This window comes from Gorilla gorilla, chromosome 3 (genome assembly GCF_029281585.2).
Source record: "Gorilla gorilla gorilla isolate KB3781 chromosome 3, NHGRI_mGorGor1-v2.1_pri, whole genome shotgun sequence".
Taxonomy (NCBI): domain Eukaryota; kingdom Metazoa; phylum Chordata; class Mammalia; order Primates; family Hominidae; genus Gorilla; species Gorilla gorilla.
In genome coordinates this window covers 208375905-208447993 of record NC_073227.2, presented here as the reverse complement: position 1 = coordinate 208447993, position 72089 = coordinate 208375905, and the positions used below count along the sequence as shown (strand labels likewise).

The window sequence follows — 72089 nt, the reverse complement described above, 5'->3', positions numbered from 1 at the left end:
TTCCTGCCTCGTATTGTTACTTTCAGTCTATCCACTGTATGATTCATTCCCTGCTTCCTTCTCGACAATGTTTCCGCAGATTACCATCCAAGCTTCACAACTGACCCATGAGGCTACTTAGTGTTGCCTGAACAGCCAATGCAAATTCTATGCTGATATTTCTCCATGACAATATCACTTTCTCTCTTTGCTGAAATGACCTTGTGTACACGAAAAAATACCTGACTTATCTTTTGAGACTCATTTCAAGGTTTCCTCCATGGCATTGTTTTGAGTCTACCCAGAATCTGCAGCTCTGTTCTTTTTGCTAGTGTTCGTTCTTGTGTAAACACTGTTACAGCGGATGTTACAGTGTGTCATAAAGGTCTGGACTTATGTCTGTTTTCCCTACTAAGCTGGAAATTGCTGGAGGCAGGGACATCTTGGCATTGTATCCTTAGAACACATGCACTTGAGCTCAATAAATGTTATTAAGTGAATCATTTGTTGAACAAATGAATGGGTAATCTACTCTTGAGCAACAAGATACTCACAAGTGCCAAAAAGACACTATTCTCTTATTAGAGGTTATAATCTGTGACAAAGAAGCTTTAGACAGTGCATGAATTCACAGAACCCGTCTCTTGGCATGCTGAGGATAGCAATGTGACACCAAGTGTCTTCGGAAATTTTGAGCAGGGTGACATACTAGCCTCTAGTACCACCTAGAAATGCATGCAGTTTACAACCACATTGTCTAAAATCAGCATCAAAACCCCAAGCATGAATATTGCTCAGTGGAATGGTATGGTTAGGTCAAAAATAAACAAAGTTTGCAAGGAAAAAAATCTTAAAAATAATGGCCTGAAAAGTGATAACTCTTCTCTCTAAGATGTAATTGTTTCTGAAGGAATTGCTTACCTGAGTAATGTTATAATTAGCTCATCACAGTTAGGGAGAGGATTAGGGCCCCTTAATTCTAGCATCCCACCTAAGGCAGGACTTCCGGAGAGATGCCAGTCCAGATTCTACCTGAACACTTCCAGAAATGGGAGTCTCATCACTGGAGAGGGAAGCATCTCCTTATTCTGGAGGCAGCTCATTTAATTTTGGATTATTCAGGATGAGATGAAATTTGCCTTCAATCCGTTGGCCCTGGTCATTTTTCCAGAGCTACGCAGAACACATCAACTTGTTTTTCCATGTGAAAACTTTTCATGTATTTGAAGACAGCTATCATTTCTGCCAAAAGCTTCTTTTCCATTAGATTAGAAACACTTCATTTCATGCAATAATTTTTTATGTGATATTCGTTTAAAGCCTTCAGCTCTCTCTGGCCATATTCCAAAGGACACACTTCAATATGTAACCAAATGTGGACACAATACTGCAAGTGTACCTAAGCATTGCAGACATGTCTCATCTTATGTGTATAATATACTTCTTTATCAAAATCAAATGTTTTTACTATATCAGTGAATAAATGGATCGAAATATTCTTAGCTAGGAATTGTTCTTGGATACAAAGGTAAGACAGTCTTTACTTCAAGAAGCCTACAACCTAACAAAATAAAAATACTCTCTCAATAAATTGTGATATTATCTCAGCACTGTAATTGAGGTAGAGCAAGATATGATCACCAAGTAACTGACATATTAGGTTTTTACACAATGGAAGATCTCTGCTTATTTCAGACAACTTGATATTCATTAAGGATTCATTCCAGACCTGTGCCATTCGAAAATTTAAATGCTGCACCCTCTCCATATCTTTCCTAATTTCATGATGTTGATTTTGTTATAATTCAGCATAGCAAGGTCTTTTAAACCTTTGTTCTGTCATCAGATATGTTCGTTTTCCATTCTAAGCTTCGTGTCTCCTTTGAGAGCCACAGGGAAGCTGGCTGCACTGTACATGAGCAAAATAGTTTGTGTTCAGCTTTCCCAGCAGAAATATGTGTTGGGGAATTTGGCTAATGGGAAGTGGTAAGGCATATATTTAGAAAAGACAGTTTATTTTACCCAAGACAAATATAGACCCTTGGAATTCTATCCACCATGACTCATAGACAGTGCAGAGTTCTCAGCCCCTAAGGGCTGTGTGGTGTTGGCTGTTGGCATACAGTGAAGCCGGGGCCTGAGAAACAGAGAAAAGCACAGAAATGGCTGATGTTTACAGGCCAGCTTTTAACACCAGACGCCAGATTGCAAGTTGAAACGTTCCCTTATCTCCAGCCCTGCAAGGTAGCTTATAATGTTCTTAAAATAATTAAGCTTCCTTTATGTCGTCTCTGCTTGAATTGCATTTAGCATCTTGCTGGAGAGGCCTTTCCTGACCACCCTGTATAAACAGTCCCAGCCCTGCCTCTGTGCTTGCTCTATTCTTGCCCTGCCCTGTTTCCCATGGCTCTTATCGCTATGAGACTTACTACGTATTTCCTACTCGTAGACTGTTAGACTCCCTCCATCCCCACGTCCACATGCAGCAGAACATAAGCTCCGCAAAAGCATGGGCTTGGGTTTCCTGACTGTGAACAGGGCCTGGCACTAGCACGTGCTCCATTGGCACGTGCTCAGTAAATATTTGTTGAATAAATGAATGAATCTGAAGTAAAATGATGGTAAATTGTTGACGTACTTAGCTGGTAGAAGATTTAAAAAAATGACTATGGAAACAACCGAGAATGTGATGTTTATTTGATCGTTCCTAGAAAGATATGATTAATTATACAAAGAATTTTGAGCTTCTCTAAATAAAAGAGCGGTCTATGTACTTTCAGTGTGTGCTGGTGTTATTTAGCATGTGAAGAAAAGAGCTTATGAAATAGTAATCATAGCTTCCCATTACCAGATACCGAGTAATGGAGTGGTGGCTTAACATACCTTTTCTCATTGAGCATAGATTTTATTGTATATCTTATTTAGACAAAAGAGGGAGCTCAGAGGGCATCAGCCATTTACCAATGGCCCACAGCTCAAAAGTGCCAGAGTCTAACTCCTCTCACCTTGCAACACTTACTAACAAGCAATAAGCAAAGAAACACATGTATCTTCCTTTTATGAAATGTCCCCGGGACACTCACCACCCTTGCTGGGGAATTTTATATCCAGGTGAGGCTTTCGTGCTACCTGCAGCTGATCAGAGTCCTGTAGTTGGTATCACCACATAATCACGATGGGTCTGCCTAGAAAAGTGACTATCAAAGTGACACCTGCATATTTTCTACTCCTTGCTTTGCTTTCAAATCGCATTTGCCAAGAAAATCAGGTAAAGCAATGTTTTTGAAGCAGTCAGCATTCTTTACATCTGAAACAAGTTATGTTTCTTTCTCCCCCATTCATCACTCCCTCAACATAAGATTTTACAATCCAAGTGAGAGCTGTATCAAGAAAAGGTTGCACTTCTCTCTTGCTGACAATTTTGTTAGGTAAGATAAACGACAGGGCTTGCTCTTCAGACCCTATCTGAATTCTAAAACCCTCGCAGAAGCAATTTTTGCCCAAGAGTTAACAGGAGGAATTAAGGGGATTGCCCATAAACCAGATACATATTGGGAAGGAACAGAAAGCAGAAAAGTGCAGCCACAAAGGCCTTGTGCAGAGATGCTCTTACAGTTTCACCCACACAAAGTCGCCTATTGTAAGCCACGACTTTGGAGAGCTGAGCTTTGGGGAACAATTTGAGATCCTCTGGGTCTTGCACCTCTAGTGCATGCCATGGTTATTGATCCCACTGTCATACACTTGGCTGAAATGTACGCGGTCTGCACCTGAATTTAGGCCATATGCCTTCTATTTGGAAAACTCCCCTTCCCTGTTCAAGCATCATGTTTTGCCTTTCAGCAGCACTTACATACAGAGATAAAATGGGTGAGAAGAAAGTAGGAAAAATTTAACACTCAGCAAAGACCACTCGAAGGTGCAATTCCTAACACACTTTCTGCAGCTTTGACCTTGGAGGTCTCTTTCCTATCAGCGGTTCTGTGAAGGATGAGTCGGCTCTCAGGGCAGTTCCTGTGCCTCTTTCATCTCTTTCAGCAGACTTAAAAGTATCTGATTTAGGAAGTCTTAGGATTCCTCCCAAAAGGCATCTCAGGTTCTGATCTTAGTTATGACAAAGAAGAGATATAGGTTACTCTCCAACAAGAGTCCTAGTCAGGGTTAATGCACTTGAAGCGTTTATAACAAGAGATGTTGAACTTACATATAGATAAGAGAATAAAAAACAGCAACAAAGGACTTTACAGGACTTCATCCTCAGGTCTCAGACCAGTTTGGAGGCATCACACTTAGGAACAGGGTGGTTACCACTGCAAACTCATCAGTTTCTCCTTGTGTAAAAGCAGAAGGCATAGGAAAAGGTGTGCAGAAATCCTGCTTCCTAAAGGGCACTGCCATCTCAAAGGCTGTGTAGTGGGCCACAGTCTTGCCTCAGGACCCCACAGCCTGGATCAATGAGCAGAATTGTGCCAGAGCACCCAGTTTCTCCCATGCAAGGTCAGTGGGAGAACATGTAGTCATAGGCACCTTTCTCCAAATACTGTTCTCCTCCCTTTGCTGCAAGATTAATAATGATAATAACACATTTAGTGAAGAGACCACTTAAACATAATAACTTTCAACCTCTTTACTCACAAAATAAAAACATTATTAAGTACCTATTATATGTGGGAGGTTGCATGAACTTCTAGGAGAGGAACAAATGTAAAATTAACAGTTCCTTCTCATTTAAAAGCCCTAATTTGTGTGTGTGGTGGTGGCGGGGAGATGGGGGGAAGGCAGACGTAGAAACCAGAGTTGCCAGAATGATCTCTTATCCAATCATGTCATAGCCCATCTATACCTCTGAAAGTCCTCCCTGCACCCTCAATTTCCCCTGTGACAAGTCAAGCTCTTTGTCCTGGCAAGTGAGATCATCTATAGTCCATCTGGTCCTGCTGCCTCTCCCACTTCACCTCCCCTTTCTCCTGCCTGGCATCCAGCACTCCCACACCAGCAGGCTGCCCAATGGCATCCAGCACTCCCACACCAGCAGGCTGCCCAAACTTTCTGCAGCGTTTCACAGTGTTTTTCATCTCTGTTACCCCTTTCTTCTAGAATGCCCTCCTTCATTTATCTTGACTACCTATGTGGTTTTTTTTTTTTTTTTTTTTTTTGATGCAGTCTCGCTCTATCACCCAGGCTGTAGTGCAATGGTGCAATCTTGGCTCACTGCAACTTCCACCTCCTGGGTTCAAGCAATTCTCCTGCCTCAGCCTCCTGAGTAGCTGGGATTACAGGCGCCTGCCACCACGCCTGGCTAATTTTTGTATATTTAGTAGAGATGGGGTTTCACTATGTTGGCCGGGATGGTCTTGATCTCCTGACCTCATGATCCGCCCACCTCGGCCTCCCAAAGTGCTGGGATTACAGGCATGAGCCACCGGGCCCGGCCTTCTATGTGTTTTTTAAAGACTCAACTACAGCCTCCTTCTAGAAGCCTTCTCTGAGTTTCCTACATAGTCTTGAGCACTTATTCTTCAAAACTCCCACTGAACTGTTACTTCTATGAGGGTTTAAAAGAAACCTATTGCAAGTGACTGTCTTTATGTTAGAGTGTGTGCCTCTTGAGGATGGACAGAGTCTATTGCCTCTGTTTTCTTAGCATGGGTCCCAGTGCCTCTTACCCCATATGCCTTAAAAATATTAAGCAGATTACTAAATGAAAAAAAAAAAGATGATAGAGAATATTTAACAAAGCACAGAAAAGGAATGCTAAACAGGAATGCAGGGGCAGGTGTTCAATGCTGTTGGAAGAAGGGTGAGTGTATACTGTGTTGGTTGAGGCCTGAGTTGGAGAAGTGGACCTCAGCAGAGCCTTGAAGAATGGGTTGGATTCAGGAGAAGAGGAAAAGGTTTTCAGAATGAAGATGTAACTTGAAGGAAAGCAGAGCTGTCTGAAACATGCAACTGAATAAAGGCCTGCAAAATAGACGGAAAGAGCTGTGTGAGATTATTTATGGAGAGCTAAGACTACGGTGAAAGGACCGTGGTCTTTACTTAGAAAGCTACAGGGAGCCATTGACAGTTTCTGAGGGAGAAAACTTCATAGTATAATGCTTGTTTTAGGAAGACCATTATTGCAGCATTGTGAAGGATGGTTTAAAAGTCAGTGTTTTAGAAAGCCAGGGAAGAAAGTATTTCAAAAAGAATGTTGCCACTGTGAAGTTGGATGAGAACTGAGAACAGGTCTCTTGTTGGCATAGGTAAGGTGGGAGGATGGAGGAAAGGGTTGAAAATAATTACCAGGGGTAAGTAGAAGAGAACAAAGGGATTGATATTACAAGTGAAGTGGGAGGATTAGCCTCGAAAATTAGTGTCAGCTTTTCTTCTAAGAGAAGAAAGAGAAAAAAGAGGAGATTATAGTTAAAGATTTGAGGCTCTCAAACTTGTATTCACCATTCATTTAGGATATTTTTGATACTTGTTTTTAATGCAAGACAAGGTCTTGTGATGATTGTAAGAAAAGCGAAGGATGTGGTTTGGGTTTGAATTGAGTGGGAAAGGGCTGGAAGAACAGTGCCGTAGGAAATGAGAGACGGAGACAGCCAGGGTGCAGTGAAGAACTGACAGGGCCACTGCGGTCGTGCCTGAAATAATGTAGTTTGGGTTTTTGTTTTGTTTTTGTGGAGACAACCACCAAGCTTCCAGTTATCTGCTGCTGACTAGCAAACCACCCCACATTTAATGGCTTCAACCAATAACCACTTTATTTTGTTCGTGATCTGTCGGTCAGACTCTAGGGCAGGGCATGCCTGGGTGATCTTCTGCTCCATGTAATGACTATAGGGGTCTCCAGCTCGTGGCTGGGGTATCTGGAGGGCCCAGCACCTTGGCAGGGATGGCTGGGGCCTTGCAGGCCTGGGTCCCTCTTCCCCTGCTTCTGTCTCAGGACCTTTCCATGGACTCTCCATTCAAACACCCAGACTTCCAACAGCATGGCTCAGGGACAGGGAACAGCCAGGCCTGCAGTCCTGGGACCAAAAACCAGCACAGAGCCACTTCCACCACCAAATGTGGGTCAAAGTGGATAGAGAGCCCACCACACTGTGGATGGAGGGAGTGTTTTTGCTAACTCTCACTTTTTTTCACAGTGGTAATCACTTTCTAATATGATTATTTTCTGTTTTCTATCATCCCCCACTGGAATGTAAGTTCTGTAGATCGAGGAGTTTTCTGTTTTGATTTTTCTCAAATGTTTGATCTGTGGTAGACACAATAAATACTTGTTACATGAAGGATGGGAGAAGGTAGAAAGAGGAATGGATAATGTGGGCCTAAATTGCCTGGGGTTGTGGTCATCCAGGAAGACAGAGAAGCACAACTGAGACTGCAGGGTAGCGGCTCCCTCTGGTATATAAGGGTTCCAGCATTTACCCGTCAGCAACAATGGCTCAGCGAGGCTGTGGCTCAGGCTATCGCTTTCACCTCCACAGAGCAAACAAGTCATCCTCCTCAGGACACGTGCTCCCAGTTCTGGGAAATATATTTATGTTTATTCCAATTGCAAGCCCTCCTTCAATAAAAATCTTTACATCTGACAAATTACTAATTAATCATACAGTCTGGAAGTGTCTCCTGTTCCATTTCATAGAGTGGCTTTGGGGTTATGAACCCCCCTGAAATTGTACTGGGAAATATGTCATCTTACCGGAGTCTCTGTGAGTTCTACCAGTATCTACAAAGAAGATTTGACCCAAACATGTTAAGAAATACTCTCAGAATGAACTGTATGTTGACTTTGCCTTTTAAATAGGAAAGTTAATTTTTTCAAATACAATGAAGGAAAAAAATCATCTGAAATGGGAAAAAAAGCACTTACAACATTAACTAAGGCCACATATGTAGCAAGCAAATTGATGAAATAATCTTTAAAGATTTCCCAGGAGCTGTTAAGTTTGATTTGGCTAGTGGCATGTGAGTCTACAGGATTGACAGGTAAAGTGATTCTAGACAAAGAGAAACCACAGCATCATGTCAAAGTCACAAAAAAAATGTATTTTTGGAGACTTAGAATATACAAAAAGTATATTTCTCAATTAGCCAGTGCTTAAAAGCCTCTGGTGATTACAATGTGATGTTTCTTTAAAAATATCTTAAGTATATGTTAACTATTAAACTTGAACTAAAATTATCACTCCATTATTTGAAGGTACTTTCATATACTTTTCTTTCCTCCTCCTCTATTAAATTAGTTACAAAAAGTAAGATTTAGCCGGGCGTGGTGGCTCACGCCTGTAATCCCAGCACTTTGGGAGGCTGAAGCAGGTGGATCATGAAGTCAGGGGATCGAGACCATCCTGGCTAACACGTTGAAACTCCGTCTCTCCTAAAAATACATAAAATTAGCCAGGCCTGGTGGCGGACGCCTGTAGTCCCAGCTACTAGGGAGGCTGAGGCAGGAGAATGGAGTGAACTTGGGAGGCAGAGCTTGCAGTGAGCTGAGATCGTGCCACTACACTCCAGCCTGGGTGACAGAGCGAGACTGTGTCTCAAAAAAAAAAAAAAAGTAAGATTATGGTTGACACACATACCAACATAATATGGATATATATGGTCAATTATTTTTAAAATCGAATAGTTTGTAAATTGAGGAGACTATAAAGATATCAGAGAGATTATTTTTCTGATATCTTTATAGTCTTTATATAGAGAGAAACAAAATCTATAGATAAGATAAAATAGATTAAAACACTGCTAGAATATTAAACTGCAGACTTTTAAAAGTTTTGTTTGCCAGTTTCCTTATTTATTTTACTTTTAAATTTTTTTAATTTGACAGATAACATTGTAGCTATTTATTGTTTACCATATATTTTGAACGGTTAAATCTAGCTAATTAACAACTGTGTTATCTCACATAGTTATTTTGTGGCGAGAGCATTTAACCCTACTCTCTTTGCATTTTTCAGGAATACAATAAATTGTCATTAATTATCATAACCTTGCTATACACTAGGTCTTTTGAGTCCATTCTTCCTAACCGTAATGATGTATCCTTTGACCAACCTCTCCCATGTTCCCATTTTCTTATTTTTAAGCACAACTACCTAAAATATATCCCTACTAAAATGTTTTTGCCATGATCTAAATTTTAGGCAGTTGAAAAAGCTAAATCTCAGCACTAGCCAAAAGCCCCACTTGATACTTGCATTTATGTCAGATGAGCTGCCATGACAAAGAGTTACCTTTGACTTCCTCCCAGTCATATAGACTTGGTGCCCTCCCTCAGCTTGAATGTCACTTCTGGCACCTCTGGGTCCTGTTCCCCAGGTGAAAAATGGACAAACACTGGGCAAATAGAAATCTGAAATAAACACAGTTGCACACTCTCTGTTCCAATCCATTCTGTGTTTCCAATCTGTAGCTCAAATCCCATTTATTTTCACCCTTACTTGAAAGTCTACCACCTCAATCTAGATCTTTATGGTCTTTCTCCAAGATAATAGACACAGCAATGCTTTATCTCATCTGCCTAGTGAGATGACTACATTATTTTTTATTTCAAATGCTGCCGAGGAACAGAACTTCGTAAAACAGTTCCTTTCTGCTTCAAGTATCCATAGTGGCTTCTCATTACTCAATGAATTAACACTAGGTCTCTCCCATTTGTGATACCAATGCATAAGTGACAGGAACAGTTATAGGCAAGAGTTAGAAAGAGTTGGGTTGGGATTTATGACTGATTAGTTCACAACTGAAGGTGCAACAAAGGCATTCAGGTAGGTTTTTGTTTGTTTGTTTGTTTGTTTGTTTTGCTTATTTTGGCCAGCTTTGGATCCAGGAGTTGGCTAAGTCCGGATACAGTATTAGCAACACTGAGTGACACTGAGTCGGATATATGGCATGGATACTGAGGAGTGTATTGTACTTTCTGCTCACAGGAACCTGGGTCCAGTACAGCAAGTTGCTCTGATTCAACTTGTGTGCACTGTGTGTGCAAGTGGTAGAGACACTTATGGTGAAGCAGCCTCCTGGTCCTAGCTGTGTATTTGTGTTAGAGTAAGAATTGCAGGAAAGAGGTTTACAAAGTCTTCGGGCAACCTTATTTTTATCAGTCACTAGCACATGCTTTCTCACCTAACTGGGAGAGGCTCCTTCCTTGGCCCCAACTTGTCAAGCTTACTGTCTGAGTCTAATTTGGTATTCTAAGGGAATCCCTGAGGTGGGCAATTTATAAAGAAGGGTTTATTTGGCCTATGGTTCTGCAGGCTGGACAAGAAGCACAGTGCTGACAATGCCTGGCTTCTGGTGAGGCCTTAGGGAACGTCCACCATGGTGCCAGGAGAAGGTGAGGGGGAGCTGGCACGTAGAGATCACATGGCGAGAGGACATGGCAGGTGGGTGGACACAGGTGCCAGCCTCTTTTGAACAACCAGTTCTTGTGGGAACTCTGAGGTGAGAACTCACCCCCAGTGGGGGCCATTAATCTATTCATGTGGGATCTGCCCTCATGACCTGGACTCCTCTTATCAGGCCCCACCTCCAACACTGGGGTGAGATTTCAATGCAGGGGTTGGAGAGACAAACATCCACATCATAGCACCTGCGTTCTCATCTGTGTTTCTGTTGGTGCATCTCCCTTTGTTTGAGATGTTCCTTCATATTTTATCCACCTAACCATATCTTTTCATTCTACCTTGTATTTAATTTTCAAATGTTAGTGAGATGGCATTGAGTTCCAGTTCCATTCATCTGTGAAGCCATCTTTAAATTCCTCATGTCATTCTGACTTATCTCTTCTTGGAACCTTGGCACCAACAGTGAGTCATGGCCACACTGAAGGTGCTTAGTGTCGTACACGGAGAGCGGTGGGCATGTCTTTAACTGGTTTTGTGTCTCACATGCAGCCTGGCACAGTGCTGAGAACAATACATAACCTCTGCAAGACTGTCTTAACCAAAGTTCAATAGTTCCAGAAAATTATTAAGTTTTTGAAAATATAAAACTGTTTTTTAAAAGAATAGGGAGAAATATAACAATCATGAAACCACCAAATTTAAGATCTGAAATTGGTAGCCTCTCATCTGACCTCCACATTTAATGTGAGAGGAAAATTATATGCAGAATAATTAGGTAATTTGCACAAAGCTAAGCAGTAAACTAGAGACAGACACAGGCTGTCCAGATTCTAGCCCCAGTCTAACGCTCCTTGCTAAACTGGACTAGAGTATATAGTGAAGCTTCATGGAATGCAAAACTGAATGAAAGTATTTTAACTATGCTTGTCATATGAGTTTATATTCAAGCATGCCCTCTTATAAGCTGCAAAACGAATTGTCTAAATATAACCGTGGCTAACATTGCTGGTTAGCTATCCAATATACCTTCTCCTTTCTTCTTTTGTTCTCTTTTTCTTTCTTTCTCTCTCTCTCTCTCTCTGTGTCTCTCTTTATACACACACACACACACACACACACACACACACACATGCACACACACAGAAAGAGAGAGGTAGAGACAGAGACAGATAACAGATACAGAGAAAGGAATAGCTATGTTTCCAGTTAAGACCTAAAACCTCCTACCCCTCTTTGTGTTAAATGGCAATTTGGTATATTTCTTCTCACTAATAGAATATAATTAAAAGTTAGCTAGAAAGTGGTTATTTTTCCAAATTAAAAAGAAAAAACCTCCTATGTGAAGAAGATATTTGGCTTTTTATCCTTTTTCCTTCTTTGTGGTTGGAATGCAGACATGGCATTGGATATGCAGCAGCTGTCTTGGAATCATGAGGATGAAAGTCACGACCAAGGGTTGGGACTGGAGAGATGAGGAGCCTAGGTCCTTGAAAACATTCTTGAAGAGCTCTGTCCTGAGCCAACTCCATATTTGTAGGGGGAGAACTACAAATCTCTTACTTATGTAATCCAATTGTTCCTAAGTTTTGTGTTACTTGCCTTTGACTAGTCACTTTTGCAGTGACTTTGGTGCAACCGAACTTTTCAATACATAAAAGCAAAACTATTTTTAGATGGTTTAAATATGCTAGGCACCTTTCTATACCCTTTAAATTTATTATCTCATTTTATCATTATATCTGTATAAGGAATTCATTGACATCCTTATTTATACAGATAAAAAAGAAAGTTTAAAGAGGTTAATTATCTTGCTTATGGCCACATAGTTTTCAGTAGCAGATGTTCTTGTCATGCCAGTGGCCACTTTCTGTTCATCTCACACTCTGCATGTGAAGCGGAGCTCTGTGAGTCCATGCACTATTTCATAGTTTAAGATATTTGACTGACAACCTTGTTTCTTCTCCAGAAATGAAATACCAAAGCTACAGTAAAAACACATAACCTGTACAATCTGCATATAATTCAGACAAAGAATATAGTTAAAGTTGTACAGTTCTGCAACTGTGAATTTAGTAGTTTCAAAGAGAATCAATTATAGAACTGATTCTATTTTTCACTCGGGCTCTTGAACTTGGCTTTAAGTTGTCATGGTAATTATTCCAGGTATAGCTGCCTTAAACTTAAAAATAAGCAACATTTTGCAGCTTTTCAACACTTTAGTACAAGCTCCATTTAGGTAGAATGGTCTTCTAGAATTGTTTTTCTCCTGCAAACACATCATTTAAGTTCAGGCTCCAAATGATATAAACCTTAAGTCTTTCAGGTAATTCATGGTTTCTTATCCTTTATTCTCTAGAGATTATTTTCTTCATTGTTACCCCAGAAAACAAAGCTAAGCATAAAAGAAAACCTGCATGTTCCTGGATGTAAGTGTTAAATATATAGGATAATAAAACCAAGTAATTGGATACTCACATTATTTAAACTGTTAGTATTAGAACAACTTTTTAAAAGATAATTATAAATCTAATTATATCTGTTCAACTGAGTACCGTGGTATGTTGAGGTCAACTCTAAATATACCTCAAGGTAAAAAGATATCTCTCGGCCAGGCGCGGTGGCTCATGCCTGTAATCTGAGCACTTTGGGACGCCGAGGCGAGCGAATCACCTGAGGTCAGGAGTTCGAGACCAGCCTGACCAACATGGGGAAACCCCATCTCTACTAAAAATACAAAATTAGCTGGGCATGGTGGTGCATGCCTGTAATCCCAGCTACTCAGGAGGCTGAGGCAGGAGAATGGCTTGAACCCAGGAGGTGGAGGTTGCAGTGAGCCGAGATTGTGCCATTGCACTCCAGCCTGGGCAACAACAGCAAAAACTCCGTCCAAAAAAAAAAAAAAGTATCTCTCAATTTCTCACCAATATTAGATAGTTAAGAAAAAAATGTTTTTTTCTGGTTTCAACTTTATGTAAACTTTTGACAATAAAGTGAAGAAACTTTGCCATAGATATATAGATAATAGGCTTAGATTCTTTTATTCAGTGTTCGGTGTTTTAAATGAAAGTCTAAATAAAAATCCCCAAAATGTGTAGTTTCAGATGAAATCTTCTGTAACATTATTTGAAGATTGTGAAGCAAATCTCACACCAATAAGATGAACTGATGATGAGCTTGTTTTTAATGGTGGTAAGAATCTCCACTGGTTCTCTTCAGAAGGCACTCCGTCACCTTCGCTGAATTTTCATATATTTCCCATAATAAAAATCAATGTGGCTGAACACAGGCTATGTTTTATAGAGGCTCTCTGACTTCCAGTTGGGATTAATTTAGAGGTAATTTCTGCAGGGCGAACATCCTCAGTCTCTAAGAACCCTCATTGCTATAGCAATCCATTCTTCTCTGCTAGGAAAATGTGAGCTGTAAGATCTAGGTGAGTGTGAGCATTAATTTTATGCATCACCTTGACTGGGTTAAGAGATGCCCATATAGCTGGTAAAACATTCTTTCTGGGTGTGTGTGTGAGGCTGTTTCCAGAAGGGGTAGCATGTGAATCAGTGGACTCAGTAAAGGAGATCACCCTCACCAATGTGGGCAAGCACCCCCCAGTACACGGAGGGCTCTAAGAGAACAAAACGGCAGAGCAAGGGCGAACACACTCTTTCTCTGGAGCTGGGACACCCACTGTCAGAGACTGAGCTTCTTGGGCTGTCAGCCCTGGACTGATTTGTACCACACCTTCCCTGGTTCTCCGGTTTTCAGGCAGCACAATATCTCAGCCTCTAGAATCAGGCAAACCATTTCCCATAATATTGAACCCCTCCTATCTATCTATCTATCTATCTATCTATCTATCTATCTATCTATCTATCTATCTATCTCTTGTTGGTTCTGTTTCTCTGGAGAATTCTAACTAATATAATGAATTAATTAATGGCCCAGTGGAGAGACAAAATTCACAAACAAAAAAAATGAGTAAATAAACAAAGGGAAAATAAGAATCAGGCTGTACCCACAGGTTAGCGTGGCACAAATGATAAGTGTCCTCTGACATCACTGGGAGAGAAAGGTCATTGACATGGGGTTTGGATGCCTGACCTCTCCAAATCTCATGTGGAAATGTCATCCTCATGCTGGGGTGTGGCCTGGGGGAGGTGTGTGGGCCAGAGGGGTGGATCCCTCATGGCTTGGTGCCGTCCTCCAGATCATGAACAGGTTCTCGAGAGATCCGGTTGTTTAAAAGTGGCTCCGTCCATATCTTTCTCTTGCTTCTGCTCTTGCCATGTGAAATGACTGCTCCTCCTTCACCTTCCACCATGATTGTAAGCCTCCTGAGGCCTCCCCAGAAGCAGATGGTAGCATCACACTCCTTGTACTGTCTGCAGAACCATGAACCAATTAACCCTCTTTTCTTTATACATTACCTAGTGACAGGTATTTCTTTATAGCAATACAAAAACAGCCTAATGCAGTCATAACCACATACCTGGAGACTGTATGTGCTGCCCTTTGAGTTTAGTCACTCATTCATTTAATACTCACCAGGTGTCTGCTGCGTGCCAGTCACAATGTTAGATTCAGAATATAAAGATGAGTGCAACACAAGCTGTAACCTCAAGGAGTTTGTGATGTCTCGGTTATCTGAGGAGAAACAACGCCAATGATTAGCTGCCAGGTAATGTGATAAAGGCAATATGTAGAGCTTCTATGGGTTACAGAGGAGGGAGTTTCTAATGCCCTGGCAATTTGGTAAAGAGAGTGCTGAGAATAAAATATACATGATTAATTAATTAAAGAGATATTTGTTATCTACTCTGTGTGAATTATTGTATCATTTCAATGAAATATGGTAAATACTAGAACAAAGTTTTCAGGAGTTAAAAAAAAGAGAAAAATTTGTTTTAAGATAGAAGGCTTCAGATGAAGCTTCCATAGAGAGAAAACTACCAAGTAGAATGCATTTTTTGAAAATAGAGAAATAAAAGGACATTAGAATAGTAAGCACAGCAACGTGAAGGAACATCGGTTTGGGGATCAGAGGAACTCCACTGTGCCTAGACAAAGAGGGGCAGGGGTGAAGCGGGAGGGAAGGAAGGGAGGCGAGAGACAAAGCTGGAAAGCTAAACGAGTCAGATGATTTACACGTGCAGACCATGCTAATGAAAGGGCTGGAAGTCAGCCACAAAGAGGTTGATAAGAAATCCATGAAAATGAACGATGTCTTCAAAGAAGAAAGTATATACTCAAATAGACGAACTAAGAGTAGAGAAAGACGAATCCACTTCTTTTCACGAATTTGTTTAGGAAAGCCAGGAAGAATTGTCTTAAGTGCTAATTTTGCTGGTCTTCACCTATGACACGAAGATTATTGATGCGCCATTAGCAGACTCCAGGTTTTGTGGTTTTCCCAGCAGTAAGGATGAATTTGCACAAAATGTCAAAGCTGTCTTGTTATCACCTTTTCAAGGAGGCTTGGAGTTATTAAAAGTTGTATTCTGGGGCTTAGACACAGACAAAATTCTAAAGTAGGCAAAGTTGTTTTTTAGCTACCACTAAATTTCCTAATTGGACAAGACAGAAAAACAGAGATATTGAGAAGAGAGATGGTACAAAACGAGTGCTTTTCCTTTGGATTTGAGCTCTGTATATAAATATGTCAAGGAAAATGTCACCTATTTCTAATTACAGTAATTATACCTCCAGAAAGTTTGATTTGGCAAGAAATATTAGCATTCCAATTCCTTACAACTTCTCTTCTAAGCCTCCTTAAATCTCTTTCCTTTGCAGTAAGAGTTCCTGACTTGCCAGCTCTCCATGAATCTTGAATCTTGAGAGACTTGAGTTTTGTTCTTGGCATTGGAATGGCAAAATACATTCTACTACTTCTAATTGTAAGAGCAAGAAGAATCTTGTCAGGGCACTCTAAATACAAGGCAATTATGTATGAACAGTAATTTCTGAGGACACAAATGCACAAGTGTAAGCCAATATCTGTCTTCTGAGAAGTGTGTCAGAGGGAAACAGGAGCATGGAAAGGGTTTGCTGAAATCATAATGAGCAAAGCCCTGTAAAATAGCTACTTTGATTCTTTTAGACTGGCTGGCTGCCTAGGGGGTGACCTGGGGCAGTTTCAGAAGCAAAGAAAAAGGGATCTGAGTCAAAAGTTGGTGAAGGGAACAAGAGGGAAAATGGTTTTGTATTTCTCAGGCTAAGTTGTGAAGACTTTCAGAAACCAAGGGCTGGTTGCCTATGCTTATGTTTAATTTTAATATGCAGGAGTGGCACAATTGCTTATAATACCATATGTGACATTTCAATTTAACTTTTATTTTTCATTGATTTTTGAAATATAATATTATTTTCACCCACACTAACAAATGTGACAATCTGTCAGTTCTAAGAATGGGTATAAAAATATTTTGACCCATATTCAGTCTTAAATAAATTTATTAAAAAGCTCTTCATATTCCTCAGATACGCATGTCAGGGACAACTGATTTTAATTTGTCTTTTTGAAGTCTTCTTAGAACATTCATTAAATAAGACGGGCTGCAAAAATTCATACACCAAGGATTTTCTGCGTGACAAGTTTCTTGAAGACTAAGTATTGCATGATTCTTAAAAACATTCACTCCCAGATGATCGCAGTTTGCTTACATTTGGAAAGAAGAGTATATGCATTTGATTCAAATATAGAATAATGTTGAAATCTTCCAGTTGCCAATACATAAAGTCAGAAATGTACAGTCAGTAGAAAAAAGAAAAAAAAAAGTCACTTTAAAATGCAATGCTGGTCATTTTAAAAAAAGAAAAAGCATATCCAATTTAATATAAATGAAAATATTTGTGCTGTGTAGATAGTGCTGATTATTTTCATTATCTGGTCAGTAGTAGAAAGAGAATCATGATGAGAAATGTATGGGAGAGTTACAGTTTTCAGCACATTTTTAGTTCTGTTTCATCTTAGCAAAAAGCAATAAACAAGAAGTTGTGCTGCTTATGCTGAAGTTTTCAGAAGCAGATTCATGATAAATAGTGCTGTGGTGTGGATGCTCGATATGGCACGCAGGACCTCCTCCCATCCTGCTGCCACTGCCCTCATTTGGGCTCCCGTTATTTCCTAAGGACACTGCGAGTTCCTCACTTCTGCCCAGGCACGTCTTCCAAAACCACTGAAAATTAACTAGATTTCCCACTTCCTCCATTCTCTACTTCCAGTGGGTTACGGGTTGAATTATATCTCCCCAAAGAGATGTTGAAGCACTAACTGCTAGAACCTATGAATTTGACCTTATCTGCAAATAGGGTCTGTCTTAGTCCATTCATGCAAAATAGCAAAATAAACAAAACTGGATAATTTTATAAACAGAAATTGATTGCTCACAGTTCTGGAGACTGGGAAGTCCAAAATCAAGATTCCCTTTCTGGTAGGGACCCATTCCTCATAGATGGTGCCTTCTATGTGTGCCCACATGGCACAAGGAGTGAACAAGTGCCCTCAGGCCTCTTTTATGGGCCACTGATTCAATTCATGAGGCGGGAAGTCCTCCTGACCCATCACCTCCCAAAGGTCCCACCCCTTAATACCATCACCTTGGGGGTTAGGTTTCGCATAGGTATTGGGGGGAACGTAAACATTCAGACCACAGCAGGGTCTTTGCAGATGGTCAGTTAAGAGGAAATCGTTAGGGTGGGCACAGTCATCCAATATGACTTAATAAAACATGCCCTTCTAAAAAGGGAAAATTCGGACACAGCCACAGAGACACACACAGAGAACAGCATGTGAGGACTGCAGTTACGCTGCCACTGGAACTGCAGGCAGCCAGGAGAGAGGCCCAGCACAGATCATTCCCTGGCACCTTCAGGGGGAGCATGACTCTGCTCGCACCTTGACGTTGGACTTCTGGCCTCCAGGACTATGACAATAAACTCCCGTGTTTAAGCCCCTTCGTTGGTAGCACTTTGCTATAGCAGTCCTAGCAAACTAATACAGAGCCCCCCATTTATTCGAATTTGCTGCCAGAATTGACTTTCTAAAGCTCTGCATGATTTTACCACTGCCCCGGTGAAAAGCCTTTGATGGCTCTCCATCACCTCCACACCCAGGGTGAGGTTAGACACTGGTGGGTGCTCATAATTATTTGTTGAAAAAATTATAAACAACCAAATTAACTACCAACCATGTTAAGACAAATTACCTCATTCAAAGCATAAGAGAAAATACCATCTGGCCTCAGTCTGCTTTTCCAGACTTCTTCATTCCCATTCTGTCACATGTATCATACCTTACTCTCACATTTGGCTCCTAGGAACACGTATGAAACACCAAGTTCCTGCGTTTAACTGAGATATTTTCGGGCATTCATTTTGCACTGTTGTCTCAGCCCTGGCTGCTTCTCCAAATTTTAACAGGTCAGAACACTACCCATTGTTTGACCCCTGGCATGCACCCTCAAGCACTTGTTTTTTTTTTTTTTTTTTTTTTTTGAGACGAAGTCTCACTGTGTTGCCCAGGCTGGAGTGCAGTGGCATGATCTTGGCTCACTGCAACCTCTGCCTCCTGAGTTCACGCCATTCTCCTGCTTCAGCCTCCTGTGTAGCCGCCACCACACTCAGCTAATTTTTGTATTTTTAGTAGAGACGGGGTTTCACCATGTTAGCCCGCCTGGTCTCGAACTCCTGACCTCGTGATCCGCCCGCCTCAGCCTCCCAAAGTGCTGGGATTACAGGTGTGAGCCGCCGCGCCCAGCCCCTGAAGCACTTTTGTGAGTTGTTTTTAGGCCATTTATATTCTTCTTGGAAGTTTAAATACCTGGGAACTAATTTTACATCTACAATTAAATAATTCATTATTTAAGGGCTAGATTGCATTTCATTCGGATGAACTCCTCACATCGCATGAGTGAAAGTCATCCCCAGAGTGGACACTCAACATGCTTTTGAAATTACATGAGATTACTTTAAAATGAATGAGACCTGTTCAAATGTGACTCTTGGAGCATCTTTGACAATTTTACAGGAAAAAGGAGATCTGATGACAGAATTGGAAGTTGGAGCGCCAGGGCCAAAGAGTGCACGGGCAGCCCTGAGGAGCTGGAAACGGCAAGACCAGGGCGTCTCCGCTCCACAGAGCCTCCAGAAGGAACGCGGCCTTGCGGACACCGCAATCTTAGTCGTGTAAAACTCACCTCAGAATTGGGACCTCCAGAGCTACAGCAAAATTAATTTGTGTGGTTGAAAGTATCTAAGTTGTGGTAATTTTTTTGCAGCAGCAATTGGAAACTAATACAGAACTAGAAGTATTACTATTGAAGACACCAGCACTTTCCAAAATGTTTTCTGGGAATTCAAAATCTTGTGAAATGCTATGGGAAAATGGGTACTGTAGTCACATACTTTTTGGCAAATGTCGCACATCCTTCTTAAAAGATTAAAGATTCAAATAATCATATTAGGCTCCCAGTAGGTTGAAAGAATCTGTTTAGCCCAGCACTTAGCAAAAGTATTCAACCACGTAATCACCTTCACTACCATCACGCGCACACACACACACACACACACATACACACACACACACACACCCTCATACATCACCTATTAACATCCTACAGAAACACATTTGGGAAATTCTAATGTGAGCTAGTTAGATCATTGTAAAGTGTTGTCCACAGCTGCTGTGTCAGAGATCTTTCGTTAGGATACCTTCAAATAACAAAGTCCAAAATCGAAATGTCTAAGTTTTCAAATTTGAGCTCACCTCGATTCATGTCTCATTCACTGTGAACATACCTACCAACAGCTAATGAAAAGCATGTGACATTCTAAATAATAAAAGTATTTTAACTCAAAATCCCAGTGCTTTAGATATTTAAGAATTTTAGGTAGTCAAGTGTTATATTGTTGTATTCTAGTGACAGCGTCAAGAATTCCAACTTTACTGTAGTGACTTATGTAAGGAGCTTCACAGACGCTCATGACATCATTTCCTCCACGCTCTCCTTTTGATTCTGTAGTACGTAGTACCCATGGATGAATGGAGATTAGCTGGGAGGAGATAGGTCCCAAGCAAAAGAAATTGAATGCTCTAGCATTTGTATGTAGCTTCATAAGGCTCTCCAGCCACTTGTAATAAATCCCCCAGTTTTTCCATAGCTGAATGTTCTGATTCTAAGTCATCACAAACAAGAAGACAAAAGGTTAGCGGGAGCACCTAATGAGGTGGTTATCCTGTTTTCCTTTAGCGGGAGATGTATTATCTGATATCCATGGTTCCCATACGATATGGTTGTTGATTAGTTCATTTGTTGTATTAATCAGTATGTATTGCTAGAGTGGTGAGGTCAACAACATCAACAACAAAAACTGCTGTCCTTGCCCTCATAAATCTTCAACTCTAGCGGGGTCAAGGGGCAGAGAAGCCACAGAATAAACTGCTGCTGGTCATTTATTTACCAGCTGTCATTCAAGGATGAGCTGATCTCTAGGGGTCAGGTCACAAACAAAGGATCCAAACACAGCAGTTTCCGGGAAAGAAAGTTTATCAGGATACATAACCTTGCTTGTTTCAGAAAACAGAGACGCTCTCCAGACTTCATATTATAAAATACATCAGGTGTGCACACAGTTTTTCAGAACTTGGGTTTTAAAAGAGTTATTCACAATGTATTAATGAAAGAAACACACATAATGAAACACACAGTAAAATTATGGGTAATCATTAGAAAGCAAAATGCAGTATATTGACTCTAATTACCTGGGCTGAGATTCGAGTTTGGGGAGTGAGATAATCGTCTTGAGTGCAAAATTTAAGGGGTTACCAAAAAAACTCAGTAATCAGGATAAATAATATTGTAATGCCACATCTTAAAAATAAGATCAATGGCAAAAAACTATGATAAACAACAATATCAAAGTTTTAAGCAAGACAGCATCATCGTCACAGATATTTCCTTTAGTCTTGGGTCCAGCATGGCTTAGCACAGCCCTGGTGACCATCCTCCAGCAGGCCTGGTGTGCTGGCTGAGATCTGTTTGTTCAACCAAATTCTGTCTTCACCCTTTTCCAACTTGTTTTGTGCCCTGGGAGGCTGACCTTTAATGACTTGCATTAATGGTCTCCCTTTCTCAGACTTCTCTATTAGGTGTAACCAATGGGAAGTTTAGGCAGATTGTCAGAGGACACAAGAATAATGAGATTGGATTATTTATTCCCAGACTCCTTTCCTACTGAATATTGGACCAGTAGTGGGGCTCTGCCAAAAGCCACAGATTCTCTTCAGCATCCGTCTCCCACAGCTGTGATCCTTTGAGTCTAGGAGTGGTGATGGCTTTCTGCTCCTACCAGGAGGCTTCAGTATCCCCCTGGGTTCCCACAGCTCTGCCCATACCTCTGTAAATACGCTTTCCATTCAACTCTCCTTCAAAATCCTGTTTGCACAGGCCAAATATTCCCTGATGGAACCCAACAGCCCTGGGGCAAGCCAGGTCTCATGCAACGCCCAAGCACAAACCATGACTAGGGCAATGTCTTCTGCACGTCATAGTTATGAGCTTAGTTTGATGAGGCTCTGTCCTAAAGGCAGTGCTTCCAGATGATCCCCCGAGTTTTGCCCTGGCCACTTTGCCCTCATAGGACTTGCTGCTGTCCAAATCTGGCAAACTGTTTCATGTATGGTGAACAAGTTTTAATGTTTCTTAAGACTAGACAAAATATTTGCATAATTAATTACACCGAAAAATTTTGGCAAATATATAATGAATCCACACAATACATTTATTTATTTCATGGTTTAGCCATCCTATCAATATTTCCCTTAATTGATAGGATGGCTGAACCATGAAATAAATTAAATAAATAAATAAATGTATCTTGTGGATTCATTATATTAGTTTCCAATATTTCTAGGCTAATTTGAAAAAAATTGTTAAAAAAAAATCCTGGGGTATCGTGTTGGCTCACATCTGTAATCCCAGCACTTTCAGAGGCTGCAGTGAGAGAGGACTGCTTGAGCCCAGGCATTTGAGATCAGTCTGGGCAACTTAGTGAGACCCCCATTGCTACGAAAAAATACAAAAATTAGCCGGGTGTGGTGGCATGCACTTTTAATCGTTGCGACTCAGGAAGTGAGGTGGGAGGATGGACCGCTTGAGCCCGAAGGTTGAGACTGCAGTGAGCCATTATTGTGCCACTGCACTCGGTCTGGACGACAGAGCAAGACCCTGTTTCAAAAAAACAAAAAAAACCAAAATCGCTGACTGGTTGGGTAATTAGATGTATGATGGGACTCTAACATGGACTCTGGGCTGAGTTGACATCAAAGGAATGATTCATATGGCTGCAAAGGTTTGCATCTTGGAAACTATGTATTTTTCACATTAATAGCAACAAAAATAATATGCAAAACAGTTTGTGTGCTCTGACCTAAAATGTTTGCCTAATATTCCAATTTTTTTCGCGTGTGGATCATAAAATTTGGTTAATGTGATTTCTTCAAATACCAGTAATAATTCAGGCATGATTATATTAATTTTTCTTATTTTCTAAATTTTAGTGAATGCTGCTTATTTCAATTTTTTATTTTTAAATATGCGTTTATAATTACAATTCTTCTTAATCATCAGGAAATAGACTATATTTTGTTCTAATAGACTGGAAATATGAAAGACAGCAATAAAAGGCAGATATTTGGATATATTTATAAAAAGTATTAATTTTCACCAAAATATTAGAGAAAATTGATAGGAATAATAATCTACACTTATTCTTTATGATAAAAGTTAATTGACTATACAAATTTGCTTGTTTCAAGGCAGAGCATATTATAACAACAATGTAATTTCTACTTTTAATATGTTGATTTGTCTTATGAATTGATATAAAATTATTTGAGATCCTCAGAAGGACAATGCTGTATAAATGGAAATTAGAGAATTTATGATATTTTGATTATAAAATATATTATGTTCCACTTATTTGTGTTCAATCACATTTCTAATCTCATCTCACTCAGGTCATAATATATTTGGGTTTACATTGGGTAGTGGGGATATGAGGGAAATGTTACTTATTAAAATCTTCTCTATATTCTTTATCTCTTTTAACTATTGGAAGTTTCAGAGCTTCATGAAAGACACTAATATTGACACTAATTTTTAGATACTATGCAAATGTCTTTTATGAAATCAAATGTTTTGGATCAACATTTTGTTTACTCACATTTATATTATTGCTAGAATTTTGCAAATTTACAATATAAATTCACACTAAATTGGAGCTCTGAGCCTTCAAAAGCGTTCAGACAACTCAAATTCTAAATCCCTCTAAAATAAAGTAAGAGAAGGCACAGGCAAAAATGGAATCAATTAAATTTTTCCTGTTGAGATAGATCAGTCAGGATGCGATGAAATCCATCCAATTCTGGAAGCCACAGAAGCACTGCACTAAAAGCAAACACTTTTTTATGTGTTCCTGAGCTTTCATTTGAAAGAGCAAGGGAGTTTAATTAAATGTGGATTGAGACTCCCATCCACAAAATCAAACCCATGTGATGATAGATACAAGTAGCTATCCAGCTCTAAGACCACACATTTAATCCATCTCTACTTTTCGGCTGCCAGAAAATGCATAAATAAATACATCTCTGCCCTTAACATCTATTTAATGCTTTGCTTTTTGACTGCAATAGCAGATCAGATGACGGAAAACATAACCAAATATGTCATGGTTGAGAGGCCTCCATCTCTTCTGGGCTCCCTTTTGCCCTCCGCCGAAAGATTAGTAAACACAATGTACACATGTTCGTACTCACCAAGATCCATGTGAGTGTAGATCTCTCCAGGCTGTTACTTCACTGGCCATATATTTTCAATGTAAATTAGGATGCCTACTGAAACAGATTGAAAAGAAAATTTGTGAGATCAATTTCACAGGCCAAAGGAGAGCAAACTAATAATATGGATCTTCAAACAATAGTGAACATAAAACAGCAAGGATGTCAGGCAGTTGACCACAAAAGTGCATATTTGGGGTGACCTCGGGTCTATTTGCATAGGCTGCCTTGTCACTGTAGTCACGTTTTCTTTTGTTCCTAGTGGTTTTTGGGTTCCGCTAAAATTCTAAACTGTGCAGATTATGGAAAACTCTCTACTATGTGCCTTTATTTAAAAATTGCCTTAGTGTAGCAAGTGTGACAGTTAATCATCTCAATGTCACACCCTCACTGCAATAGCCACACTCTGAGGCTCGCTGCTCCATGGCAGACGTTCTGACTTGCCACCGGCCCCAATGGCAAGACGCCTGAGGAGAGTGGCCAGGGCACATATACCTTGCTTTGTTTTGTAATCCCCTCTGATCACGTTCCCGGAAACAGACATTGGCCATAAGGCATAGAACAGTGATCATATGAATTTACTTTGGAGTCATATGCCTCTGGATTTGAAAACAGACTGTACTATTTTCTCCCTTCATAGCTGGGCAAGTCACTGAGCACCATGAAGCTTTATTTTTCTCACCTGTAAATGGAAACTAGTGGAAATGGTCCCTCCCCACAGGACTATTGCAAGGATTACATTAAATAGTATATGCAGGTAGTCTAGCAAATTGTCTAGTGCTATATAAATGTTAGCTGTTTTCAATAAGCAGCTGTAAAGTTTGTTTTTCTGCATTTCCTCTTTGCTTCCAGTCAATACTCCACACCGTTCACTGACTCTCCTGCTTTCCCATCTGCATCCTGCAGTGTAAGAATAGAGGTGCACAAAGCCCACTGTGTCCTTTTCTTGCTTCAGCTCCCATCAGCCCCTCATACACTCTGTCATCCAGGCCCACTGATCTTTTCCCAGTCCACACCATTGACCTCTTCTGAATCCACATCTTTGCGTTTGCCACTCTGTCCCCTATATGAGAACCCTAGTTCAATGTCTAGGGTGATATTTATGTGTCACCTCTTCTTCACACTAGGGTTCTTCATTCTCTGTATTCCAGTCGGCCCCTGTAGCATTGATCTTGCATTGTAATTATGGCCTAGTTACTTCATTCACCAGATGACACTGAATGGAGATCAACAAACATCTCTGGATCTTTGATCTTTTAACTTTCTTGTTCTTATCCTGACACTCTGAAAATCATATTACAGGAGTTCAATAAATGTTTGTTGAATAAAAGTCTGGGCACCCATAAAACTGAAATGGGAAATGGCCATATTATGCAATTAAATGCAACAGGTGTTCATGCATTATACACGCACAGGCAGTCCCTTCCCTCTAGATGCTTCATGTCTTAGTGGAGGCATGAACATGTCGACAAACATTGCAATATAACATGCAGTAAAAAGGCTGCATGAGAATCCAGGGGAGGAGCCTCCATGACAGGATCATTTATTTCAGTATAAAAAGGTTTTTAAAGGCATTCTCAAAGAGTCGAAACTTGTGCTTCAAAAGAACATCTCTAGAGCATTATCATTATTATTTATTTTCAAATTTCAAGTATAGCAAATTTCAAACATATGATCAGCAAGGATATCTATGAACTTCTAACATTAATAAGCAACTTATAGAGATTATTAGTCTAATGTAACAATTTCAAATAGTTCATATTAATAACATATTCTTAGCACTAAAACTAAATTGACCATAACTGTAACTCTGATAATTCAGAACACTTTGGAATGCTGCAGTGATTCAAGGTCACTGTGAAATTATCTGCTAATACATAAAGAAAATGGTTATTGGAATATTCCATTGTTTGAATTATCTACAAGTGAGCATTTACTAAAACAGCTAGAATTTTGCCTCCCTGTGCATAAAAGGACTATATATTTGGTACTCAAAAGACCATTTGTTGTTATAAATAACACAATAAAAAAAACTTACTCTTATTCCCTCTCTTTCTCTTCTCCAGATTTCAGACTACAATTTTATAGAACTAGAGGCATAGACATGAGGAATTTCTGGAAAATTAGAGAGATGACCATTTCATTAAATTTTATCAGATTATTTTAAAATTTTAATCAGGTTAACACTGAATTAATAGATGAAAAAAATTCAAGTTAGGCACTAAGGTGGTGGATAAACTGAAATGGTGTATTGTAATTCAGTCTTTGCTTGCATAACTCTTGCTTAATTAGCAATTCCGTGAGGACTGTTTTATACTGAAATGTCATTCATCTATGGAGAAAACCTAATTCTTAAACTTTTTTTTTTTTTAGCACTTTTTTCTGTCTACTGGTTCCATTCAACAAATTTCCACAATTCATCTTTTCTCTTGGAACTCATTTTTTCCTAAAAGTTTTGGAGCCGATTACATAGAGAGTAGTTTATTCCTAATAAAATTCTTATTCTACGATCTTTAGTGGAGCCGATTACATAGAGAGTAGTTTATTCCTAATAAAATTCTTATTCTATGATCTCTTTGCTAATATCTGTAGCAATATTTAGGGTCAACAAATCATGAAGCATTAAGTTGAAACCTCACTTACAATGTCCTGTATAGTTTTGATGTTTGTATTATGCATTATGCAGATCTTATTTTTGTATACATATATTAGTCAAATATAATATAGATAAATTGGTCACCAAGATGAAAGTGAGGTACATGAAAAATAAACTAAGGACACTCCAGATCACTATGCATAAACTTGCTTCTTTCAACTTGGCTTTTATAGAACTGGCATTGCTGTCTTTCTGCTCTACAATAAATGTGGTCATCCTTATAAGCATATTTCAGGATTCATCAGGAATGGAGATTTTATGTATGTGATTACACAGCAGATAAAAATATTTAATGTCACACAAAATGGATTTATTTCACTGCACTTAATGTCAATTCTTTCAAGAAAAGCAACATCCAGAACCAAGCATGAACACAAACAAGCAGAGGGCACCAGCTTCTGCGGCTTTGTTCCGGAGACTCCTGGCAGACGCCTGGGTATCTGCAGCCCTCCGATTATAGGCACATGCTTCCAAAAGCAGCTGGGGACAAAAATAAGTCCTCATTCTGAGTGAATACAAAAAGGGCTCTTCTAAAAACATTCAGTTTACAATACATAGTACTCTGGCTAAAATAGCATCACTTTTTATACTCTTATTCTCATAAAAATGAAGACAATAGTTGGAAAATACACAGGAACAAGCTTTGATTCTCATTTCTTATGTTAATTTGCTTCAGGAGAAGTGAGGTGAAAGCAAGCCCTCTTTTTCTTGTCTATATGTTTTGTTTATATCCGATAAGGTAAAATAATAAGTTTTGTATTTTTTATATAGGTAATGTATTGACATGGTTTGAAAATCAAAACAGCATATAAAATATATATATGGAAAATAACCACATTTGTGAATTTCTTTGTATTCTTTAGTGTTTATATATACAGATATAAATATCATTTTTCTAGTTTCTTGGCAAAAGGTTGCATACTGCAAAGCTTGTTCTACACCTTTGTGCATTATACCTGTTTATTCATTAATTATTTGGAGTGTTAGGAAGATATGAGCTATAAACTTCATGCCTTTCTTTAAAAAACGAAAGTTCTTAAATGGAATTATAATATTTTAGGCCAAAGGTGAAAAAAGAAGTTAAATCGCCTGCTCTAAGATCTTCAGTGAATGTTATAGCCACAAATCAAAAGATGATAGTTTCAAGCTCATATTAAAAAATATTATTCATTCTTTGCATAAAAGGTAAGCACACACTGATAGTTGTGTATCAGTATAGTAACTGTCATCTCTAAATACAAAGATCATTCAAATATTGGCCACAAAGTTATCTAGAGATTTATTGTTATTATACTCTGCCTAACAATATTATATTATTTGTAGTGACATGTTAACAGCTTCTCCTCCCTTTTAAGTTAATAAGCTGCTTCCCTTCTATGTCTATTGTCTACAAACGGGGCAGAATTGAAGGTGCTGGGATTTGCAGAGTTTTAGCCTTTAGTATTTATCGCAATAAATACTCCCTTTTGGTATTTCTAAGGCTATTATATGTTACTTTCTTGGTATTCTTTTGGATTGTCTGAACTATAAGTTCTCTCTGTCAAGTAAATAAATTAAAACCAAGGATATCTACATAATTCTGGGAGACACCTGACAGTTTCCATTCATAGTGAGAGAAGAGTATGAAGGAGAAAAGGACCTTTTGGAATGATGCTGATTTTACAGATGATTCAAGTGAACGCAGAGAAGTTAATCAAAGTTGCCCATGCTTGTGCAGCTGAGCTACGACTTGACTTCAGGACAGGCTGCTCTTGGTTCTAACAGACACTGTCTCGTGAACAGGCGAACCTGTGTGTGTGTGTGTGTGTGTGTGTGTGTGTGTGTGTGTGTGTGTGTGTGTATAACTGCGCTATGCATAGAATGATATGAGGAAAATAATAGGTTGACATTTTGTAATGATATTAAAAATAAACTGAAACTGTCAAACTTAGCAGAAAAGTAACTTTAATGCAAAGTTACTATTACATTTTTAAGGCATTTAAAAGGTGGATTTTCAAGTAGCTGGCAATTGTTCTTACAATGGCAGTGTTACATCTTAGCCTGTTCACAGGATAAGGTCAGATCTCTGTGTTTTGTGGGTGGATTCGGAGTAGGTGAAGTCGTAGGAAAGAGCCGAGCAGTCCGGGCAGGCCTTCCTGGCCTTTGGTTTTGTTAAGTGAAAGGCTACTTAGTCGCTGTCCTGGAAGAAGTAAATTCTGGAGAAAGAAGATGTTAGGTGTTTGGAAAAATGGGTTCATTCAATTAACAATTATGAAGCACCTACTATGTGCCCTGAAACTGTTTTATATTCTGGGGAAGGTATTTGTCCTAACTTCTTGTTGGTAAAGACACAATTTTTATAGTATGCTAGAAGGTGATAAGTACTATAAGAAAAAAGATAAGGTGCAGATGAAGATGTAGTTTAACATAGATGATTAGACATAAGGTGCAGATGAGGAGGTAGTTTAACATAGATGATTAGAGAAGGTGTTTGGGCTTGAATTGTTTCTCCTCAAAATTTATACGTTGAAATCGCAACTCACAGCACCTCGGATGGAGAAAAGATCTTGACAGAGGTAATGAAATTAAAATGAGGACCTTAGGATGGGCCTTAATCCAGTGTGACTGATGTCCTTATAAATAGGGGAAATTTGGACACAAAAGGGAAAACAATGTGAAGATAACAGGACAAACCCCAAGTGAGCATGAAGACAGCCATCCACATGACAAGGAGAGGGGCCTGGAACAGGCCTCACAGGGAGCCAACCTCGATGACACCTTGACTTTGGACTTCTAGCCTCCAGAACAATGAGACCAGATATTTCTGTAGCTTAAGCCATCTGCTTCATGGTACTTTGTGATGGCAGCAGCCCTAGCCGACTCACACGGAGAGCTTCATCGTGAAGGCAGCATCTGAGTGAGGACATGAGAGCAGCGGGAGTGCGGATTATAGAGCTATTTGGAGCAGAGAGCAGTGTCAGCATGAAGAACTCAGGCCAGGCATGTGCTCTGCACATGTCTTCTGCAGGGTGGGTGCGGCTGCAGGGGAGTGAGATAAGGGCAGAAGATGAGATTGGAGAGATAAGGGATGTTGGGAGCCACAGATCCAATGAGGCCTTGCGTGCCCTGGTTAGGGCCTTAGCTTTTACTCTGAGCGAGGCAGAAAGATCCCGGAGGGTTTGGGCAGGAGATAGATATAATTTTTACTCAGCAAGATCAATTTGTTTCTGTGTTGAAAAACAACTCTATGGGGAACGGGGCAAATAGAATCAGGAAATCCATTTGGCAACCCATTGTGACACTCCAGTTTGCAGATGGTGATAGCTTGCATCGGGTTAATGAGTGTCCCATAAAAGGGCAAAACAGGTGCAGGAGGAAAATTAGGAGTTGTGGTGCATTTACAATTGCCATAATAATGCCACGTAACACAGCATTCCAGCATCCCAAAAACGGATTCCAAAACTGAGTGACTGCAGAGAAAAGCCATGATTCGCTCTTGACTGAGCTGCTTGGTTTCGGCTGAGTGCGGCTGAGCTCACAGTTCATAACTCTAAGCTGCTGGTTAGGTCCTAGTTACTCCAATGTCTCTTTTACCATCTTTGGACAAGCAGGATAACTGGAGAATGTCTTCATGGAATGTAAAACCACTATGGGAATTTGGAAGACAGGAGCGTCAATTTTTCTTAAGGCCTAGGCTTAGAACTGGCACCCTGCGACTTCCCATCACATCTCATCAGCTAACGAAAGTCATGTGATCAAACCCCAAATCAAGGGGCTGTCACCAGACGAAGGAACTGCAAAGTCCCACGACTAAGGGCAAGGGCGTATGAGTCTGGAGTTCATGGGAGCAGCTTGGGCTGAAGATATAAATTGAGGTTTCGTCAGCATGTAAGTAACATTAAATGCTAAGGGACTAGATAAGATTATCAAATGAGGGAGTGTGATAGACAAGAGGTTCAAGGTCTGATTATCTTGGAACTCAAAATTTATGTGGTCAAGACAATGAGGAAGATCTCATTATATCATTATGTCAAGGGGGAGAAAGTGATAGACTGTCAAATATTGCACATAAGACAAGTGAGAGAAGAGCTGTTGGATTTAGCAACGTGAGGGTCATTGGTGACATTGATGAGAGCTGCTTTGTTGGAGTAGCAAGGGAAAACTCTGAAGTGAATTTGAGAAAGAACAACATAATTGGTAATAAGTACAAACATTTGCAAGGAATTTTACTACAAACAGAACAAAAGAAATTATGGGATAGATAAAAAGTAAAGTGGGCTATGAGATATTTTGGGGAAAGAATAAAGCATATTTGTATATAGTGGGAATGATCCAACAAAGAGGGGAAAACTGATGAAATTGGGGATAGCATGAAGTGAGAAGAGAATTGCTGGAGCAACAACCTGAGAGAAGATGGAATCTCATGCTCAACTTGAGGGCTTGACTCTAGGAGCACAGAGAGTTTATTTAAAACTGGGGGAAGTTTGTTAGAACATTTGGCAATGTCTGGAGACATATTTTAGTTGTCACAAGTGGGGGTGCTGCTGAAATCTAGTGGATAGAGGCCAGACAGGCTGCTAAACTTCCTGCAAGGCAGAGTACAGCTTCCCCACAATGAGAAGGATCCTCCCAACACAGATAGTGCTGAGGCTGAGAAGCCTGACGCACAGCAACATAAGGAAAGAGAGAGGATGTGGGCACTGTCGTCTGTGGGAGTAGAAGTGATGGTGGGAACTTGAGAAATCCTTCTTCTCATTGTATGATGGTTAATTTTGCACATCAGCTTGGCTAGGCTACACTGCCTGGCTGTTTGGTAAAACACTAGGGGTTGCTGTGATTTTTTTAGATGTGATTAACATTTAAATCAATAGACTGAGTAAGGCAGATTCTTCTTTGTAATGTGGGTCAGCCTCATCCAATTAGTTGAAGGCCCTAAGAGCAAAAATGAGGTTTCCTAAAGGAGAAGCAATACTGCTTTAAGATGGCAACACAGAAACCTTGCCTGAGTTCCAACCTGCACATTTTGGACTTGAGACTGCAGTATCAACTCTTGCCTTAATTCTGTCTGTTTCTATTTATCTATCTATCTATCTATCTATCTATCTATCTATCTATCTAATCTATCTATCATCTATGTATCTATCCATCCTTCCACATACACATATATTTGATTCTGATTCTCTGGAGAACCCTGATTAATGCACCTTGTTTCCATATTTTTCAGAGAAATAGAATGCAAAGTCATCAGATAACAGTGAACAGAATGAGGATGTATTGTAGGTTTGAGGGGAGAAGAATAAAAGGGCAAGGGAAGCTCAGCTGATTGCCTGGCTGCATTCAGGGCCAACTTGAGGTTAATGGTCATGCACTTTAAATGACTCCTCAGGAAGAATGTATTTTTGCTTGTTTTGTTTTGTTTTGTTTTGTTTTTGAGACAGTGTCTCCCTCTGTCGCCCAGGCCGGAGTGCAGTGGTAAGATCTCGGCTCACTGCAGCTTCCACCTACTGGGTTCAATTGATTCTCCTGCCTCAGCCTCTCGAGTAGCTGGGGATTACAGGCATGCGCCACCATGCCCAGCTAATTTTTGTATTGCTAGTAGAGAGAGGGTTTCACCATGTTGTTCAGGCTGGTCTCAAACTCCCGACCTCAGATGATCCGGCCTCCAAAAATGCTGGGATTACAGGCATGAGCTACTGCGCCCGGCCAAAGGAAGGTGTGTTTTAATGTGGACCCATTTGGTCTTGGGGGGTCCAATGGGTCCAGATTGTTTACCTGTACCTATGCTAGGGTGGGGCGAGCGGAAAGATAGATAAAATCTGTTTGGGTTTTGCTAGCGCAGTAGCATGAAAAAGAAGGAAGGAGTTGAAAGTGTGGATGAGAGACTGATTATAAAATACCGATCACGTAATTTCAGCTGGGTAATGAGAACAGTTAGAAGAGGGGATTAGATCATGAAAAGGTGAGTTCTTTGTTTAGAGGAGGTGGGAGGATTGCGTTCTAGAGTGAGCATTTTAGAACAATAAATGGTAGGATGCAATGCTTGAAATTTCCATCATGAAGGGTTTGTTCTTATAAGTAATGACAGTCTAGGCTATAAGGATGGAAGGGAGATGCTAAATTGGGGAGAACAAGTGTACTTGAGAGGAAGTCAGAGAACCAAGTGGTCTGTTTTAGGAAGATTATCTATGTGGATATTGAAATCACCAAGAACAATGAATGTATAGTGTTAGAAAGCAAGTCATTAAGCCAAGAACTAAAATCTGGAAAAGAGAAGAGTGAGCCAATGGCCAGTAGATGCCTACAACTCGAAGTGGTAGCAGGTGGTCTGACAATATGTGATTCCAAACCAGATGGTTTTATGGAGGAGAATGGGAAAACCATCCAGAAATGGAGAGGAGGAGCCAGAGGGTCCTCACTGTCGTAACTATGACATTTGAAGGAGAGACACAGCTAGAGTCATGCTTCAGTAGAATCATAGTCCAAACAAACTGTTCTGCCAGCTCCATTTAGAAAAGTCTCAAAAGTAAAAAGGGACTTTAAATGGGTCTAGTTTGGGCCCATTTCTGGCCAGTTATTGTGTCCAGGAAGGTAACGGCCTGAAATTGACAGTATTCACTAGCACCATGTTTCTTTTGAGAGAGTTAAACACTAAAGTCATTAAAAATAAAGGAAAAGAAGTAAAACTAAAGCAGGCCGAAGTAACAGGGCACAAAGAAATATTTTACATAATATAGCCCGTAGTACTCTAATGATTGTAAAAATATCACCAAATTGGTTAACAATACATCATTATGTTGCTTGGGAGTTTAGAAACAAGAAAGAGGAAGACATGAGCTAATGTACCAAGAATATGAAAAATACTGAATCTAAAGACCGTAAGTCCTGAAGATTTCTTGAATTTCATCTATTATTCTTCTTTTGGCATTCACACATTCTGCTAGACTTTCTTACTTTTAAATTGGCAGAACTCGTTACTGAAGACATATTCTGAAAGGTGCTCTTTTTGTAATTTGGAAGTAGTAAGTTAAGAAGAAGTGTTTTTGTAAAGTAGGCAGTTTTGACTGGTTCCAAATCTACATTACTTAAATGAAGTACAGTTGAATAGTATTGCTCAGTGGATTTTTTTAAAAGTTGGTTGGTCAGGTTAGACTATTATCACCTTCCCAAAAGAACTGGGGCTCGGATTCCACTGTACAATTATTCAGCTTCCTAGTTCATTTGAATAGGCACATTTAGCTCTTAATAATCAGCTTCTGGATAGAAAGGGGGTAAATTGTAAAAGACGGAAAAATTACAGTGAATATTTATAATGGAATTTACAATTCAAACTCCTAAAGTGAAACAGGACCAGGAAGAGAAAAAAAAAAAAAAAAGTTAACAAAAGATGTCAGCTCCTTGACCTAGAACAGAAATCTCAGTATTCATCTAAGGTAAGGAATTATACCACAGGAATCCCTTGATACATTTCTAAGTACTTTTTCACCAAAAGTCTGACACTAGTCTAGTCTTGGTTCTAATTGAACTAGCTAGTTAACTCATAGCAAGCCACTGACCATCTCTGAGCCTTGCTGAATAAACTTTGTAAACTGGCATGAAACATTAATTAATGCTCTTATTTTGAAACTCTACTACTGGTTAAATATGTGTACATATATGCATCTCTATGTATATATTTATTTATAATTTTTGTATGGGCTTATGTTCTCATGTCTTTAGGGTGTGTATCTGGGATTGAAACGCTGGGTCACATGGTGATTCTATGTCTAGCATTTTGAGGAACTGCCAACATGTTTCCAAAGTGGAGGCACCATTTTATATTCTCAACAAGGAATGAGAATTCCAATTTCTACACATTCTTGTCAACATTTGTTACTGTGTTTGACATAAGCTGGTGATATTTTTTGAATTTTTATTTACAGTCTATATATGCTTATTAATTGTGTAGCCGTAGACTACATGCTTGGCCTCTCTGAGTTTATGTTTTTTCATTTGTATCTGTACAGGCTTTTCTTGAGGATTATATGCAATTATACAGAGTTTCTGCCACCCATACCTACTTAAAACTAGAAATTATCAATAGATTTATTCTCTATCTAGTTTCACATTCTTTGGGGCTTTAAATGTTATCACACATTGTGAAGATTCTTAATTATCTGAATTTTCCATTCTTCACTGTCAGGCCTATAGCCACAGGAGGAGAGACACCATATACATTTTTACTACTGAGCTCTGTATCATTATCCCTATACTGTGGGCACTAAATAATTGAGAGTGTGAACTTATAGGGAAAAATTTTGACTCACATATAGAAATTAGTCTTATCAAGGACTTCTCAAAAAAGTGTGCTATGAAAACGGTAGGTTACCCTTCTCTAGCAATGAATTACTGCTTTTGAAGGGACATGCTCTTGTAATATCAGTGAGAGATTTTTCCAGGTAGATCAGGATTTCCTGTCAACTGTGTAAGAGACCATCTTTAACTAGGTTCACCATGATTTCTGGTAGAAAAATGTGGAAGGCCCTCATGACCTTTTATTACATTGCCTTCCAAATTCAATGATGTTGGTCAAAGCACAGAAATTGGGTTGGTAACCAACTGCCAGGCTCATGATTGTATATTTAAATAAGTGGTGATAACTTTAAAATAAACATAAGTATTACTACATAAAATTTAAGTATTATAATCTGATATAATTTAAATAAATGTAAGTCATTGTATTTTCAAACTTCAAGGTAATTTTTATTGCATTTTCTGAGTAACGTTTTTAGCAGTTTTGTTAGTGCATAATTGACATACCATAAAATCAACACTTGAAGTTTACAATCCAATGGTTTTTAGTATATTCATAGAGTTGTATGGCATGACCACAATCCAAGTTTTGAAAACTTTCATTAATTCAAAAATAAATCCTATCATCATTAACATTCACCTCATAATCCTTCTTCCCTACAGTCTTCAGCCCTAGATATTAGGGTTAATGTGCTTTCTATCTTTATAAACTTGCCTATTCTGAATACTTTATATAAATATGTGGCTTTTGTGACTGGCTTCTTTCACTTAGTGTCATGTTTTCAAGGTCCATCCCTGTTGTAACATGTATCAGTATTTTTATTCCTTTTATTTTCATTTATTTGATTCAAATAATAATCCATCATATTAGCAGACCATATTTATTTATCCACTCATCAGTTTAAGGACATTTGTGCTGTTTCCACTTTTTGCTATTTTGGATAACACTGCTATGAACATTCATGTACAAACTTCTGTATGGACATATGTATTCGTTTCTCTTGGGTATATACCTGGGATTGAAATGCTAGGTCATATGGTAACTCTGGGTTTAACATTTTGAAGAACTGCCAAAATGTTTCCAAAGCAGGTGGACTATTTTATATTCTCAGCAAGGAATGGGAAGTCGAGTTTCTCCACGTCCTTGTTAACACACGTTGTTGTCTGTTTCTTTGATTATAATCTCTCTAGTGAGGGTGGATTGGTATTTCATTGTGTTTCTGAGTTGCGTTTTTCTAATGACTAATGATGTTGAACATCTTTTTATGTGTTTATTGGCCATTTGTGTATCTACTTTGTAGAAATGTCTGTTCAGGTTCTACACTCATTTTTTAATTGGATTATTTGTCTTTTTATTATAGAGCTGTAAGAGTTCTTTACATAGTGTGGGTAAATACAAGTTCATTGTCAGATATATGAGTTTTTGAATACTTTTTTCCCATTCTCTGGATTGTCTTTTCATTTTCTTGATGGTATCAAGAAATTTTTAAATTTTTTAAATTTTTAAATTTTAATGTAGTCCAATTTATATATGTTGCTGTTGTTGCCTGTGCTTTTGGGGTGCTCTCATATTTAGGGCTATGGTATATTTTGAGTTAATCTTTACAAACAGTATGAGCAAGGGGGTCCAAATTTATTCTTTTGCATGTGTCTATTCAGTTGTTCCAGAACCATTTGGTGAACACTATTTTTTCCCCATTGATTGATTTTGGGCACTGTTGTCAAAGTCAATGAACTGTAATTCTATTCGACTGATCTACAGGTTTATCTTTTTGCCAGTGCCACACAATCTGGATTATTGCCTCGGTCCCTTGCAAATCAGCTTATCCACTCCTCAAAAATGTTTGAATCCCTTTGCTAAATTGCTGCAGTCCTTCCTCCCAGAGTGGCCACCTAGTCCTGCCTGAGCTGCCTCTACCGCTTGGGTTGTATCCGGGAATGATGACTGCCCCAAAGCAATATGTGACCAGTGAACCACAGCTCTCAACTCAAGGGCAAATGACTCAGCTTTGTGAACTGATTGACTGGAGTAGAGAATTCCTTGCAAAGAACTTATATCATCTGGGTATTGTGCTTGGGGCTCCTGATGTACAGGAACACCTTTTGAGGCTTCTTGCTGTTTTGTTTGTGAGGTCTTCTATGCCTACTGTTCCTGACGTGGAAACACTATTCTCACAGGTTTCACTTTTCATCAGTACTTGTGATGGGCTTTGCCATCAGTTAACAAATACTTTTACTGGGCTTTGCCATCAGTTAACTAATGCATTTGTGGAAAGAAAACAGCCCCTGAGAGGAATTGGCATCCTTAAAGGAGCTATAACAAGCTGCTGATGAATACAAACCAGCTGACCTGAATACATGCTGATTTCTGCCAGCTTTGTTTGCAGGCAAAATGCTTTAAGCCTGCCCTTCCAGCTCTTGACATGGCTATGATGGATATCTCTAAAGAGAATGGAGCTGTATTAATAATATTTTCTACTTTCTGTATTTTGTGATGCTTTGACATATTTGGAGACTTATGAACCTGGGGGTGGGGGACTGCTAATTAGCTAATTTCCTAGAGATGGCTAACAAGTTTCCTATGAGCACAACTTTAATATGCAAGCCAACCAGTTCCAAATGCATACCCACATCCACTTTCCTTCATCAGTCTCCTGCAGTACAGGGCATTCTCCTCCTGCCCTAAATCATCCCAGGGCAGGGTACCAGAAAACTAGGGATGACCCTCATATCCCAGAGTCTGCTGAAATTATTCAAACTACCCAATCCTACTCCCACTCAGCTTTTCTACCCTACCTTGATCATTTACTGCCTCAACAAGGACAGTATTGGCTCTGGTCCATACTTTCCCCTCCCCTTCTCCCTCCTGACTGCCCCTATGTCTTCTCTTGTGGCCCTCAGTGTGTCATGCCCCTCTCTTGGGAATCATGAGTGACAAACTCTTTGCGCGATCTTGGTTCACTGCAACGTCTGCCTCCCGGACTCAAGCGATTCTCCTGCCTCAGCCTCCTGAGTAGCTGGAATGACAGGCACGTGCCACCACACCCAACTAATTTTTGTATTTTTTAGTAGAGACGGGTTTCACCATGTTGGCCAGGCTGGTCTTGAACTCCTGACCTCAAGTGATCTGCCTGCCTCAGCCTCTCAAAGTGCTGGGATTACAGGCATGAGCCACCATGCCCGGCCCCAACTATCTTTTCAATGGTAGTTGACTCCTGATCTATTGGCATTACCATACCTGAATTAAAGACAAAATCCTAGGCACATTGTAAAATAGAAAACGACAATGCAAAGCAGTGTTTATGTTACTCCTCTCATGGAGGGATGACCTGCACTGGCTGAAGAGCACTTTACCTTCTGAACAAGCTGAACCCACTCTTGCCATGTCAGGTCATCATATCATGTTGGATTGAAATAATAAGTTTTGCCCCATGAGTGTGGCAAGTCAATACATAGATATACCCAGTTGCAGCAGAGAAAGAAGTTTAATTGTAGGGCTGCCAAATGAGGAGATGGGAGGAAACCTCAAAATTTGTCTCCCTGAGTAGTTTGGTGCTGGGAATTTTAAGGGTTTTGGCATGGGCTGGAGTGTGGAGATCACTGACTGGCTGAATTGTGCAGGGCAAAGTCATGGGGCCGGGAGATGAAGAAACCATCTTCTCATGCTCATTCAGGTCTTCGGTGGGGCCTTGAAGCTGGTTAACCTCTATTGTCCTGCTGGAAGTCAGGATCTGCTTAAGCAACTCTTAAGCAAAAGCTTTATGATTCCAATATCAGAGATCCTGTCTTAAGCAAAAGCCCTATGATTCTAAGGTCAGAAATCCTACCTGTAGGAACAGTGGGGATGCAAGTGGTCCGTACCCAGTGCAACGGGAGTTTTGGTTTCAAGGAAATGGGTCAAAGGGCAGCCTGATAAATGCTTAATTATAACTACATTTCTGTCGATAATTCTTGATAACTCTGTGACGGTGACTTCAGAATCATGTAAAAAGTTGATGATAGTTTTTTTGATATTACTTGTCAGAGTACAATAGCTACCAAATATAGATCTCAAATTACTGGTATATTCATTAAGCTCCTTAGCAGTGCATATTATGAGTTAGCCCAAGTCTATTCAACCAGTAATCTCTCAGAACTCCAAAATCTGAACCTGGCAAACAAGCACAGTGAAATTATTACTTACGATAACAAAAAAAGGCTGGTGAAGCAACGCTTGTTAATCTCTTTGTAAGAACAACACTCAATGGCTTACAGAGACTTTTTAGCTCTATTCTTACAAGGTATGGCAAAACCTGTGCAGATAGCCAGACCTTAAAAGGCAGAAAAATATGTCAAAGCATGATAGAAGATGGCAAAATTTTTGCAAGTATTAAGCAAAAGAATGGTATGGTTAGTTTTTATAATGGCCCTGAAAATTATAATATATAACCCAGCCATGCGTCATAACACTGATCGGGAGATGCTGAAACAGAAAGCACTTGATAAGCAGCTGAAAGCCATGGACCAAGAGACTGCAGTGAATACCCGAGGTGTAACAAGGGTATGAGGTCACAAGAAGAGGATTCTGTAAAAGTCTCATTACAACTGAAGCTAACAGACATCCTGAAATGTCACAATTGAAACAAATAAATACAAGATGTGATTATCTATTGAAAAATTGAGTCTTTTACTAAAAAACATTCTCACCAAGAAAACTCCAGATATAAATGGATCAACTGTGAATTTTTCCGAATATTTAGGAAAGAAATAACCTCAGCCTTATAGAAACTCTCCCAAAGAATAGAAAAAGAAAAAAATTCTTCCAAACTACTGTTATGAGGCAAACACCAGTTGATACCCAACCTTAAGAAAAACATGATAAGTAAAGAAAATTATAGCCCAGTATCTCTCTTAAACATAGATAAAAAATTCTTAAGCAAAACATAAATGAATAATTTAATAGTGATATATAAAAAGATAATTACATTACAACCTAGTGAAATTTATATTGAAAATACGAAAGTGGTTTAACATTTAAATATCAATAAATACGACATGTCACACTAACAGAAATAAGAACATCATATAATCATATTATAGATGCTAAAACAGTATTTAATCAAATTCAGCACTCGTGATTAAAAAAAAACCACAAAATTCTTAACTATAAATCAAAGTAAATTTCTTGATGTCTCACTTTCATTTATTTCCCACCATCAATCCATCACAAAGTCTTGCTAATTTTATCTTCACAATATGTTTCAAATATCTCTACCTCCCTCCATCTCCACTGCCACTCCCCATCATAATTCAGGCCCCATTACTGCGTCCATCTACTATAGCCATAGCTCCTCAACTGGTCTCCTAGATTCAATCCACTGTCCTTTAAATAATCACAATGATCTCTGTAGAATGTAAATCGGATCTTGTCATTTTTCTTTACAAACTTTTTGGAAATCTTTCTATTTCCCTGAGGAGGAACATGGGCAAGTTTGATCTGTTCCTTGTCTGTATATTCAGTTCATCTGCGGATATTCCATCTGTTTTTGTTTAAGCTGTAGTCATACTGATTTCTTCAGACACACAGATCTCTGCACATGACCAGGAGTTCCACAGATTACCTCCCCTCTGCCTTTGACTGGGTTAGACAAAGAATCTTTAATGGGCCCCCTTGCATCTGAGAGCTCTTAAAACCATACTTTGCTATCTTGAGTTCACATGATATAACCTCTTGGGCTACAAAGTAATTCAGAGCATAATCTCCAAAAGGATTCCTGCAATGAACTCAGTAATTTATTTTTCTTAAACTATAAGACAAATATATAGTAGTTAAAAGATATTAAATACATAAAATTAGAAAAGAGAAAAAAAATCCATAATTCAATTTTCAAAGAAAGTATTATTAACATTGTTGAATAGAGTTTTATACTGTATTTTTTATGTAATTTAATTTTAAATATTTTTCCAGATTATTGTAGCCATTTTAATGCGTCCACATTATTCAATCATGCAGCTGTATCACAAGTAATTATTTCCTTTCTGATGGAGAATTAGGCTTTGATTCTTTTCTATATAAATAATATTTTCATGAACACTTTTCTTTAAAGCATTTTCTGAATTTAGAGTTACTTCCTTAAATTTTTCTACTTATGTAATTATTAGGTCAAAAAATATGCACAATTTTGGAATGATTACATTAATGCCCAATTACTATCTAAAGGATTATGCTACTGCGCACTGCTCGAGAAGAATATGACCATGCCCATTTTCTTTGCTCTTCCTACGAATGGATTTTCTTAATTTTTAAAATATTTTCTAATTGGACAACAGAAAATTATGTCTCAATTTAAAGAAAAACTTCTATTGACTTTATTACAACTATTTTCTATAAAGGTTTGTGCTTGAGTTGCATTTCTTACATGTGTTTTATTTATTTTGCCATTACAAGAAAATTGTCTTTAGTTGAAAAATTTTCAGTTTGCTTAAAGTTATCAGCAGCTAAGTCACACAGTCCAAATGCGTAGACTAATAAACAATGAATACAATCCTTTACGATGAAAAGAACAAGGTTTTAGTTTTCCATGAAAAGTACTTGAAATGACATTTGAAATATTCATGGAGTAGCTCATGGAAATTAATAATTTCTTAATGTTTATCCTTTGCTACCCCCTGCAAAGCACTATGTTAGACATAGTTAAAAGCACAAAGTTACTAAAGCACGATATCTGCTCTGTTTTGGGGAAAGTTTGCTGATAAAATTGTTAATTAGCAGTTTATCAAGATATCCATGTCATTGTGTATTGTAAAATGCCCATGGGCCAAATGTAAATTATTCATAAATTAATACAGGAAAAGCAAAAGCTAGATCAGCAAGTTGAAGGTCACATTTATCCAACTGACTAAAATGCTAATTCAACCCATACTATTAAAGATGAATACAAATAAGCATTTCTAAACAAAAATACACATTAAAACTTACCTTTATTAGCTTAATCAGACTTGCATATTAAGTGTATGAAACTATTAAATGTTAGTCTTGTTTTCTCTTTTATAAATCTAAAATTTTTCTGGTAAAACCTTCATGATACAGTATAAATGAACAGGATTTCAGTTCATCGTAAATAATACAAAAGGAAAATGAAGAAAACAAGGGTCATTGTTCTGCACCTCGCATATGAACTCTCTAAATGCTGTTCCATTTGTATCATTTCTTTTAAAAAAAAAATCCCAACTTTTATTTTAGATTCAGAGGTACCCGTGCAGGTTTGTTACATGCTATATTGCATGATGTTGAGGTTTGGGATATGAATGATCTCATCACCCAGAGAGTGAGGATAGTACCAAATCATTAGTGTTTCAACTCTTGTCCCCTCCTTCTTCCCTTTATTAGTCCCCAGTGTCCATGAATACCCAATGTTTAGTTCCCACTTGTAAGTGAGAACATGTGGTATTTGGTTTTCTTATCATTTCTAAATATAATTTCAACATTTTAAAAATTCATGTTAGCACACACAGTTCCATGGATGGTATTGGGGAATCCTCACAGAATTTATGTTCCATCTATAATAAACAGAACAAAGACAGTGTTCTTATTCTCAAAGGTTAACTTACAGTTTCTTGGCAAACAACTGAATATGTCTGGATAACAATGCAGATGATCTGTTGCTCTTGGTTAGTTATTTTTCATTTCCATTCAGAATTAATTTTATTCCTACGTGATTAAAAAAAACGTTTGTGTGCAACAGTTAAACTTTAGATTTTCTACTACTAAAAAAATTTACTACCAAGTATGTCAGAACATTTCAAGTTAGTAGATCTCAATTGGGCTCTATGCTATTTCTAGCATTATACCGGGTGCTAGTGAAACCCTGGCTTTGCAAAGATTATGATGGTGAGAAAAATCTAATATGGTTGACTCCATCTTGCTTCTAGCCTAATAGGCTGGTTGTCTTTGCTCATTCCTAGGTGTAGGCCAAGCTAATCATGGGAGGAATTCAGTTAATAGTAACTTAAAAGCAAGGATGACGACAGGTCCTCCCTAAAACCAACCCCATCCTTGCTCCAGGACCAGAAACTAATGAAAGGCCATAAGTTTAAGATCATGAGAGGGGCCTGAATTCTAAAATGTAGCAGAATTATAGTTTCTGTAATATAAATCCCTTACTGCCCAGGAATCATGTGGCCAGAGGTCTGAAGATTTGTGTCTTCCCCAATTGCTCCGACAGATAACATCTCTATGGTAGAACTTAAGACTGGTCTTTTGAGATATTTTTCAGATTTTTGCATTCTGGCAACTGACAGACCCAAGCTGGAGCTGTGACTCATGACGACTGGTTCCGTGGCCCCACCCAGAGGCGTACTCACTGCACAAGGACCATTTTCCACACCCTGTGATTTCATCCCCAACCAATCAGCAGCACCCATTCCCTAGCCTCCTACACACCAAATAATCCACAGAAACCCTAGCCTCTGAGTTCTTGGAGGGACTGATTTGAGTGATAACTCTAGTTCTCTTGCATGGCCAGTCTTGTGTTAATTAAACCTTTTTTTTTTTTTTTTTTTTTTTACTGCAATGTCACCATCTCAGTGAATTTGTTTTGTCTGTGCAACAAGCAGAAAGAATTCATTGAATTATTGCACCAGCATTGTCACAGTGATGACAACCCAGGGCCTTCCCTCAGTAACATTGCAGGAATGGATATGTTGACTCATGGAATAGGGGATATTAGTTCATCAAACATTCTATTCCTTAGCAGTTCACCACCACCAAAACTGTCAACTCAGCTCTGCTCCATGGAGCTGACCAAGGTATCTACAACGGTACAGAAAAGACTCAGATGGCTCTAAATCAAGAATTAACAAACAATAATGTTTTATTTATTGAGTACTTTTCATGTGATTTATCCAATGAGAAATTATTTACGTTATATGTATATTCATGCTTTCAACGCTTACAATACAAGAAGTGATCTTTATGAAATCCACATTACAGATGAGGAAACTGGGGCTCAGAGGAATTGGTGATTTCACCAAGATCCCATGACTGGTGGGCAGTGAGGCTGAGCCAGCTCTGAGATCCCACAGCCTACGGCTCTCACTGCCACATCATTTATACGGTGTTCAACAGCATGGTCTTCTTCAGGGCAAAGTCATTGTCTCCAGGACCGCCTTCCTCCTAGGGCAAGACTCAACATTTTTTGTAAATTGTTTCTTTACAAAGAGAGTAAAGAAATAACATGGCCTCCTGCAGGAAACTTCCTGACATCCATTTCTAATCTGCAAAGCAGTGGGGATCTTTCCACTGCTTTGCACTCTGATTAATATTTCCTTTCTATTGCACATCAACTTTGGTCTGGTGCCCATCACAGAGGAAGGGAAAGCCTTTGTGTTAATTTTTTAAAATAATAATTTTAATGGAATGTGGAGTAAAAATTACCAAAACAGCGAGAAAATGAGATCCACAGTAACAATGTCAATATAACACTTCTACACATAGCAGATACTTAATGTTCAAAGATTTCAATGACCTGTTGATCGTATTTCTAAGGGAACAAGTCTATGCTCTTGAGTATTTTTCAGTCTTAATGAGCAATCACAACGTTAAAGCAATTTGCTTATTCCTCTTTAATTTATTTGTATTGAATAGCGCTTATTCAGCGAACAGGAAATGTGCTCAGTCTTGTGATCACTAAGACACAGAGAAGGTTGTGAGCACTTTTGAGAAAGGGAAGGTTCCATAGGGAAAAAAGCAGAGGAAGTCTGAGGATAGTACAAAGTAAGCAAGTCTGGTAACCAAGAAACACAGACAGAAAGGGGGCGTTCAGAGAAACCAGCCTTCCCTGAGAGACGCTTGGCCTGGAACCATCTGGAGGGTCAGATGGGGAGAATACACTGCTTCTGAGGCCTGTGAAAGGGTACAAAAGTGCTCTTTTCCAATAGCACTGACCCATGCATTCATAATTGCTTTAAATAGACCAATTCTAACAGAACAATTTACAGGCACGTCAACAGAGCCTTATGTACAATTGTCCTTCTTCAGGTATGCACTGCCAAGCTGGTAACTGCTTCTTGGCAAGGCTTAGGCAGGCCCAGAGCCCCTACCTGAATCCCCGTGAATCCCTCACCCCCATGACTGTCATCAGACCAAAGGGGAGGTTAGAAAGGTGAAAAGGGAGACCTGGGTTTTGTTTAATGTTTTATCAAAGTGTAACAATGATTCTATTTCAACATGTTATATAGTCTATTCTTTTTAAAGTTTTACAAATTTGTAAATAATTATTCTAAAATGCTGCTTCTCATGGCTGTAAGACAAAAAATGCCATACCCCACCCCCACCCACCAAATGAGCTGCTTTGCTATATGCAATAAGTGTGTCTGAAAAACCATTCTTTTTGCTTTTTGGTTAAAAAAATAATATTTCCCATTTCTTAAAATGTTTGATGTTTCAGTAAGTTCTATAGTTAATTTTTGTTGAAACCCACAAACGGATCCATGAAAAAGATAGTTCACTGATTATCTTTGGTGGTGAGGGGCCTCTGGGAATTTCAAATGAGATAGTGGAAATTGCTTTGAACACTGTAAAGAATTATACAAAACTAAGGTACTATTTTGATTTGGTGATAGTACAAAGAATAGCAACGAAAATATTTGCATTTTGGTCTTGTCTAAAGAAGTGCACAGATGTTTTGTTGGGATGTATTGAAAAGGAGGAGTAAAGAAACACCCACCTCTTACCCCATGAATGAGAAAATATTTGAAGTCCAATCGTATTTTCTTTCAGTACTAAGAAGATGTCATGCTCTTTCTTGCTTCGATGCATTTCCACATGTAGTTTCTCTGCTTGGACACGCCAAACCTCCATCTCTTCACTTGGTTACCATCTTCTTTAGTCTCAGCTTAGGCGTCAGTTGAAGGCATGGGTTGATGAGGCTCCTGTGGAACTGGAGGCTAAGCCAGTGCTTTATGTCTGTTTTGTTGTGAGTGTAACATAAAGACAGGACATTTGGGAAACTCTTAACAGAATAAACTAATTCCAATAAAGCACTAGCTCAGACACAAGTGACCATGAGAATGTAATCGTTGTCTCCTTGCTCAGATTCTCCTTCCCACCCTGGAATTTGCTACGTGTTTCTGGAGAACTTGGTCATCTCCAGCATCTGGGATAGGGGTTTGAGCCGAACTTCTGTAGATTTCAGGGAGCTTGGGAAACCTCAGCTGATATCTGGAATACATGAGCACAAGAAGAAGAGGTGAAGCTTCTGTCAGGAGGTTACTTTACAGAGAGGTGGGGGAAGAGAAGAGATGATTGCTTTCATTTATGGCACAGTTTAGCACACACAGAGATGCCTGGATGCTATTTAGGTGATGCATTGGTTTGTCCTGTTCATCTACCTCTCTGGATCACAGATTCACAATGCTTTATAGTTGTAAGGTCTGCTGGACTCCTCACACAAATGATCACCTTTTTTATAGATGAAAGACAAATTTACAGACAAAAGGACAAATAGCATGGTTGGACGTATCTTCTTATAGCCCTAGTAATCTTCCTGGAAAATTCAAATCTATAAAAACCCATTCCCAATGTACCAACAATACAGAATCGACAATATTATATCCAATTTGCTACAGGGCTCACTCACATAGTATACCTGTGGCATATATAATCCAGTAAAGGCATTTGGACATGCCATTGTCCTCATTAGCTTTTATTTTAGAAGAAATTGAGCCGATGTCTGTAGAAATAAAATGCCAGTAAATGAGTGCATTTGGTAATTCTGTTCCCTCCTTGCTAATTTTTAAAGACGTCCTGTGCTTCACACGTGACTTATTTCTCCATCAAAGCCTTGTTTTTAAAAATAATGTTAAGGAATATGATTCATTTAAACTATGATATTAACATAAAAGCTTGAACAAGGAAACTTTATAGAGAAAGTTATATTTCAAAGCTTCTACTGAATAATTCTGAAAAATGTGCTTTGTTTTATATGTTTCAGAACATATAAAGATATGTTTAGAAGCTTCTACTGAATAGTTCAGAAAAATGTGCTTTGCAAAATCTATTGAACTACCTGGTGGTTGTTGCACCTGGTAGGATATTTCTTCCTCTGCTTGAGGGCAGTTAGAAAGGGGTGTGGGGGAAGGACTGGGTATCAAACTTGAAGATAGCACCCCAGGACATTCAGTCACTAGTGAGATTCTTCAGTTGGCAAAATGGACAGGCACTATCAATTTAACTCAAAAGAGTTGCCATACTTTAAGAAATTGCGACAGTAAAAGAAAAATTAGCTAAGGTTCCTAATGTCAACAGATGGGGAGTGCTCATGATAGAGAATGTAACATTTGTTCCTTAAACCCCACAACTAGAGAGTTTCTGTAATTGGAGTAAAATTAACTCATACATACTTAAAATAACAGCATTCAACCTGAGTCCTGAGAAACACTCTTTATAGCAAACAGTAGGACTGGCCTTTGCAAATCATCCTCACAATAATCATTTGTTCGTGGGCTCGCAAGTCGGAAGAACGGGGTTTCGGTTCTAGCTCCACTCTTCAGTAACTGTGTGACTCTAGACACCAGCTAACTTCTCTAAGCCGTCACTTCTCCGTCTATCATATGGGGATAATTATAGTATCTACTTCATCTATAAGTGTGTGGTTAATAATAGTGCCTACTTCATAGAGTTGTTTTGAGATTTCAGACAATAAATGTAAAGCATTCAGAACAGTATATATTTAGCAAGGTCTCAATAATATTAGCTGTTGTAATCTTTTCAATATCCTAAATTTACAAATCAGCAAACTGAAGCTCAGAGAGCCTGAGGGCTACAAATTATGAAAGTAACAGAGCAGGGAATAAAACCCGGAGATACCTGATGCCAAAGTACATGTTCTTTTCCACGTCACCATATTGTTGCCATGTATACGGGTCAAAATGAAATTAGAAAAACAATCAGATCATTGTGCTGGTTAGGCGCATGAAGGAGAAGAACAGGAGGGCTGGTTCTGGTGAGGTCATTTCAGCTGATGATTTAGGATATGTTTGTGGGAATGAGTTAAGACAGTGAAATAAAAGTGATCACATTTTGAAAATTATTTAAAATTTCATCCTATCTGGGGGTACACAATATAGAATTGCAAAAAAAGTCTGTTAATATTCTGCTTCTTAATTTTCTAATTTTTAAAATGAATAGACCAAATCATCTTTTAGCATCCTTTCACATTGAAATATTTGACTCAGTTGTATAGTTAGCATTAGATTTTGTCTGATCTAAGCTTCTGTCTTTTGTATTCTAAATGAATCCTTGCTACCTTATCCATGAATATTGATTTTCTTTCTAAACATATAAACTATGACAACTATTAAAAGAGTTAAAGAGATAAAGCAGTATCAGTCCTGCTCTCAGGAATACCACATCCCAGTAAAAAGAGCAAGGTGTGCACATAAAACTTCTAATCCCAGGTAGAAAGTGATCGTGTATCTTCTGAAGATACAAGTAAAATGCTGCTGGAATCCAAACATTACTTCTGGTTGGGGAATTAGGAAAGAACTTGGAAGATGTGGGGTTTGGATAGGGTCTAGAATTTGGATGTGCAGAAATGGAGGAGAAAAGAGAGATCTCGATCAAGTTGGGGGAACATAAAATACTTAAGTGAGCCACAACAGCTTTGCTGGAGTGTAGGGATACAGAAGGAGAGGTGGGAGGTGGGGAGCAACTTCCCAGTAGGTAAGTGCTCCTGCTGGAGTGTAGGGATAACAGAAGAGGTGGGAGGTGGGGAGCAACTTCCCAGTAGGTAAGTGCTCCCGCTGGAGTGTAGGGATACAGAAGAAGAGGTGGGAGGTAGGGAGCAACTTCCCAGTAGGTAAGTGCTCCTGCTGGAGTGTAGGGATACAGAAGAAGAGGTGGGAGGTGGGGAGCAGCTTCCCAGTAGGTAAGTGCTCCTGCTGGAGTGTAGGGATAACAGAAGAGGTGGGAGGTGGGGAGCAACTTCCCAGTAGGTAAGTGCTCCTGCTGGAGTGTAGGGAAACAGAAGAAGAGGTGGGAGGTGGGAGGTGGGGAGCAACTTCCCAGTAGGTAAGTGCTCCTGCTGGAGTGTAGGGATACAGAAGAAGAGGTGGGAGGTGGGGAGCAGCTTCCCAGTAGGTAAGTGCTCCTGCTGGAGTGTAGGGATACAGAAGAAGAAGTGGGAGGTGGGGAGCAGCTTCCCAGTAGGTAAGTGCTCCTGCTGGAGTGTAGGGAAACAGAAGAAGAGGTGGGAGGTGGGAGGTGGGGAGCAGCTTCCCAGTAGGTAAGTGCTCCTGCTCGAGTGTAGGGATAACAAAAGAAGAGGTGGGAGGTAGGGAGCAACTTTCCGGTAGGTAAGTGCTCCTGCTGGAGTGTAGGGATACAGAAGAAGAGGTGGGAGGTGGGGAGCAACTTTCCGGTAGGTAAGTGCTCCTGCTGGAGTGTAGGGATAACAGAAGAGGTGGGAACTGGGGAGCAGCTTCGCAGTAGGTAAAGTGCTCCCTGATGCGGGCTGTGGGGCCAGGCTGAGCACTGGACTGTAGCTTGGAGCAATGGGCAGCCGTTGAGAGTTCTAAGCAGAGGATGACCACCCCAGAGCCCTGTTTTTAGAAGGAAAATCTGACAGCAGATTATTTGGCAGGGAAAAAGAAAAATGGAGGTCAACTAGTAAGGAATTGCCGTCATTCCTGTCTAAATCACTGAAGGGACAAATCTGCATCTTTGCTTGGTAGACTTGGTGGCATCCTTGTTCACCTATTAGTGTGCTTATTGAATTAATAAATAATAGTTTAGGCTGGCTGCAGTGGCTCATAGCTATAATCCCAGCACTCTGAGAGGCTGAGGCAGGCGGATCACAAGGTTAAGAGATCGAGACCATCCTGGCCAACATGGTGAAACCCCATCTCTACTAAAAATGCAAAAATTAGCTGGGCGTGGTGGCAGGCACCTATAATCCCAGCTACTCGGGAGGTTGAGGCAGGAGAATCACTTGAACCTGGGAGGTGGAAATTGCAGTGAGCAGAGGTCACGCAACTGCACTCCAGCCTGGTGACAAGAGACTCCATCTCAAAAGAAAACTAATAAATAAATAAAATATAAAATAAATAAATAATAGTTTGTTTGGAAAAATATGGAAAAATGCTCTGCTGACCCATAATAGAATCTAATATACTTGAGTTGACAAGGATTAGAGTAATCCTGACAAAAATATAATACTATTATAGAACACAGATAAAGTAACAGGAATGTTTTTGTCCACATGACCAAAACTATAATCCAGTATATTAAAATATCCATGTTATTGGCAGAGTGGCCCTGTTTTATGTTTTATTTTCCTTATTTCCACACATTCAATCAAAACTCCAATATATTTTACATCCAAGCTTATGCTAGGAAGTATGATACTCTGGTCAAACAATACTGTAATTACATAGCCTCAAAAAACTTACACAAAGTCTTTCAAAAAAAGTTTCTTCCACAATCCATTGTAAAATCATTTGGCGAGTCTTTTTGCAAAATGTCTTCCCTGCTTCAGTTCAGTTTTGGGTGTGTGTGGTCGGACTAAATTAAATAAAACTAGACTGAGTTAATCATGTAAGCATTAATTAGCACAAGTCTTCATTGATGACTATAAAGAATCCTTGTAAACGTAATGACTACATTTAACAGGTCTCTTCTCCTTACATGGCTTTTCTGATATTATTAACATGACTAAAACATCGTTTTCTACTTACCCCGGGAGTCTTGGCAAATGGTAATTTGCAAGCTTATATTAGAGCTTTACAAAATTATCTACTCTTTATGTAATGGATTGTGATTGCATTTTTTTCCCCCTTCACTTAGGTTTCTACCAAGAAACTACTAAGTTTTCATATCTTTTGTTATAAGACTGACAATCTTGGAAAGAGGGAGAGATCTGTACCCCCATACCTCCCTTAGAGCTGAAGAGACATTTCCTCTCGTAGAGAAATGCCTCACTCATCCCATTTTTACCTGCCCTTTCATCGTGAGCCACAGGCCTTGAGCAAAAGAAAGGGACGACTATGAAAGTGGTTACTAGGGAATGCCTTTAACAGTGAAGGCCTAGGAGTAGATGCTTCTGAAGTTGAACAGCTTGTCAATCTTGCTTCCCCATGGCCACTGACACTTCCGTGGAGGCCTGGAAGGGCCACAGTACAAGTAGATAAAAAGTTATGTCCTCTTACCTGATTCAATCAAGTCTACTTGCTGACTGATTATTAGAGACGATAAATTGGAAAGTCATAAAAAGGTGATACTTACATACCTTTATATTTTATTATTCACCCAGCTATTTAATTGTTAATTTTTTATAGGAGACCAGATCCATTTTTGAATGTGGGTTCCCAGATTGAGGATCCACTTTTTTTTCATAAGCCACACTCATAATACATCTACAATTTTAGAACTATTATTTCTTCAGGCTGAATGACAACACCGCCCCAGCAATATGGATGTAGAATCCTACGGAACATTCCTCCCCATGCCAGTTGGGGTTTGTTGTCGTTGTCTTACCCACATGTAATCAACAGTGATACAGTTTATATTGAAAAGACTTCAAAAGAATTTTTATTAGTTTTTGTGGAAGAACTCTCCTTTTTTGTACTCATATTTCATCACTTTATTAAACAGCTAATTAGAACATATAATTATAGTAATAAGTGAAATTGGAATAAACAATCTTAGGAAAAAATACACGTAGCACTTAATATGCATAGGCCCCAACTTATGAGGATAAAATTGCACAGTGGCATGGAGTAGAGTTGACCAGCTACAGGGTCTCAGCATGCCAGGGCAGTCGTGTTGAACAGAGGAAGTGGAGATTATCAGATAATTGTTGGGTCAATTAACTAGAGGTTGATTAAGTAAGCTTATTCTTTCCAATTTTGTCAGCAGTGTGTTCTTAGTGAACCTCTAAGACAGTAACTAATTTCAAGTTCATGTAATATATATGAGGTATTTTGATCCTGTGCAGTTTCCAAAAATAAAGTTTCTTTTGCCTTTAAATAATTGAGACATTTCAATTATTGTAGCTGAGAACTAATAATTATCATTATTGGGCACTCGCAACAGATACTGTGTTAAGTGTTTTTAATAATTGTTGTATTTCATCCTTTTGATAACACTTTGAGTTTGGTGCTGTTACTATCAGCATGAGCAGATGTGGAAGCTGAGCCTCAGAGCTGTAAAGTAACTTATCACGGGGTCTCACAGGTAATAGGCAAGTATCATGAATCAAAATTTAGGTCTCTCTCACTCTAAAGTCTTAGCTGTTCATCAGTATGCTATTTTTCACTATTGTTTCATTGTTTGTTTATTTTTTTAAATAATCTGAAGTTTTTGGTCCATTTAAGGGATTTTGTAGCCTGCTCAACATTGTCTGCTTTGTCATCACTCCTGCCCTGAAGAATCTTGAACTTCTTTCTAGAGCCAGCACTAATTTCTAAGTTTAAATCATCAGTGCTTTATAACTGAATATTTTAACATCACACTTGTTTTTTAACAGTCTGAAGTTTCTTAAATGGCAAGAGCCAAATCAGAGAAAATCTCTGATTGTCTCCCCTGCCTTCCAGTTTGATATGGCTTTGATATGTGTCCCCTCCAAATATTGAAATGGGATCCCCAAAGTTTGAGGTAGGGCCTGGTGGAAGGAGTGTGGGTCGTGGGGGCAGATCCCTCATGAACGGCTTGGTGCCCCCACGGTAGTGAGTTCACCTGTGAGATCTGGTTGTTCGAAAGAGTCTGGGACCTCCCTCCTCTCACTCTTGCTCCCTCTCACCATGTGACACACCTGCTCCCCATTTGCCGTCTACCATGATTCTAAGCCTCCTGAGCCCCTCACCAGAAGCGGATGCTGGCGCCATACTGGTACAGCCTGCAGAACCGTGAGTCAGTTAAACCTCTTTTCTTTATAAATTATCCAGCCTGAGGTTCTCCTTGGTAGCAATACAAAATGGACTAACACACAGCCTTTACAAAAATAATGCATACTGTCATGCCTTTTAGAGTCCTAACGAGTCTCACCTACTCTCAGCCTTATCCCAGAACAGCCTGTTGACAACACAGTCGTCAAGAGTAATTCTACTCAAGTTTAAGTTAAACCATACTGTTTTCCAAAGAGGTTGCACTAATTTACATTCCTATCGACAGTGTATGAGTTCCCTTTTCTCTGCATCCACTCCAAAATCTGTTATTTTATGTCTTTTTGGTAATAGCCATTCTAACTGGCGTGAGATGCTATCTCATTGTGGTTTCAATTTGCATTTCTCTGATGATTAGTGATGTTGAACAGTTTTACATATGCCTGTTGGCTATTCGTATGTCTTCTTTTGAAAAGTAGCTGCTCATGTCCTTTGTCCATTTTTAGGCCGCATGACATCTCTCCTTAGGTTGTCTAGTGGCTTCCAGCCTCACATGCTCCTGCCTCAGGACTTCTGCATTTGCTGGTGCCTTACTTGAAATCCACTTTTCCCACTACTCCCTCACTACATTCATGTTTTTGGGTTCTAATGTTATCCTTTCACTGATATCTTCAGCTGGCCACCCTGTTTAATACTGCAACCTCCCCAGATTTTCTGTCCCCCTTCCCACTTACTATACTATATGTTTCTCCATAGTACTTATCACCTTCTGATAGTATATATCATTTACTCATTTATATTTACTCATTTACGGTGTGTTAGGATACTTATTGCAGAGTGAAATGTGTGCTCTGTGCCTCTGATGAACCCTCAGAGCCCAGGCCTGTGCCCAGCACAGAGTGGTCCTCTACCTTTTGTTGGATGAATGATTTAAAGAAGGAATGAGGACTTCAATTAAAATATATTATATAATCATGATATATGTGAGTGGAAACGTGAACATATTTAAAAGCATTTGTGAAAGTAGGTGGTTTGAGGATCAGTCATTTAGACCTAAAATTTAAGATAGAAGAATAAATTTATAAGACAAAATAGTGTTTTGCTTTGACAATTCAAAATTGTTATTTAATCATGGGAAATCTTTTTTTTTTTTTTTTGGAGATGGAGTCTTACTCTGTCACCAGGCTGGAGTGCAGTGGCGCAATCTCGGCTCACTGCAACGTTCGCCTCCCGAGTTCAAGTGATTCTCCTGCCTCAGCCTCCTGAGTAGCTGGGACTACAGGTGCCCGCCACCATGCCAGGCTAATTTTTGTATTTTTATTAGAGACAGGGTTTCACCATATTGGCCAGGTTGGTCTCGATCTCTTGACCTCGTGATCCACCTGCTTCGGCCCCCAAAAGTGCTGGGATTACAGGCGTGAGCCACCGTGCCCGGCAGGAAAGCTTTAAAAATGTTTCTTCATGTAGTGATAGAATAAAGACAAGTGTCTCTGAATGTGTATATATATACATATACATACATACACACACATACAAATTATTTATTTATAATTTTACACATACATATATACACACACACATATACAGATATACATCTCTACAGTAGAATCTTAGGAAGTAGATTCTCAGGTTTTATTCAACAAAAACCACCACAGTACTCTGTCCCTGTAGTAGTTTTATAACCTGCCAAGCCAACTCCATCTAAGTCTGTTACAATTAAGGGACAAAGAACAGCTCCAAATGAACCGTATCAAGTAGTTCTTCAACTGAAATCTTGTCTAGGAAGGAATTACATCAACCTGTTCTTTTTTTTTTTTTTTTTTTGAGATGGAGTCTCTGTTGCACAGGCTGGAGTGCAGTGGCACGATCTCGGCTCACTGCAACCTCCGCCTCACAGGTTCAAGCAATTACCTGCCTCAGCCTCCTGAGTAGCTGAGATTACAGGTGCCTACCACCATGCCCAGCTAAAGTTTTTTTGTATTTTTAGTAGAGACGGGGGTTTCACCATGTTGGCCAGGCTGGTCTTGAACTCCTGACCTCATAATCTACTACCTCGGCCTCCCAAAGTGCTAGGACCACAAGTGTGAGCCACCGCACCCGGCCAGCCTGTTCTTAAAGCCTTGAGAGGCTTAGGAGGTCAGGCTGATTAAATTACACAGCTGAAAGAAACTTTTTCAATCATGATCTCTGTATGAGTTTCTATGAGAAGTACAGAGACAAAAAATACATCAGCAAAGCCTTCACTTGGCCCAGAACAGTGTCACATGTCAGCTAGATTAGTAGACATGGAAATGTTATACCCATTGTGGCTATTTAGAAGAAATATTCTGCTTTTCTGTTATATTTTTTTGTCATAATAGCTCTTACTCATTTGGCAGGATGGATACATCAAGTATAATTTTAAGGTCACAATTAAGGGGGGGATTTTCACTCAGAGCAATCCAACTGTTTCCACATCTGTAATATTAATAAAAGGATTTGAACTAGAGAATCTGTGCAGTTCCTTTCAGAGTATGATGCTAACAAATCTCAGAATTCATAATTTGTCTAATATCGTAGATTTTTGGGGGCTTAAATTATGACCTCTAATTCTAGACACGTGATAGTTCTGCTCATAATTCATCATAAACTTTAATTGGTTTGTAAGGTGATCTTTGGAAAATTAGGAAGCTAACAGATAGTCTCAGCTGTTTCATCTTGCTAGTTTGCTAACTACATTGGGCAACCTGGCCAGAGAGACTTCTTATAAATCATTTTTTCCAAGCAAGCAGGTGAACAAATGAAGCTAGAGAATAAATATCTAGAAGGTTTAATACAAAAGAAAACTGCATTCTGTTGAAAATGTAAATTTTTGTAGCTTATGTTCAGTTTTGCCTTTGGAGAGTCAGAGAAAATAACAATGTCTGTTTAATCCAGTATAAAAAAGAGAGTGTAGCTCACTCAGGTTTTCAGTTAGTGGTAGTAAGGAATAGGGTATACTGAGTTGTGCATATTTCTATTAGTTTGTGTCAGCTTCTGAAATTTTATGAGCAATCATTAAAGAAAAAGTCTTGAAAATGGGTCAACAAATTTAGTGTTTTCTTGAAAGATGTTACGGATTTTTAAAATTTTTTAAATGATCGTGACTGCTTCACTGGATTTGTGTTCCTGGAGTTAGTCTCATGTAGGACTGCTAGGATGCTCTTGAGGGAAAGTTGGATTGCTTTCTTCACTCTTGTCTTTTTGACTAGGAAACAATCTTGATTTGCTATCCTGAACCAGTGAAGTCCCTGGCTACCATTTCCTCCATCCATGTCCAGCTTCTTACCAAGCAGACACATAAAAGACCTAGATTTTAAGCAGCCTTTAACTCGAGTTATCTTTTGTAAATCTCAGTTGTACAGAGTTGAGTTGGAGAGTGGAGAAATTGACATGCCTCTTTCTAGATCTCTTTTCTACCAGCGTTGTGCAAAAGCATAGAGCTGTAAAGTGGAGGCGTTCAGGTCTTCCCTGGACGTCAATAGCTTTCACACAGAGCTCCTCTCTTTTCGTCTTCACACCACTGCCTTTTCCTCTCCAGGTTGGGTTTTTTTTTTGTAGATGGAGTCTCGCTCTATCTCGCTCTGCACTCAGGCTGGAGTGCAGTGGTGCGATCTCGGCTCACTGCAACCGCTGCCTCCTGGGATCAAGCGACTCTTCCTGTCTCCGCCTCCTGAGTAGCTGCAACTACAGGTGTGCGCCACAACGCTTGGCTAATTTTTTGTATTATTATTAGAGATGGGGTTTCACCATGTTAGCTAGGATGGTCTTGATCTCCTGACCTCATGATCTGCCCGCCTCGGCCTCCCAAAGTGCTGGGATTACAGATGTGAGCCACTGCGCCCGGCCCCAGTTCTTTCCATTCTGAAGTTCCAGCCTTCCCCCTTGTGCCAGATGCACTACTGCATTTCTTAGGGTTCACTAAATGGTAACTCTGCCTTTATATTTTGTCAGTTGTTGCATTGTCTGTCACTGATGGTAAATGCAAATCATCCTACCTCTAAGTAAAGGGGTCATGGTTTCATTTCTGGGTGTGGAAGGGACAAGAATGAACATTGGATTTCTCCTCCAATCACTCACTACTTGGAATTAATTCAAATTTACTCTATTATGTCCCATTCATCACATTCTTAAAGACTCTGCTAAAGACCTACCTTGTCCAAAAAGCATTCTCCACCCATCTCTCTCAAATTCTTTAGATTCCTTTAGCACTTTTCATACTACTTAAATATTTGCTCATATTTTCTAGTATTTTTACATACAAATATTGTATTTCTGCATACATAAGTTTAAATCAAGGAAAGAAACTTTGTTCTCTCATGTGGAAATTTACGTTTAGAATCACAGAGTACTAGATGTGCAATTCACTGTAGAGATCATCCAGTTCAATGGCCTCATTGCAATGATGAATAAATGGAATCATTTTACAGCCTCCCATTAACATATAACACAATGTGCACAGTAAACATGCAACAAGCACTTCTGAATAAATGGAGTTCAGCTGCTCATTTAACTGCTCTCATTACCTTGACATGGTTGGCAGCATTTATTAAGTGCCCACCTCTATGCGCTACAGTGCTAGAAGCTAAGCAAATGGAATGGAAGTGAGGCCATCACAGTGTGAGGCAGATAACCCAGAAGCAGACAACTCTATTAAAGTCATAAGCCTAGTGGGGCAGTGGGAAGGGATCGGGGGGCAGCTGCGGCATGCCTGCAATGAAGTGGTTACTAAAGACGAAATTTCTAGTGGGGTGGGGTGCAAGTTTCAAGGAATCTGCCAGTCCTCTGCAAATTAGTAAAATACCAATTTAATTCAAAGGGTAAGAGTTTAGAAGTTGAATAATAGTCCTGAAGCAACCGGGACACTATGGTAAAAATTGGCTAAGTCCAGGATCAATTCTCTTGAGAGACTGTATTCTAAATTATATTTACATTCCTAATTAGTTCTATTCTTTCCTATAACATGATTCTTCCAAGACATTTCTTCCCATTGTTGAATCTTTAACATGTATTCATGGTTGTTAGAGAAAATATCTTTATTGAAGGTTGTGTGCCTCATGTTGGAAGCATGTAATTTAAATATTAGATTGGTGCAAAAGTAATTGCGGTTTTTGCCATTTACTTTCAATGGCAAAAAATGCAATTATTTTTGCACCAACCTATATTTAATTTAAAAATAAAGTTAATTGGTCTTTGGACTAAGAGGGAAAATGTCTGAAGTTATGCTCAGTAGATGGGAATGAATGATTACCCACATTTATATAACCAGTTTATTTCCTAGGAGAAGTAAACTTTAGAGTTTGAAAATGCAAAGAAAGGCAAAATCGAGGAAGGAAGCTATTTCAGACAACAGGCAGTGAGTAGAAATAGCTAAGATGTCTAGTTGGGGAATAAGCGACTGAGTCAATGCAAATGTCTAGCAATGAGATAGGCAGAATATTTGGGATACAAAGCAAATGCTAGGTACTCTGAAAAGATATAACAGTAAAAATTTAAGTGTATTACTGGGTACAAAGATAGAATAAATTAGATCTAGTGTTTGATATCACAACAGGGTGACTATAGTCAATAATAATTTAATTGTACATTTAAAAATAACTAAAAGAGTATAATTGGATTGTCTGTAACACGAAAGTCAAATAGTTGAGGTGATAGATACCCTGTTTTGTGATGATTACACACTGTATGCCTGTATCAGAATATCTCACCTACCCCATAAGTATATATACCTACTCTGTAGTTGGAACCAAAATGCAGGTTTAGTCCCTTGCCACTTGCAGAGTCCAGTTAAAAAGAGTGAGGTCTGGTATAAAGAAAATGACTTTTTTTTTTTTTCCCCAAAGCTACCTTCGGGGAAGAAGCACAGGTTCCTACCATAAGGGTACTGCTTCCCTTTTGGAGCACAGAGTGGGCCCTTTTAAAGGGGGGACCTATGGGAGATGGAAGGGAGCAGGTAAGAGGGCTGCATACTTACTTTGGTGCCTTATCTACCGGGCAGTCGAGTTGGCTTCTTCATGGGCAGAAACAGGCTGTAAATGCAGCCAAAAACTCTAGCAGGCATATGCTGGGTTGTCAATCAACTGTTATCTCCCAAGGCAACCTCCTGATGGGTGAGGGTTCTGCTCTGGAGATGAACTTGCCCTGTAAGGAGTGCCTGGTAAATGGGAGATAAAAGGCTATAATTGCATTTCTAAAGAGCTAAGTAAGAAGTGAGGAAAAGGAGGAGAGGAAAAAGAAGAGAGAGAAAAATAATAAGCTATCTCTTAGAAAATGGGATACTCAGTCACATACTTACGAAAATTAATAATTAAAAATTTTAAGTGTAACACGCATTTACAAAAAATTCAAACACTGTATAAAAGTATTTAGAAGAAAGTGAAAGTCTCTTTTCTCACATTTCATTTGAACTCCCCAGAAATTAACATTTGTTATCAGAATCTTTTGATTCTTTTTCAAAAATTCTCACGAATATCTTCATGTCTACTTCCTTTCTGTCTTTCTACCCATCTATCCATCCACCTTTCTTTATTTTAACCTATCTACAGCTATAGATATTAATCTATTTACCTTCATGTTTCTGAAGCTATGGGTGTATAGAGTTTTAACATAAATGCAACCATTATACACTTCATTCTGAAACTTTCCTTTTTGTTTTAGAAATTAGCAACATATATGGACATTTTCCCAAATAAACAACTGTATTCTATTTTACTTTTTTCCAGCTGCAAAATGTTACATCACATGAGTATACAGCATTTTTAATTTAATTACTTTCTTACTAATAGACATTTAGGTTATTTCAAGGTTTGTTAAAATTGACTTCCCTGGTGTTTATCTTTGTAATAGATTCAGAGCATTTAAAGCCTCCTCATAGGAGTATTGAGGGAAGGTTTCAAGAAGGGCATCTAGTGAGGGGAGAAATGAGTAAACATGGTTTAACCAGATGGAATATTGAATGCAATCAGAGTCAGAGCCACACTGCATAGTAATATACACATAGAAAAATCCTTACCATATTCAAATCATGTTTAGTTAAAGCCATGAAAGTTCATGAAATTTTCTGTATTTAAAATCCACTTAACACTGATTATAAAATTCAAGTCATCATTCTGGATATTATTAGTTATTATGTTTAAGTTCGAATGAGAGGGATTTATATAGAAGTAACATTTTTGTCTTGGCAAGATTTTTTTGTAACCAAAGTCAGCAATGAGAATGTTCAGGAACTAAGCTGTGTACTAAATCATTCTCCACTTAATTGTTTGTCAGAGCTTCCCAAACCACCAACGATTCTCTTCCTCGAGTCTTGTAATTCCTGCAGACTTTAAGACAGGACACTAATTCCAGTTTCGAAAAGCTAATTTACAATACCTTCCCAATTTATTTATAGTCCACTCCAAACCTGTAAGTCAGGATAAAGCTGCTGATCTCTCTCATAGGAATGGTATAAAGACAATGGTGAGAGGTGACAGTGTGCTGGCAGTCCTCAGAGCCCTCGCTTGCCCTCGGCGCCTCCTCTGCCTGGGTTCCCACTTTGGCGGCACTTGAGGAGCCCTTCGGCCCGCTGCTGCACTGTGGGAGCCCCTTTCCGGGCTGGCCAAGGCCAGAGCCGGCTCCCTCAGCTTGCAGGGAGGTGTGGAGGGAGAGGCGCAAGCAGGAATTGGGGCTGCATGCAGCGCTTGCGGGCCAGCTGAAGTTCTGGGTGGGTGTGGGCTTGGCGGGCCCCGCACTCGGAGCAGCCAGCCAGCCAGCCCTGCTGGCCCCGGGCAATGGGGAACTTAGCACCCGGGCCAGTGGCTGCGGAGGGTGTACTGGGTCCCCCAGCAGTGCCGGCCCACCGGCGCTGAGCTCGATTTCTCGCCGGGCCTTAGCTGCCTTCCCACGGGGCAGGGCTCGGGACCTGTAGCCCGCCATGCCTGAGCCTCCCACCCCCTCCATGGGCTCCTGTGCTGCCCGAGCCTCCCCGACGAGCACCACCCCCTGCTCCACGGCGCCCAGTCCCATCGACCACCCAAGGGCTGAGGAATGCGAGCGCAGGGCGCAGGACTGGCAGGCAGCTCCACCTGCAGCCCCAGTGCGGGATCCACTAGGTGAAGCCAGCTGGGCTCCTGAGTCTGGTGGGGACTTGGAGAATCTTTATATCTAGCTCAGGGATTGTAAATACACCGATCGGCACTCTGTATCTAGCTCAAGGTTTATAAACACACCAATCAGCACCCTGTGTTTAGCTCAAGGTTTGTGAGTGCACCAATTGACACTCTGTATCTAGCTGCTCTGGTGAGGACGTGGAGAACCTTTAATGTCTAGCTCAAGGATTGTAAATACACCTATCGGCACTCTGTATCTAGCTCAAGGTTTGTAAACACACCAATCAGCACCCTGTGTTTAGCTCAAGGTTTGTGAATGCACCAATCGACACTCTGTTTCTAGCTGCTCTGGTGGGGCCTTGGAGAAACCTGTGCGTGGAAACTCTGTATCTAACTAATCTGATGGGGACCTGGAGAACCTTTGTATCTAGCTCAGGAATTGTAAACGCACCAATCAGCGCCCTGACAAAACAGGCCACTCAGCTCTACCAATCAGCAGGATGTGGGTGGGGCCAGATAAGAGAATAAAAGCAGGCTGCGCGAGCCAGCATTGGCAACCCGCTCGGGTCCCCTTCCACACTGTAGAAGCTTTGTTCTTTCGCTCTTTGCAATAAATATTGCTACTGCTCACTCTTTGGGTCCATGCTGCTTTTATGAGCTGTAACACTCACCGCGAAGGTCTGCAGCTTCACTCCTGAGCCAGCGAGACCGCGAACCCACCAGAAGGAAGAAACTCCGAACACATCTGAACATTAGAAGGGACAGACTCCAGACGCGCCACCTTAAGAGCTGTAACACTCACCGCGAGGGTCCACGGTCCCTCTTCATTCTTGAAGTCATTGAGACCAAGAACCCACCAATTCCGGACACAATGGCATGAAGACAATGTGGTAATATTTGTAAAAAAAATCTTCATATTTCAAATGTTTAATAGTGAATTTCAACTATTTTAGCTATGTAGAAAATGATGAGTTTCAAAATGGGGAAAGAAAATCAATTTTTCTTTTTAGATTATTGAAGTAATCCTTAAACATTATTAGTCTTGTGAGTGTGGTACTCACAAAGGGGCATGGGATAGAGGCAGGTGTCTCTCCACGCCCATGGGGTGTGCAACTGGCCTTTTTGTGCTGCCTAGAAAAGAGAAGGGACTGAGGAGGGGAAAAGGACAGAAGATGTGAAGGAGGCCGTTCGGACAAGCATCAGAAAGAGAGCAGTGGGTTGGGGATAGCATTGGTCTATTTTTCAGGAGGGTGGATAGATCCAGGCCAATGCTTCTCAGTCTCTCATTTGCACGTGTGTCACGTGTGGTCTTATGAAAATACAGATTCTGATTCAGTAGTTCTGCATTTCTAACACACTCCCAGGTGATGCCAATGCGCCATACTTTAACTAGCAGGGCAGTCTAAGTATTCATGGGAAGATTAGCCATGAGAATGGGCGGCACAGCTCTGATGGAAGCCATCGATTCACATGAGGCTGGACAATTTCATCTGGGGCTGGTACTCATTCATGGCTTCAAGGGATTGCAAGCCCAGTTCTAAACATGTTATTAAATATTCAGCAATTTCTGTTAATGTTGGAATGTTAATTTCAGATGCCAAAAAACGTATTTGGCAAACAGTGTGAGAAAATGAGTGAAGGATGAGCATTGAGTTCTCAGAACGCTATTTTAGTCTAGAGTTATGATGCCAATTTATAGGCTCTTGAGGATGGGTGGGAAGTGAATTGGAGGAAACCGGGAAGAAAAAGGGCAAGAGAATGGAGAGAACTGGAAGAAAGTGACCCCCAAATGTCTATAATATTTTGTTCAATCGTAGCAGAAATGTTAGTAGCTCTTCATAAAGATTAATAACTTGTTAACAAACAAGTGTTCATTACATCTGCCTAAACAAGTGAATTTCATCAGAATAAAAAATTATTCATGTTCATTCTTCTCAAGTGTGATGTCAAATTACTGATTTAATGCAATCTTTCACTTTAAAAAGGTTTTCACCTCATTTTGGCAAAGTCATATACTTTTTAGATTGTTTCAAACAGGGAGGACCACAGAAATCACGTCACAAGGAGCTACGGTTCTTCCATATTCTGTCATGTCACCTGCTAGTGTGATAGCTAAAAATGTCATGCAAGCTGTGTCTAAATATCCATCAAGGCCTGGTGTTTCCTAATTGTGAGAAAGCATATTTTTTCTTTACCTGAATAATACTCAGAGAATTTCAAAATGATTGGTTTTTTTAAGATAAAAGAAACATACTGACATCAAAATGTTCTACTTCAAAAACTTTATGTTTAATATTTCTTTTTGTCCCCGTGGATTTTGCAATTAACTTTCATGTTTTGACCAAAGAATGGTGTGTCCCTCAGCCTGACCCCTGCTATTGTCAGGCATGACTATACTTGGTGCTTTCCATACATAATTGCATTTGAAAAACTAGGCTTAATGTCTTGAACTTGGGCCAAAGTGTTGAAAGATGTAAACATCAGATAATTTGGCCTTAAAGCAGTGCCACTTTCTTCTTCCATTCTGCCCTGTTTCTCAATATGTTCACTATTCTCGGATTCTTCTGGTAGCATAATTAAAATGTCGTACACCATTTCCAAGCACATTTAGCTCCTTTGAGAAGTTAAAATATTGAAGCTGGGAAATGTACCGAAAACATGTTTAATTTTCTCCCTACTTTTGAACTAGATAGGAAGCAGTCAGTCAACACTGACTTATTGGACTTTTACTGGGTGCTGTGAGTAGATGATATGCACAAGTGTTGAAAAACTCTGAAACATGTATCCGGTTTGGAGAAGATGATCTACTAATGCTACAAAGGAAAGAGTCCTTTTGATGTCAGTGAAAATTCAGATAGGATGACAAGTGAGAAGCTGACCCATAGTTAATAGCTAATACACAATTTAAATAGTCCCTAAAACTCAATAATAAAAAATTTAAAAAGTAAAAATTAAAATTAAAATGTCCATTAAATTGTTTTAAAAAAATTGCTCTTTATACCAGGAAATCTGAAATAAGGAAGAAATAAAGACATACTAGCACTGCGAAACCATGCAAATGTTTGCTAAGGGTTCTATCTATATATTCATCTATTTATCTTTCCATCTATTAATTTTCTTTGATTCAAAATCAGAATTTAAATAGAATGCTAATTTTCTCCTAACCTGATACCTGTTTTGTGGTTTACCTCAATAAGATCACAGTACAATCGTAAAGAAGGTACTCTAATCTTCAGTGCCAGAAAAAGGACAGAAAAAGACTCTAAGGCTGTGTCATACACCCTAGTGTTGGTATTTGTTTGAGAGTCATCATATTAAACCTGGCTTGATAAAAAAAGAGAATATTTGTTTTCTTTTTCTACATTGCTCACATGAAAATTTCCAGTTATATTTGACTTATAGTTTTATACAGTTAAAATCAATAAGTAAAATCAAATAATATGCAATATTTCTTTTCTTCCTTTTTTTTTTTTTTTTTGAGACAGAGTCTCACTCTGTTGCCCACACTAGAGTGCAGTGGCGAGATCTCTGGTCACTGCAAGCTCCACCTCCTGGGTTCATGCTATTCTCCTGCCTCAGCCTCCTGAGTAGCTGGGACTACAGGCGCCCACCACCACGCCCGGCTAATTTTTTGTATTTTTAGTAGAGACAGGGTTTCACCGTGTTAGCCAGGATGGTCCTGATCTCCTGACCTCGTGATCTGTCCGCCTCGGCCTCCCAAAGTGCTGGGATTACAGGCGTGAGCCACAACGCCTGGCTGCAATATTTCTTAATTTTAAAACCACACTTTAAAATTTGCCTGTATTATACCAAACCAAACCATACTAGAAAATGCACAGCGATGATATAATGCTCTATCAAAATTCTACATAGCTTTTATGATGGGCTTATTGGCTTCTTTGACATATTGGCTTATTACACATCTGAAATCATATCATTGCAACATTAGAGAGCAAATGTCGTAAGCCATTATCTTCCAGCTTTGCAATCTATGGCTGTTTCTAAATTTGTCACCACATTAACATTCCAGATGTTATCATTAGTACATGATTATAACAACAGCAACAAGAAACGGAGTTTATGGTGGTGGCATCAACTATTAAAATGCTCTTCTGTATTTTCAGATTAATACATACAAAGTAGCATTAACAATTACTTTTTTAAAGAAATGGTGTCAGCATGGCCATGATGTCCATACAATAAGCCAGAAACATCACTTTCTTTCTCTGAAGTGGTATGTACTCATCACAGGCAATGTTTATTGCTAAAATAACTGAAAAAAATTGTCAAGGCAAAAGAATTCAGATAATTTCAAGCTCTGTTATATGTTTGGTAATTTTGTCTTTATTTGCTTAAAGCAAAATATACAAGCACTTAGAATTTTTCAGGAATAGTTATCTATTCCTTTTGTTTTTATTTACCTCACATTTTTGAATTTGTAATATAGTATCTATCAAAGAAACAAACTATAATTTAAAGATACCTTTCTTAACTTAACATCTGACTTGAGGAACTCTACCAGGGTCTTGTTTCACTCTTCATCTCATTTCTCTTTCTGTCTCTGTCTCTGCTCTTCTATTTTCTCTGTATGAATATGTATTGAATGAAGATTTCCCTTTTCCCCTTTTGAGATGAGCAAGAAGTAACAATTACAAAAAATTCCGTTTTATTTATTTAACTGCCTTGTCAAGAAATGAGAGAAGACTCCAAGGTGGATCAACTTTTTTTTTTCATTTTAAACATGATGAACAAAAGCCATTTTGATTTATTATTTTCTTTCAAAGGACAGGTGACATTTCCTGCAACACTGACTTTAGTTCATAATCCTCTTTTGGCAAGCCAAAGAAAATTACAATTGGAAAGATTTTCACAGTCAGACGCTCCACTAGAATGAAATGCCGTAGAGCACTTCATTTCAGCCAAACCAGCACAATCCTCCCATTGCCAATTTTTCTTTTATATTTTGAAGTTGGCCTCTCAGCACAGATTTGATTCACACCATTTAAAAATAAATCTGGCATCTGCAAAGCAGAAAATTCAGGCTGTGTTGTCACAGGATCAGTATTTCCATTTTTATGCTTGGAGACAACCTAAACTTAAAAAAAAAAAAAGCCACAGTTCCGAGTTCTATGGCAATGGAAGACTAATTTTATTTTAAATATACACATTTGTTATATTTACTAAAGAAAACAAACTACTACATTTATTACATGGCACATTAAACATTTTTATGAGTGATTCAATTGCATGAGAAATAGGTATTTGTGTTACAATGTGATACCCTATGGCAACCACTGATTTGGAGGTACATAGCTTAAACAGGAATTTGGATTCAATATCAATATGCCATTTTGTTCTCAATTTTTTATAATGATTTCGTCATTCTCTGCTTAAAATCAACTAAACAAATGGTGGTATTTTCCGGGCATCTGTGTGTGGCTTGACCCTAAAATGACCCTTGACAATCTCACTATTCTGCTCATGCTTCCTGCACACACAGGCCTCTCTGCCCATCAAGAGCTGGGACTTATGCCTTCCCCTTTGAATCTAGGCTGGGCCTGTGACTGGTTGGACCAAGATGAAGCAGAGGAATTGCTGTTCTGGGATTTTGGAGCCCAGGCCTTAGAATGTGACAGCTTCTCCTTCCCTCATCTCAGAGCCTTTGGCCAGTAAGTAAGAAGTCCGAACTACCGTGTGTGTGTGTGTGTGTGTGTGCGTGCGCGTGTGTGTGTGTGGTCCTGGAGGATAAGACAACACATAAAGAGCAAGGCCACAGTTGTCACAGCCAAGAGGAGCCCAAGGAGACATGACAACTAAATGTGACATGGTATCCAGATGAGATCTTGGAACAGAAAAGGACATTTTGTAAAAACTAAAAAAAAAAAAAAAATTAAAAAAAAACTGAAAAAAATCTGGACTTTAGTTAATAACAATGCATCAATATGGGCATATTAATTGTAACACTTGTACATCACTGATATGTTAGTAACAGAGAAAACTGGGTGTGGGGTGTGTGTGAACCCTCTGTAGTATTGCCCAAGTTTTCTGTATGTCTAAAACTGTTCTTAAAAAATAAAGATTATTTAAAACAACAACATAGAGTGAAGCCCCTGGGAGGAACATGAGGGAGTTAGACCTGGAGCCACGGCAGCTTCAGCCCAATCTGATGGTAACTGCATGAGAAACTACACGTGTGAGCAGCAGAAGAGGCACGCAGCTGAGCCCTGACAAGAGCTGATGAAACAGCTGTTTAAATCTCTCCATTTTGAAGTTGTGCTCTAATAGATAAACATGCTACTTCAATTTGGTTATATCTACAACATATGCCTATTTTATGACATTTAACTTTAAAAAATAAATCACTAAGAAGTTCATTCTATTGAGAGAAATAGAGATGTCTGGAGAAGAGATTGCTTTCCAGGAAAGATGGTAGTTTAGTTTGAAATATGAACATATAGGTTCTGGGGGCAAAACTTGGGTTCATTTGTTTGGTTTATTTCCAACTAGCAGTGTGTACTAGGACAAGTTATCTCTCTTCTTACTACATAGGAGTTTTTTCTCCTCTATAAAGTATTTTACAGTATATTACAGAGTTATGTTGATGACTAAAAGAGGTAATGCATGTAGGCTGATAACATCATTTAAAACACAAGACTTACTGCTTAAATGTTACCTCTGAGCAGATGTGCTCAACACGCTACACTCCCGAGCTTTGTCTCTTCACCCCACCCATGAGGCTGCCCAGGAGAGGCCGTTTCTTCCATTGTGCAGTTAACTGCAGATGTAGGTCCAGTCCTTTTAGATGATGCCTGAGCAAATATTAAACTCTCAGTTATTGAGCAATTAGCATATGCCAAGTTTTTATGCATATCATCTCTTCGTGACTACTATCCAAGATGGATATTTTTATAGCCTTTTATCCTATAAGGAAATCTGTGCTTTGCACTAAGTTACCTGTCCAGGCTCAACAAGTAGCAGGTGGTAGAGCTGGTGTCCAAGCTCAGGTCGTCTGATTCCCAAGCCCATGTACTCACACACCATTCCTTATGTCCTCTGTCTGTATGACTTACTCTTTCTTTTTTATTAATTCATTAAATCCTATTCTACAATGTTCTATTTTACCTTGGCTTTATCTTATGTTATGCTAAAGGAAGCGCTTCATGTCTTTTTTAGGATACAAGCTTAGCACTTTACAAGCTGTCGTTTTGCTCATATGAAACCAACTAGCTATTAACCAGTCTGATCTAGGTCAGAATTTTTTAGTATTTTTTTTTCTGTGAAACTCCATCAGAAAGGAAGAGATGAAGATACATATAGGTGCTTAAATTGGGAAGGTCTAGAAGTAGAATACTCAAGTAGTGGGAGGAAATATTTTTATACTTAAAGAATGAAAAACTCTGTACAGCTAGATAAAGGTCAAGGAAAAAAAACACCATTCTGCAGTGATTGAGTTGAAGAATAGAATTAGGTTATGATGAAGAGCATCAGATGATAATGACAGAGATATGAAAAGGAAAAAAATAAATAAGATATGAGAAATACAATACGGTCTGCTAATATTGGCAATGTTCTCAAGAATTCAGCCACAGAGGAGAGAACCAATGTCACATAACTAACCTCTGATCATAATCTCTTAAGGGTAAATAAAGAAGGAACAGGAGCATTTCTATACAAATATTTCACAAAATAACATGTTTTTAAAAGCCTTAAAGTTGATTATCTGAACAAATACCCAGGATGCCCAAGCCCACCAGGTTAGGAGTTGTACTTCCTCAGTATGGGAAACGGCTTCCCTCCTGTAAAGTGGCCATTCCACTGCATTTTCCCTGCTCGGTAATTGCTGCAGGAACAACAATCAATGAGGAACAAGGAGACCAAGATGAGAGAAAACAATCCCTTATACAGGGGAAGATCCTAGTATAAAAGCTTTATAATGATATATGATAAAAGGAAGAGTTATATTACTCCCTTCTAATTAGATATTGAACAATGAATTTGTAGTTTCTTAAAGCAAGATGCACATTCGGCCTTATGTGGCTGTTATTTATATACTTGTTTTATTTACTTTCCCAGATACATAAAAGGTTGGGGTTTGTGGTAGGCGGGATAGTGCTTCTCCCAAAGAGGTTATGCCCCAGTTCCTGGGATCCGTGAATGTGTTATGTCACACAGTAAAAGGGACTTTGCAGATGGCCCTTTGCAGATGGTACCACCTTTCCGATGGGGAGAGGATCCTGGATTATCACAGGTGGGTCCACTGTAATCACATGAATTCTTAACAGCTAAGAACTTTGACTGGTGGGTCAGGGAGATTTGACATGAGAGGGACTCCATCCATCATTGCTGATTTTGAAGATAGAGGAAGAAATCAGAAAGCCAGAAATGTGGCAGCCTCAGGAAGTTAATAATGACCCAGAGTTTACAGCCAGCAAGAACACAGGAATCTAAATCCTGCCACTGCAGATAAATTAATTCTGCCAACAACCTCAATGAGCAAGGAAACAGATTCTCTTGGCGAGGCTCCTGAAAGGAGCTCCAGCATATAGACCTTGACGTTAGCCTCGTGAGACCAGCAACAGACTTTTGAGATACAAACCTGTAAGATAATAAATTAGTGTTCTAAGCCTAGCCTACATTTGTGGTAATCTGTTTCAGCAGCAATAGGAAACTTATACAAGGATAATTATTACATCTCATCCATCCTACAGTTTTATAGAGGATAGCACAGTGCCTGTGTGTGCATAATAATAATCATTGCTAAAATGTATTGATCATTTATTCTGTTATTCTAAAAACAAACACAAAGGGGCATATCATTATGATCATCCCCATTTTACAGAAGAGGAATCTAGGCTTAGACATAACTGACAGTGACCCTAAACATCTTCTATTTCCTTTTCCGATTTTCAGAGCTGTAGAAATAACTTGTGTGTGTTGTGTGTGTGTTTATTACAGTAAACCTAATTTAAAGAGCCTTCACATAACAGCGCAGCTAACTCCCCATGTCTTTGTTAACTATATAGACATTAATGGTAACCAGGGGCTAGAAATGTTTTTCATCAATGTTAAATTTAAGCAATAATTGATACAATTTATTTTAAAAGCTAAAAGCATTGATGTGAGTACTTAAGACCAACCTTAGTGAATCAATCAAATTTCATTATGTTCTTGCAGAAGCATCTTTTTATTACCAAAACCGTTACCAATTCAATTAACATTTTACTTCAAAAAACAATATTCAATAGAATAATAATACTTATAAGCTCATACCCATCAAGTCTTGTGCTTCAAATCTCCCCATACTCAAAAAATGTTATATTGTCTAGGTAAACCATATGTGTGCAGGTTAATTACTTAGAAGAGAAGCTGCCAGATCTCTTTGAGTTGTTATCTACATGTGTATTAAAGATATGTCTTATAGATGTTTTCTATATATCTATTAAATTATGTTTGTTACCTTCCTATTATTTTAAGGATACTTAGAATAGGAAGGTAACAAATACAATTTAATCCAGTGACCAGCTCTAATTTTCTTGTATGCAACAAGTAGAATTAGGTAAAGCAATGTAAGCATTGTGTTTCCTGTGATAATGATTATGAAAAGACCAAGAGGCCATCAACCTCTATCTACTGTGTAGCATTTACACTAATTTTCACATTGACTTCCCCACCAAATACAGTAGGCATCTTTAGGTATATTTTGTGTATGGAAATCCAGGCTTTGAAAGGTTGGGTATTGGCCAGGCATGGTGGCTCACGCCTCTAATCCCATCACTTTGGGAGGCTGAGGTGGGAGGATCACGAGGTCAGGAGTTGGAGACCAGCCTGACCAACATGCTGAAACCCTGTCTCTGCTAAAAATACAAAAAAAATTAGCCAGGCATGGTGGCACATGCTTGTAATCCCAGCTACCCAGGAGGCTGAGGCAGGAGATTCACTTGAACCTGGGGGGCAGAGGTTGCAGTGAGCAGAGATTGAGCCACTGCACTCCAGACTGGGCAACAGAGGGAGACTCTGTCTCAAAAAAAGAAAAAAAAAAAGAAAGATTGGGTATCTTGTACATAGACACAGATACAACCAATATCTAAATATGAAAGTGTGTAGAATTAGCAAGCTTCTCTGTTTATGCATATCAACTTTTCGTGGTTCCTCTTCATTCTAAAAATTCTATCCTGAAATTGCTTCAGGTTTTCATCAGGGCAAAAAATTTAATTAACCCAAATAGTAAATGTATAAATAATACTTTTTGTTACATGGAAATAAGTGGCATTGCTACGATACTTAGTAAATTTGTCCTTGAAAATGTTTCCATTGCTTTTGCTTTTAGCTGAGCTCTACATGTGCTAAAAAACACCTAATACTTTATTTCCAATATTTCCAAAGTAAGATAATAATAAATGTATGTGCTAAGATAAAATCAGGGCTATGTGTATGTGAATATATGTACATACATATATGAAATATGTATGTCAATAATATTTATGAAAGGTATATGAAAAAATATATATCTGAAATAAAGATATCTTTAGCCACTATATATGTATGTGTGTATGTGTGTGTGCATATATCTATCAGAGCTATATATTTCACATATGTACATATATATGAAAGATATAGGTGTTTGAGTTTCAACAGTTAAATTCTTAGTCAATGTACATTTATTTTCAAGTTTTATTTCTTCTTTACGATATAGCCCCTGAAATAATAGGGAGAGAAATAAATAAATAAATAAATAAATAAATATATATATATATATATATATATAGTTGTCCTAAAATGTTTTCCCTGAGAAAACTGTTTAATATTTTCATTGTCTTAGAATCCAGGATCTCCACTGATTAATCATTTAATGTTTGTTACATTACATATATTCATTCATTTTTTCATTAATTTATATAAGTATTACTTCCAAAGGTTTCTTTTTGTAAAACAGATTTTTGTAGAGTGTTAGTGTACTACTACAGCAAGAATAGCCACATAGGAACCAATGCATATTTATTAAAACTGTATTCAACTCTACCTCTCAATTCCATGATTTGACTTGAGGAAAT

At 39.1% G+C, this 72089-nt stretch overlaps 1 protein-coding gene and 1 pseudogene across 1 annotated transcript; one reads left to right on the top strand and one right to left on the bottom strand.

Moving 5' to 3' along the window:
- The first annotated feature begins 37012 nt into the window (after positions 1-37012).
- Positions 37013-39620, top strand: LOC101147321 (COP9 signalosome complex subunit 3-like; annotated as a pseudogene).
- Positions 39621-43902: 4282 nt separating this feature from the next.
- On the bottom strand, positions 43903-61099 carry LOC129533004 (uncharacterized). Its single transcript, XM_055384558.2, has 3 exons — positions 60354-61099; positions 58926-59105; positions 43903-46274 (listed from the first exon to the last, which is right to left on the bottom strand). Exons 1-2 carry the CDS (start codon positions 60953-60955, stop codon positions 59024-59026), a joined length of 684 nt encoding a protein of 227 aa, XP_055240533.2. The 5' UTR covers positions 60956-61099; the 3' UTR covers positions 43903-46274; positions 58926-59023.
- Between the last annotated feature and the right edge of the window lie 10990 nt (positions 61100-72089).

Excerpts from the sequence above, each read along its gene's own strand:
- LOC129533004 (XM_055384558.2), bottom strand. The coding sequence starts at position 60,955 with ATGGGACTGGGCGCCGTGGAGCAGGGGGTGGTGCTCGTCGGGGAGGCT. Across the intron at positions 59,106-60,353 it reads AGCTTTATCCTGACTTACAG|GCACTCCTTACAGGGCAAGT; the intron begins GTTTGGAGTGGA and ends CCCATTTACCAG.